This window comes from Pseudophryne corroboree, chromosome 5 (assembly GCF_028390025.1).
Source record: "Pseudophryne corroboree isolate aPseCor3 chromosome 5, aPseCor3.hap2, whole genome shotgun sequence".
In the NCBI taxonomy this organism is placed as follows: Eukaryota; Metazoa; Chordata; class Amphibia; order Anura; family Myobatrachidae; genus Pseudophryne; species Pseudophryne corroboree.
The window spans coordinates 676330713-676402801 of NC_086448.1; the positions used below are offsets into that span (position 1 = coordinate 676330713).

The 72089-nt window shown below is 44.1% G+C and overlaps 1 long non-coding RNA gene and 1 pseudogene across 2 annotated transcripts; both read left to right on the forward strand.

Moving 5' to 3' along the window:
* The first annotated feature begins 21972 nt into the window (after nt 1-21972).
* On the forward strand, nt 21973-28227 carry LOC134928244 (uncharacterized). Of its 2 annotated transcripts, none has more exons than XR_010177867.1 (3): nt 21973-22261; nt 24516-24654; nt 25725-28227. It is a non-coding gene; the product is annotated as an uncharacterized LOC134928244 (long non-coding RNA). The 2 variants fall into 2 exon arrangements; XR_010177866.1 differs by having other exon boundaries at nt 24519-24654.
* Nucleotides 28228-70920: 42693 nt separating this feature from the next.
* Nucleotides 70921-71039, forward strand: LOC134930244 (5S ribosomal RNA; annotated as a pseudogene).
* The last annotated feature ends 1050 nt before the right edge of the window (nt 71040-72089 follow it).

Sequence of the window (72089 nt, forward strand, 5' to 3'; positions counted from 1 at the left end):
CACAGCCACAGCCATTCCTTCCGACAGCAGAGCAGACCTCCGTTGAGATCTCTTCAAAGTTGCCTCACATCACTGAATGGAGCCGTCTCATATGCACTGTATCATGGGAGGTGTAATTTTCTTACACTGCACACTGTATGCAGTGCACAGTGTGTGAAAACTACATCTCCCATGATGCCGTGCATGGAGAACGGCTCTACACTTAGCAGCTGCTTTGGCAGGGTCCTGGGCTGGACAAAATGCTTCTCCAGCCTGTATAAGGCCGACGGGCCAGAGGTTCCCTACCCCTGGTTTAGGGTGTGGGCAGGGCGGGTTAGGTTTAGTCGCCATGGCCCATGGGGTTAGGGTTAGCCTCCTGACTGCCAAACCACTTTAATATTCAGATACATATAAAGAAGGCAAGATTTTTACATACTGTGGGGGAGATCTCTCATGCCTTGGAGATAGAGATAACGTGGAGAGAAATACAGTACCAGCCATTTAGCTCGTAACTGTCATTTTTCAAACACAGCCTATAAAATGACAGTTATAAGCTGATTGGTTGGTACTTTATCGCTCAACAAGGCTTGATACACCTCCCCCACAATATGTTATACAATTTAACTCTTGTAATGACCTTTTCACTGATTTCTTTAAAGTTGTTGGCCCAAATGTAATTGGTTCCAATTTGCGAATATAGCTGCTAAATTTAAAGCAGCAATTGGTATTAAGGAAAAACTATGTTGAAATGGATTACTGCATTAAATCTAGCAGCTATATTGACAGAACGATGTCAGGATCAGGAAATCGGATTACCTTTGGTCCAGTGTGTCAGAGACCAACTGTTTTTTAAACAACTGATATCATTTGTCTCATCCACATACATTTCTTGTAGCAAATGAGGCAGAAGAGACAGACGGAAAGATTAGTACAGTACATAAGCACAGTACAGTAAAAGTTAATATTATATAGGATCAGTTGTTGAATGTATTGTAGATGAAGTAGACTTCACTTCACGTCACAGGTAATTGGTGATCCACGTGAGCTAATCCTTCAATATAGACTGATTCATCTGTTCATTATGATTTAAAAATATACATATAGTATATTGTTTGTATACACAATGCGCAAGTCGGTAAGGTATAAATGTGTCTTTTATAATGGTAATAATAATGTACCTCCTACTCCACAAAAATAACTTGCTTATACAGTAGCAAGAGTTTGAAACAAAGCTAAAACTGGCATTAGAGGGAGGGCTGCATTAAATAGAAGTTGATACATAATGGAAATAAATCATTATAATGTAGCTTTGTGTAGAGGATATCTGGTGAGAAGTGAAAGTGGTATTACTAAGAGAAACATCATTAAACAGAAGTTGATACATAATGGAAATAAATCATTATAATGTAGCTTTGTGTAGAGGATATCTGGTGAGAAGTGAAAGTGGTATTACAAAGAGAAACATATATAAAGAGGGAGCACGGAATGAAGAGAGTTTGGGGACCATATAAGGTTAGTTTTTCCCATGCTGCAGTTATTACATTATAATGGGGATTCCAATTACCCATGATGTATTTGCAGGAGCAAGTAAGTGCGTCTGGAAGTTTGTTTGTAGCCCCATAGGGCTGCAAGAAAAATCCAGCAATAAAAGGGGCCGCAAGGGGTGCAAGTTCAGGTGTCACTGCAACGACAACTTGTAGAGTCTTCACCGAGAAAAGGATTCCCTTCATAGAGCACTGTCAAAATGAGTCATGTGACACAAGTTCCATCACTGCTTACAAGTTCCATCACTGCTTATAAGGTTATATCTGTAATATCAATACACTCGAAATGTGATTACAGTCACTGTATTTTAAGTATATACATGCCACTTGTCTACTGTAATACTCCTTATTCTGAAAACAATCATTTGGTAAGTACTTTTATGCAATTTTACCCAACATACCATGATAGTGAGATAAATACGCTATCAGTCCAAACCACCTCTGAGATGTTTTTCCATGATATCTACCCAATGGGATGTAGTCATGTGACCCCCGGTCACTATACCAATGCCAGAATCCCGAGTGTTGGACAGCCCGACAATCAGCATGCCGGCTAACAGGAACTACTCCCACTCATAGATGTCCACCCATAGAGTGAGAATAGAACCTGTGGCGAGCGCAGCAAGCCACTGAGCATGCAAGGGGCTTTGTTGCACCCCCCATGAAAAACTGCTCCAAACCCTTTAATTCACTTTTATTTAGAAACCCACATTGCATTCCCCATACTTATAATGGGAAATGTGATGTGGCCAAATTTACTTAAAAAAAAAAATGTGGAAAAATACTGCAGTATGCCCTGTGATTATCTCGCCTAGCTCAGGCTGGCGAGATCACAGGGCAGCACTGTGATAGAGAGGCATTTGCCCAGCTTTCTCTGCCCCTGAGCGGGTCCCGGCTCCAGTGATCAGCTCTGTGTGTCCGATGGACACACAAGCTGATCAAAGTGTGAAAAGAAAAAACAAAGTAAAAAAAAACACCATACTTACCAGTCTAGGGAGCCGGTGTCCGCTGCTCCGCTGAGCGGTGCCGGGTCCCGGGTCCCCATATGCTGCAATGTGACCCCAGTGCAGTAAAGTGATGTTGCAAAGCGGCAGCGCACTTTACAGCACAGGGGTCACCGCAGCACACAGGATCCGGCAGCCCAGCAGGAGAAGCGCGGACCGGCTCTCTTGACTGATGAGTATATTGATCTGCTGGGGGGGGGGGGGGGGGGGCGCGGCACACGGGGGTAGTTGCGACGTGGGGGGTCGACCAGGCGGCAGCGGTAGCGGCGATGTCAGCGGGGTGCAGCGCATGTGCAGCAGGACATTGGGGTATTTTTACCTCAATGATGCTGCGGAGTGTCATCGCAGGGCAGAGCTTGACCGCAAGCTCTGTCCCTGCATGCGATAATTAATACATCCCTGCGATGTAATCAATTATCGCAGTGCGAGTTTGGGCGATTTTATCACCTGTCATCCACATCCTGGGTGCAGATGGTGATAATCAGTCCCCTAAGTCTATAATACTTGTTCAGTCATATGTAAGGAATCTTGCTAACACGGGGCCTTGTGAAGTGTACCTACTGTACACAAGAATTTGTAATAATCAGAGATCATGGAAGATTAGTATGTGAAATTGGAGCTTGCTGGATAGAGAAGAAACCACTGCCCAATAGAACACATGAAATTTGTAATTAAATAAAAAAAAACAAATTGCACTTATATTCAGTGACTTTTACAGAAAGCCCTGGCCACTTATACTGATGTCCCACCAATACATATGGTTAGCCCTCCCAGGTGTTTTATTGCCAAGCGTTTCACAGGACTCCACCCCGTCAACCCCTAGGATCTCTAATACACCTGTCCGCCATCTTTGGCACAGTCCATTTTTGCCTGATATGTACAGAATCTATTAACACTGATTGTTCATTTACACTAATAGCAAAATAAGGTACAGTAAGTATATGTCTGTCATCAGTGCGAATACATCTCTGTCTAAAGTAAGTATACTGTATAATAAAACAGTTAATATATACTCAGTAAATATGACAGCATTACTTTAGATACAGCATATACTGTACAATCACTGGACTGCTTATCGTTTTTATTAAACATGACAAATATAGTGCAATTTTCAGTATAAAATTGTAGTGGTCTAAACCTAGTGTTGTTCTGCCCTCTTGTGGTAATAGGTATTGTTGGACAATGTCATGAGAAAATGCAGTTTTAAAATAATCTTTACCAGTGGTTATCAAATTGTGTGCCATGGCACCCTGGGGTGCCTCAGGAAACTTGCAGGGGTGCCTTGGGTTGGTGGTCCAGGACCAATTAAAATTATTTATGAGCTAGCGGCTGCCAATCATAAAATATGTGGACAAACAGAAGCACATCTTGTCCCTCACCACACAATTGATCCTAAGGATGACATATAAACACAGTTTACTTAATTTAATATTTCTTTGCAAATTTCTCAATAAGAAACTTTTGGCATAGGGGTGCAGTGAAACAAATTCTATACTCTAAGGCGGTGTGATCCAGCAACACGGTGATGTGATGTAATGATACGTGCAATGGTGAAACCCAGTAAGACGTTGATACGGTGTTACGATACATGCAACGGTGCGACCTAGAAACACAGCGATAAAGTGTAACGGTACATACAACGGTGCGACTCAGCAACACGGCGATGTGATTTAACGATACATGCAACAGTGCGACCCAGGAATACGGCAATGCAGTGTAATGATACATGCAATAATGCCATGTAAAAGCATTTCAGGGAGATGTGAAAGTAATGCCCATCAGCGCGGACGCATACTGCTACATCTGAGAGGCGTGTCATAAGAATGACTTACTTCCATATGTAAATAAGCCCCAAAGTTATTAAAATCTATTTGTTGAAGAAAAGACACTGATATTTTTCAGAATTTGTTTGTGGATTCATGTATAAGAGATTCCATATACTGTAAGTGGCCACGAGAAACTTTATTTAAAATGCATGTAGCAATAGGGATCATTGTGCCTTATAACCAATGCACGGAAATGGCACTAATGTTCCCATATGAATGTATGTATTTGTGATTCCCCCCCCCCCCCCCCCCCCCAAGAATGTAACAGCTGCATAATCGGGTTAAGGCGCAATCAGGGAGATTGCTGGACTATTCAGGTATTGAGGGAGATTGCTCCTATTTCAGGGAGTCTCCCGCAGAATGAGGGACGGTAGGCAAGTAAGAATAATGCGCCCCACCAACACACTGCGATCCCCCATGCACACTAAATGATCCGCTGTACTATGGAGCAATGAATAGTTACATGCTGCATGGAACAACATTGCTTCGGCCATGGAATAGTCCCATTAAGGGGGGTACTCACGGAGCGATCGCTGCTTAAAATGTAAGCAATCTGACTAGATTGCTTAGATTTTAAGCACGATCGCTCCGTGTGTACCCCTCACAGCCAGAGCCGGCCTTAGGCATAGGCAAACTAGGCAAATGCCTAGGGCATTTGGTATGCTTAGGGGCACCAGCAGCTTCTGCTGATTAAAATGATATGCGGCATGCCTATATTCTGTGTGTATTCCTGGAAATCACGGTAATGTAGCATTTCGTATGCAGATACAGCCGCAGTCTCACACAGTATATAGGCATGCTGCATATCATTTTAATCAGCAGAAGCTGCTTGTGAATACTAGCCACATAGTAATGCAAATATGATGCATTTTCATAAACAAAAGGTGCCCGACGTTAGCAGAGCTGCCAGCTGACTCATGCCAGGCATCTCCTGCAGAACTAGCGGTGGTGCTAGGGGGCACCAGCCAAAATCTTGCCTAGGGCATCATATTGGTTAGGGCCGGCTCTGCTCACAGCGATAGCAATGCGCAGCCCCGCGCATCGCTATCGCTGGTGCTAGATTGGCCTGCATGCAGGCCAATCTAGCAGGTCGCTCATTTCACCCCCCCATCTCCCCCCGCACGCTCAGCACACATCGCGCTGTGCTGAGCGGCGGGAGAGATGTGTGCTAAGCGGTTCGCTCAGCACACATCTTTCCTGCATCGGCCAGTGAGTACTGGCCTTTAGACCTGCAGCTCATCCAATGGGACAATTCAGTGAATGAAGGCTGGGAACAATGGATTGGGAGTACAAACTATACAATGTGTATGATATATTGCTCTGATCTGCTTCGGAATAATGGGCTCTCCTCCCAAGAACTAATCAAAGGGCAATCCCACCACACATGTAAGAAAGAACACGTGCCTCCACACTGTCTCTAGCAGAGATCTGAACTTGTTGGATAAATTAGATGTAATCTCTCAGGTACCATGTACCACCACGAGTAGATTTTGAATGCATTTTCCTTAAGATTTGTGTTTATAGAGTCCTTGGCATTCGAGCACCTAATCTCCAACCACTCCTCCTCCTCCAAGGCCACTCCAAGTCTCGTTCCCAGGCCAATTTAAATGGTTCCTTGGGAGATAAGGAGATGGCCAGAAGAGAGTATGAAATAGAAATAATGCCTCTGCGCGCTCGGTCGTAAATACAAATTCGCTCAAATGGATGGGGTTTTCTGAGTGTACCAGATGTACACAAAGAGCGTACAAAGCTGGTAATCTGCAAGTAATCAAAGTTACGGGTTTCCTGAATACCGCATTTCTCGCACAATGCTGAGAAATCTTGTGGAGCAAAATCCCCTGAAATATGTAAAATCCTGTTTATACCCGCTTCAACCCAAGGGTGCATGTAAGAGGATATAAAACCCAGAGGAAAATAGGGGTGATGCCAGAGAGGGGTCAAAGGGGAGGGATAAGGTGCTACAGGTTGAGTATCCCATATCCAAATATTCCAAAATACGGAATATTCCGAAATACGGAATTTTTTGAGTGAGACTGAGATAGTGAAATCTTTGTTTTTTGATGGCTCAATGTACACAAACTTTGTTTAATACACAAAGTTATTAAAAATATTGTATTAAATAACCTTCAGGCTGTGTGTATAAGGGGCCTAATTCTGAGTTGATCGCAGCAGCAATTTTGATAGCAATTGGGCAAAACCATTTAAACTGCAGGTGTGGCAGATATAACATTTGCAGAGAGAGTTAGATTTGGGTGGGTTATTTTATTTCTGTGCAGGGTAAATACTGGCTGCTTTATTTTTACACTGCAATTTAGATTTCAGTTTGAATGCACCCCACTCAAATCTCTCTCTCTCTGCACATGTTATATCTGTCCCCCCTGCAGTGCACATGGTTTTGCCCAACTGCTAAAAAAATTCCTGCTGCGATCAACTTGGAATTACCCCCAAGGTGTATATGAAACATAAATGAATTATGTGAATGTAGACACACTTTGTTTAATGCACAAAGTTATAAAAAATATTGGCTAAAATTACCTTCAGGCTGTGTGTATAAGGTGTATATGAAACATAAATGCATTCTGTGCTTAGATTTAGGTCCCATAACCATGATATCTCAATATGGTATGCAATTATTCCAAAATACGGAAAAATCCGATATCCAAAATACCTCTGGTCCCAAGCATTTTGGATAAGGGATACTCAACCTGTATATCGAATTTATTATTTAAACTATCCCAAACCTTCAAAACAGAATGAACACAGGGGGCATAATGCACCAAGGCTGGTCTCAAGCGTGGAGGTAGCCATGGAAGCATATTAACTGAGCAGCAGTTAATAATGTCGTTTTCCAGGGACACCCACTTCCTACTACCCTCAGGTGAATGCCAGGTGGTAATGTGGCTCAATTGCACAGCCTGGAAATACCGTTCAAATATAGGGAGCCCCAGACCTACGGCAATCACCAATTTAGAGATTTCCTAAGTCTGGGCCGTTTGTTCGACCAAATAAATTTGCCACACATAGATTGCACAGTACAGAGAAATTGGTTGAGACTACTATGGGGATGATTTGAAACAAATAAAGCAGTTGCTGCAAGGTATTAATTTTAACAGAATTAATTCTACCAGTCCATGAAATACACAAGGGATCCTAATACTTTGCAGGAGCCGGAGAAAATTGGGCTTGAATAGCTGATCGTAATGTTTCATGATCTGGATCCCCAGATATTTGAAAGTGCAGCCTGCAAGTTAGGGTGGAGGTCAGAGGGGAGGACAGAGAAAGCAGGACATCATCTGCAAAACTAGATATTTTATATTGGGTACCTAGGACTGCGATCCCTTTGATATCTGGATTTAACCTAATGTGATCTGCCAGCGGTTCGATACTAAGGGCATATAACAGGGGTGATAAAGGACATCTCTGCCGAGTGCCATTATCTAAACCGAAGGAGGGGGAGGAGAGCCCACAGCAGGAAACAGATGCCGTGGGATTGTGGTACAAAGCTTGTATTGCAGACAGGAAGTTACTGCAAAAACCTTAGGACTGTAGGGTTTGAAAAATAAAAGGACAGGACAGGAGGTCGAAGGCCTTCTCAGCGTCGAGTGATAGAAGAATTGATGGTACAGTAGTTTGTGTCTATTAATATATGAGATCAAGTTGACTGTACGCCTCATATTGTCGAGGGCCTGTCTAGTCAGGACAAACCCCACCTGATCAGCGTCAATCAATTGGACCAAATATGTATTCAACTGCGTCGCCAAAATCTTTGCGAATCCCATTAAGAAGGGACATTGGCCTATAGCTAGAACAACTAGTCGGGTCCTTTCCCGGTTTTGAAAACACAATAATTACCGATTTTAGCGAGTCTGCATTGAAACGTTCCCCAAGCATTATTTTATTAAAAACAGTGATCAGATGGGGGGCCAATAAACCTGAAATGGATTTATAGTACGACATGGGGAACCCGTCCGGCCCCGGTGCTTTGGATGGTTTCTGAGATTTCAGGGCTGCATCAAATTCCTTGACTGAGATGGGGGAAATCAACTTGCTAACTGCAGAGGCAGGAAGGCGAGGGACATTATAGGTGTCACGATCCGGGTATCTGGACGCCATTTCTTACCCATCAGATGCCTCCTAAGGCTGGCTCAGCGCTCCAGCACCGGATCCCATCTGTTATCCTAATGTTCACATTCCTGCATCCTCTCCTGTCTCTCTGAGACGCTGTCACAGTAACGCCATAATACATCTGGCATGGCGTCTCCCGCGGCCTCCGCCGCCGTCCCTGAGCTTCTGCATGCAGAGTGTCAGAGTGGATTACGTCAGCCGCGGCCTCCGCTGTGTCTGCGTGGTTGGATGTGCACTTGTCTGCCTGGCGTCTCCTGTCTTCAGTGGCCGGCGCCGCCATTACTGTTTTCATTACCACATGGATTACAAACCAAACTTCCCTCCAAGTGTCTGCATGGGCGCAGCCATCTTGGATTCTGTCAGCTGATCATTTCCTCCAATCTGTTGTCAGTATTGTTAATCTGCATAATTGCCTAGCCAATCCCTTCCTTGCTGCAGGTATAAATACACTGTGCCTGAGCAAGGAAGGCGTCAGTGCTTTGATTGTCAAACCTAGTTCCTGTTTGTCTCTCTCCTGTGATTGTCTTCCAGGTTCCAGCTCCTGTCTCAAGACTTCCACCATAGAGACCCGCACCAGCATTCCACCTGCGGTGTAGCCTGACTCTCCGATCCATTTTGGATTCATCTGTTTCCAGCCACAACATTACCTGCTTCCAGCCCAGCTTCCAGCAGAGTACAGCTTCTCTTAAAGGGCCGGTGTCCTTTCTACAGTTTACCACTCTCCACCGGTATTATTATTTCTCCGCTCTCAAGCTCTATATTTCATTCATATTGCATCGCTCTCAAGCTTCATTTATTATTTAACTGGTTCCAGCCAGTATCCACTCCGTGCCAACATCTGTCTGGTTCCAACCAGAACCCACAGCAGCTATTTTATTTACAGCAGTCCAGCTTTCCCTGGAACACCAGCTGGTACGATCCTGGGCTTTCTTCATTGCTACAGTCGGGCCTGGTAAGGACTTTCCAACTCGCAGATAATAAGAACTGTCTCATACTACCAGAGCTCTGTGGCCCCTGCCACCCTGTAGTACCCAGGAACTGTATTATTTCTCTGCTGATTTTATGTTTCTTTTACTGCTACTGTGATGCATGGAGTTTGTCATAAATAAACATCATTGACTTTTATTCAAGTTGTCGTGGTCACGCCTTCGGGCGGTTATTCTTCATGTTACTTACATGTCCAGGGGTCTGATACAACCTCCCAGGTTCCGGTACATCTCAGCCCCTACAACTGAGGCTGCCTCCCGTCAGCTCAGGCCCTCAGTTGTGACAGTAAGCACTGACCTAATGAATCCAGCCGGAGACCAGGATCAAGCGGCCAGGCCGATGCAAGAACTGGCAGCCCGACTAGAACATCAGGAGGCTGCACAGGGCCACATCATCCGCTGTCTCCAGGATCTCTCTACTCGGCTGGATGGGATTCAGACAACTCTCCGTGGATCAGGCGCGTCTGGTGCGTCAACCACAGTGACTCCAGCTATAACCCCACCCACCTTACCCATTTCTGCTCCACGTCTTCATCTTCCAACGCCAGCAAAATTTGACGGATCTCCAAGATTCTGCAGGGAATTTCTCAACCAGTGTGAGATTCAGTTTGAGCTACAACCTGGCAATTTTCCCAGTGACCGTACAAAAATTGCCTACATTATTTCTCTTCTCAGTGGCTCAGCCCTTGATTGGGCATCACCGTTATGGGAGAGGTCCGACACCCTGCTATCTTCTTACACTGCATTCGTGTCAACATTCAGGCGCATCTTCGACGAGCCAGGCCGGGTAACCTCAGCTTCATCCGAGATTCTCCGTTTACGCCAGGGGTCACGTACTGTAGGACAATATCTGATACAGTTCCAGATCCTGGCATCCGAACTGGTCTGGAACGACGAGGCCCTGTATGCTGCATTCTGGCATGGCTTATCTGAGCGTATTAAAGATGAGTTAGCTACCAGAGACTTACCCTCTAAATTAGATGAGCTAATCTCGCTCTGCACGAAAGTTGATTTACGTTTCAGAGAGAGAGCAACTGAGCGTGGAAGATCATCTGCTCCAAAATCTTCTGCTCCTCCTCCTCGCCAACTGTCACCAACTAAAGATGAGCCCATGCAAATTGGCCGTTCCCGTTTAACTCCTGCTGAGCGCCGAAGACGTCTCTCCGAGTCTCTCTGTCTTTATTGTGCGGCTCCGTCTCACACCATTAATGCCTGTCCCGAACGTCCGGGAAACTCCAAATCCTAGCTCGCCAAGGAGAGGGCCGGCTAGGAGTAATGATCTCCTCTCCATCTCCTCAAGATTGTAATCTCCCAGTCTCGCTTCAAGTTGCTCAACGTTATCGGAACGTCATTGCCCTCCTTGATTCCGGAGCAGCTGGGAACTTTATTACCGAAGCCTATGTTAAACGGTGGTCCCTACCCACCGAGAGACTTCCTTCGTCCATTTCTTTAACTGCCGTGGATGGCAGCAAAATTTTTGATGCAGTTATTTCTTTAAGGACTCTACCAGTTCGTCTGAGAGTGGGAGTTCTTCATTCCGAACTTATTTATTTTTTAGTGATTCCAAGAGCCACACATCCTGTGGTCCTGGGCCTTCCATGGCTCCATCTTCACAATCCTACAATTGATTGGATGACTACGCAAATCCTGGCATGGGGTTCCTCCTGTGCTGAGACATGTTTGTTTAAAGTATTGCCTGTCTGTTCTTCCTCCCCCAGGTCGTCTGATGTTCCACCTCCTCCATATCAAGATTTCACGGATGTGTTCAGTAAAGCTTCTGCTGATATCCTTCCTCCTCATAGAGAATGGGACTGCCCGATTGATCTCGTTCCAGGGAAGGTTCCACCTCGAGGCCGAACTTATCCGTTGTCTCTGCCTGAGACGCATTCTATGGAGGAATACATTAAAGAGAACCTAGCAAAGGGGTTCATTCGACCTTCTTCATCTCCAGCCGGCGCAGGCTTCTTTTTTGTAAAGAAGAAAGATGGTGGTCTGCGGCCGTGCATCGACTACAGAGGTTTGAACGACATTACCATCAAGAACCGTTATCCTTTACCCCTGATTACTGAGCTCTTTGACAGAGTTAGCGGAGCTACCATCTTTACAAAGCTGGACTTGAGAGGTGCATACAATCTCATCCGGATCCGTGAGGGTGACGAGTGGAAGACCGCCTTTAACACCCGTGACGGACATTATGAGTACCTCGTCATGCCCTTCGGATTGAGCAATGCTCCAGCTGTCTTCCAGCATTTTGTCAATGAGATCTTCAGAGACATTCTATACCGTCATGTCGTGGTCTATCTAGACGATATCCTCATTTTTGCCAACGATTTAGAGGAACATCGTTTTTGGGTTAAAGAGGTTCTGTCCCGTCTCCGTGTCAATCATCTCTATTGCAAATTAGAGAAATGCATCTTTGAAGTCAAGTCCATTCCGTTTCTAGGGTACATTGTGTCCAGTTCCGGACTAGAGATGGATCCTGAGAAACTACAAGCAATCCAAAATTGGCCGGTACCCTTAACCCTCAAAGGGGTCCAGAGGTTCTTAGGGTTCGCCAACTATTACCGAAAGTTTATACGAGACTTTTCCACCATTGTGGCGCCTATTACTGCTTTCACTAAGAAGGGTGCTAACCCGTCCAAGTGGTCTGAAGAAGCCATGCAAGCATTTCATCTGTTAAAACAAAGGTTCATCTCTGCGCCTGTTCTGAAACAGCCTGACATCGACTCTCCTTTCATCTTAGAGGTGGATGCCTCCTCCGTTGGAGTAGGAGCGGTGTTATCTCAGAGGGCTAAAGATGGCCATTTACACCCTTGCAGTTTCTTCTCCCGGAAGTTCTCCCCAGCTGAGCGCAACTATGCCATTGGTGACCAGGAGTTGCTAGCCATCAAGCTCGCTCTAGAAGAGTGGAGGTATCTGTTGGAGGGAGCTTCTCATTCAATCACCATACTTACAGACCACAAGAACCTTTTATATCTGAAAGGCGCACAATGTCTCAACCTTTGTCAGGCCAGATGGGCACTTTTCTTTTCCAGGTTCGACTTTAAACTCCAGTTCTGTCCGGGCTCTCAGAATCGCAAGGCCGATGCCCTTTCCCGCTCATGGGAGCAAGAAAATGAGTCAGAGTCTTCAGACAAGCATCCTATTATAAATCCGTTGGCATTCTCCACGGTAGGGATGGACTCTACGCCCCCATCAGGGAAAAGTTTTGTGAAACCGATGCTAAGGAAGAAGCTCATGCATTGGGCCCATGCTTCCCGTTTTGCCGGACATACAGGTATCCAAAAAACCCTGGAGTTTATCTCTAGGTCCTATTGGTGGCCAACTCTGAAAAAGGACGTCTTGGAGTTTATTGCATCTTGCCCAAAGTGTGCTCAACATAAGGTATCCCGCCAGTCGCCTGCGGGGCAACTGGTTCCACTATCTGTTCCCCGTCGACCTTGGACCCATTTGTCGATGGATTTTATTACATATTTACCCATGTGCAACAAGTTCAATACCATCTGGGTGGTAGTTGACCGGTTCACCAAGATGGCACACTTCATTCCTCTCACCGGTCTTCCGTCAGTTTCCAAGTTGGCTCAAGTATTCATACAAGAGATTTTCCGACTCCACGGTCTTCCTGAAGAAATTATCTCAGATCGAGGAGTTCAATTCACAGCCAAATTCTGGCGAAGTTTATGTCAAGTCCTCCAAGTCAAGCTAAAGTTTTCCACGGCTTACCATCCTCAGACCAATGGTCAAACCGAGAGGGTGAATCAGGTCTTGGAGGCCTTCCTCCGCATCTATGTGTCCTCCTCTCAAGATGACTGGGTTCAATTACTTCCCTGGGCCGAGTTCTGTCATAACAACCAGTATCATTCTTCATCTGCTTCAACACCATTCTTCACTAACTTTGGATTCCACCCTAAAGTCCCTGAGTTCCAACCGCTTCCAGTAACTTCTGTTCCCGCAGTGGATATCACCTTGCATCAGTTTGCCAATATCTGGAAGAGCGTACGATCAGCTCTGCTCAAGGCATCGTTCAGGTACAAGAAGTTTGCGGATAGGAAGCGTCGAGCAGTTCCTGCTCTCAAGGTGGGTGATCGGGTATGGTTATCCACGAAGAATTTGAGGTTAAGAGTTCCCAGTATGAAGTTTGCACCTCGCTATATCGGTCCTTCCAAGATTGAACAAGTCATCAATCCTGTTGCTTACAGACTCCAGTTGCCTCCCTTCTTAAAAATACCCAGGACATTCCATGTTTCCCTGTTGAAACCGCTGATCTTAAATCGGTTTCATTCCTCACTTCCTCCAACTCCGAAAGTCCAAACTCAACGAGGCGTTGAGTATGAAGTGGCTAAGATCCTGGACTCACGTCACCGTTACGGTCAACTACAATATCTTATTGACTGGAAGGGTTACGGCCCTGAGGAACGTTCATGGACCAATGCTTCTGATGTCCATGCTCCTGCCTTGGTCCGGAGATTCCATTCCAAGTTTCCTCAAAAGCCAAAGAAGTGTCCTGGGGACACTCCTAAAGGGGGGGGTGCTGTCACGATCCGGGTATCTGGACGCCATTTCTTACCCATCAGATGCCTCCTAAGGCTGGCTCAGCGCTCCAGCACCGGATCCCATCTGTTATCCTAATGTTCACATTCCTGCATCCTCTCCTGTCTCTCTGAGACGCTGTCACAGTAACGCCATAATACATCTGGCATGGCGTCTCCCGCGGCCTCCGCCGCCGTCCCTGAGCTTCTGCATGCAGAGTGTCAGAGTGGATTACGTCAGCCGCGGCCTCCGCTGTGTCCGCGTGGTTGGATGTGCACTTGTCTGCCTGGCGTCTCCTGTCTTCAGTGGCCGGCGCCGCCATTACTGTTTTCATTACCACATGGATTACAAACCAAACTTCCCTCCAAGTGTCTGCATGGGCGCAGCCATCTTGGATTCTGTCAGCTGATCATTTCCTCCAATCTGTTGTCAGTATTGTTAATCTGCATAATTGCCTAGCCAATCCCTTCCTTGCTGCAGGTATAAATACACTGTGCCTGAGCAAGGAAGGCGTCAGTGCTTTGGTTGTCAAACCTAGTTCCTGTTTGTCTCTCTCCTGTGATTGTCTTCCAGGTTCCAGCTCCTGTCTCAAGACTTCCACCATAGAGACCCGCACCAGCATTCCACCTGCGGTGTAGCCTGACTCTCCGATCCATTTTGGATTCATCTGTTTCCAGCCACAACATTACCTGCTTCCAGCCCAGCTTCCAGCAGAGTACAGCTTCTCTTAAAGGGCCGGTGTCCTTTCTACAGTTTACCACTCTCCACCGGTATTATTATTTCTCCGCTCTCAAGCTCTATATTTCATTCATATTGCATCGCTCTCAAGCTTCATTTATTATTTAACTGGTTCCAGCCAGTATCCACTCCGTGCCAACATCTGTCTGGTTCCAACCAGAACCCACAGCAGCTATTTTATTTACAGCAGTCCAGCTTTCCCTGGAACACCAGCTGGTACGATCCTGGGCTTTCTTCATTGCTACAGTTGGGCCTGGTAAGGACTTTCCAACTCGCAGATAATAAGAACTGTCTCATACTACCAGAGCTCTGTGGCCCCTGCCACCCTGTAGTACCCAGGAACTGTATTATTTCTCTGCTGATTTTATGTTTCTTTTACTGCTACTGTGATGCATGGAGTTTGTCATAAATAAACATCATTGACTTTTATTCAAGTTGTCGTGGTCACGCCTTCGGGCGGTTATTCTTCATGTTACTTACATGTCCAGGGGTCTGATACAACCTCCCAGGTTCCGGTACATCTCAGCCCCTACAACTGAGGCTGCCTCCCGTCAGCTCAGGCCCTCTGTTGTGACAATAGGTGGCTAAATATTCCTGGGCCACCGCGGACGGTAGATCAGGACCTCTCACAGGCTCTACAAGATTATAAAGAGACTTGTAATAATTATAGAAGGATTTGTTAATGGAGCCTGGGTTGTAACTAAGAATATTCGAACCATTCCTGAGAGCCAAGATGGTCTGCAAAGCTTTTTTAGCTCTAAGAGTGGCGCTAATAGGGAATCAGGTTTGTTACTTTTTTCATAGAATTTCTGGTTCAAATACTTAAGGAAGGATTGAAGCTCTCCCTTGATACTTTGAATCTGACAAAGGACCTGTGGGGAGTGGGATTGCTTATGGACATGCTCAAGCTGCATTAGTTGAGAGGTGAGACTAGCTATCCTCTCAGACTGTTGCTTTTTTCTATGTGTGGCATATTTAATTATTTCCCCTCTAATGACGGCCTTATGTGCCTTCCAGATTGTGGGGAGGGGAACATCGTCAGTGACGTTGTTGTTTAAATAATCCTCTAGTTGGGATCTAATGTGTCCCTTAAAATGAGGCATGTGGAGGAGAGTCTCATTCAACCCGCAAGTAGAGCAACCTCCCGGGGAGTCTATAGGATTGATGGTAGCTAGAACTATCACATGGTCAGGCCAAACATTGGGAACAATGTCTACCTTCACTAAGCTTTGCAATAACCCACTACAAAAAAGGATCATGTCAATTCGTGAATATGAACCATGGGGATTAGAGAAGAATTCTGTAATCCCTGGAGGTCGGGTAATGCACCCGCCATGTATCAAAGAGACCAGACTCAGCCATGTGTTTCCTAAGATTTCCCACTGGTGGGCATGGAAGGGGGGAGGGGCGTGGCTTACTACGGTCCACTATTATGATACCTCTACGGAGGAACCGAATGTCAATAAAGAGTTTGCAGAAAAAGTCACATTGGTACACAGTGGGAGCATACAGGTTTACCAAAGTGATAATCTGGGGGACCATTTGGCATACCATAATAATATACTGCCCATCCTTATCCAATTTAGTAGAAAGAACCTGGAAGGGGACCGACGCCCGTAGCATGACAGCTACCCCATTTTCCTTTGATGTATGAGAAGAATACAGTACCATGGTTAAGCGTCTAGAGACTAGTGAAGGGCGAAATCCTCTCTTAAAATGGGTTTCTTGAAGGAACACAATGTCCCAGCGATGAGTATTGAGTGTTTTATATAAGAGTGATCATTTCACAGAGAGCACAGTTAAAGGCATGATATCGGATAGAATATCTACACGCCCTGATATACACAAAATCAATAGGTGGCAACCTAAAAAAGTAGAGAGTGAACAGCAATGCAGATGGAGAGGTAGTGTACTGGGGGGGGAGGGGGGGAGGGGGGGGCTTGAGGTTGTGAACTCGATAACTCCTCACCAAGGAGAGGCGGGGTGTCACAGAGGCCAGGTCCCATGGGGGGAAGGTGTAGGTATGCTGCACCAACAATAAAAGAAAATCTATGGGACCCAAGTTTTGGGAGTGCTATACAAAAAATACCGGTATGTAGAAAAATGAAGAGAGCAAGGGGAACAGGGAAGCTCTCATGGAAGTCCCAGGTGTAGGGGTAGTGGCACAGGCCAAGTGGACAGGGGACTGTCAACCCGGGACCAATGAACATTGAGCACCAAAAAAACAACTACGAACAAGTGAACAGTAAAGATATTATTCAGATTTATATCGATAACAATAACTATACCTTGGTGGCAATCAGAATAACACGACAAGACAACTTAATATAGCATACATTGCCAACTCCCTTCAGTACTGTGTAACCCGGCCATGGGGGACACTGGGTGTAACATAAGAAAAAACAGGAGCAAAATAACAATGTTAGCAGTAGTCATTGGCAGGAACAAATAGTCCAAAACTACCCCATACCGGTTATAACATATACTAAACATAAGAACATCAGGAACGGGTAACAGGACCTCCGGATATCTGTTTAAAGTTTAAGCTTAAGATCTGGACAGACTACCAGAGGAAGGACCGATCCTGGTCGCAGATAGCTGGAGCCTATGAATCAGGTCTTTCTCTTGCTTAGGATCCCTCACTGACATCGGGCGGCCATTCACATTGACTATTAAGCGGAACGGGAATCCCCATTTATACTTGTATCCATTGTCTCAAAGAACTGTCGTGGTATCTCGCATTTACCTGCATTTAATGATGGTGGAAGGAACCAAATCTTGGAAGATCTGTAGGTGAGATCCCTCAAAAAGTATGCGTGGCATCACTCTGCTAGAGGCAGACACCTGTTCCTTAGTCTTGAAAGAGAGGAATTTCAACACCACATCCCTGCGGGAATCACCATCCCTGGGCCTCAACCGAAGGGCCCTGTGGGCCCGTTCAATATGACATGGTTGATCCTTGAGTGTTAGGGTCTCCTGCCCTGTGCTGCCACGTCGTCATGGCAATCGGGAGACAAGTGCTAGCGGAGTAACCTGAGCGCAGCTGATACTCCGGTTCGGGTCTTTTGCTGTGCAGTGGTTACAGGCTCTGTGCACGGCAGGGGATCCGGTGCTGGTTTTTGTGCTCACAGTCTGTGAGGTCTGAGTGGGGCGTGGACAGCACCTGCTATATAAGGCCTCTTCTCAGGTTAAGCAGATGCTGCTGAATCTTTGTTGGTTAGTCAGTTCCTGAAAGTTAGCCAGTACTGTGTAGCTTTGTATTTGTTGTTGCTTACTGCAAATAGGCCTGGGGATTTGGTACTACACTCTGCCAATCCAGACCTAGCAGTAAGACTGGAGTCAGTCATTTAACTTGCTGGGGTTCTTTTGCTACTCTGTGAACTTAGCAAGTTTGCGGCTGTATTCTCAGACTTGCCTGCCTAAATCCTGTCTCACTGTGCAAGGAGTTCAGGTGTCAGTTTAGTGGCAGTAAACTGAACCTGTGCACTGCAAGTGAGGATTAGGATTGTGGAGACTCTCCTTGTGTCTATCATTCCATCTCTGACCAAGGAGTTTACTGCCACACCCGTTGGTAACCCTTTAGGGTTTTGCTGTTGCCCTTAGCAACAGCATTTCGGGTTCTCTACGTATTAAAACACAACATCTTGCTTTTTCCATCTGAGCATTACTAATACTAGGGAGACACCCAGTTTCTTAGCCTCTGGGCTTCTCTGTTCACTTTGTGTTTATTTTGTTACCCTATCACCTTCTGTGTACGTAATGTCATATTCCCCAGTCTGTCTGTGAGTTCATTTGTTTTGCATCCCTATCCGTTCAGACACCAGTACATTCCTGCAGGCACTGGTGTGCATAACAGTTCAAACACCAGTACATTCCTGCAGGCACTGGTGTGCATAACAGTTCAGACACCAGTACATTCCTGCAGGCACTGGTGTGCATAACATATTCAGCAGCCTAATACTCCTGTTGAAATGTTGTGGGAATATGGAGCATACCCCTCAAAATACGTTGCAACAGGTGGTCGATCAGGTGCAGGTCCTGACTCGACAATTTAATGATTTGTCCATTAAAATGCACACCTCCCAGGCCGCTGGCGGAGCTCCCGCAGCAGCAGCACCTTCAGGGGTTAAGGAGCCGAAAGTAAATCTCCCGGATCGTTTTTCTGGAGATCGCTCGCAGTTCTTTTGTTTCAAGGAGAGCTGCAAGCTATACTTCCGGCTTAGGCCTCAGTCTTCTGGGTCGGAGATTCAGCGGGTGGGCATAGTGATTTCCTTGCTACAAGGAGACCCACAGGTCTGGGCATATGGGTTGCAGCCTGACTGTCCGTCGCTTAAAAGTGTTGATGCTTTTTTTTACGGCACTGGGCATGTTGTATGATGACCCTGACAAGACGGCCTCAGCCGAGGCTCAGATTTCGATCCTTAAGCAAGGGCGAAGGCTAGTTGAGGTTTACTGTACGGAGTTTCGAAAGTTGGCCCATGATACCCAGTGGAATGACCCAGCCCTGAGACACCAGTACCGAAGAGGTCTTTCTAACCAGATAAAAGACCAACTGGTACAATATCCCTTGCCTGATAGCTTGGATCAGCTCATGCAGTTATCCATCCGGGTGGATAGACGGCTGAGAGAGCGTAGGTTTGAAAGGGAGACCGAGGTTTCCTTCTTTCCCAAGGGAACCTCAGACTCTGAGGAATTTTCCGAGGAGCCTATGCAGATTGGGGCTACCCGCCTCTCCTCGCGTGAGAAGACGCGGAGGAGACAGCAGGGGTTGTGTTTGTACTGTGGGAATAAAGGTCATGTGGTAGTATCATGCCCAGAAAAGCCGGAAAACTTCAGGGCCTGAGGGTGATGGGAAATATCCTGTCAGGCCAGAAGTCAGAATTTCCCAAGAAGACTTTTATCATTCCGGTGACCTTGAAGGTCCTCGGTCAAACTGTCAAGACTGAGGCCTTTGTGGACAGTGGGGCCGACAGGGTTTTTATGGACCGCCAATTCGCCCTGAAACACTCTGTTCCCTTAGTACCCTTGGCATCGGAAATTGAGATTTGTGGGTTAAACGGGGAACCATTATCCCAAGGTAAAATTACCTCTTGCACTAGCCAGATTTCTTTGTTTATTGGAGCCACACACTCTGAAAAATTGTCCTTTTATGTGACTGTCTGTACTTTTGCCCCATTGGTGTTGGGGTTACCCTGGTTAAGGGCCCACAATCCTCAATTTGACTGGGTCTCTGGGGAGATTCTTAGTTGGGGTACTGATTGTTTCAGGAGTTGCTTGAGCTTTCCAGTCAGGCTCTCGCAGCTAAGTTTGCCAGGATTGCCAGGGTGTTATGCAGATTTTGCGGACGTGTTCTCCAAAAAAGTTGCAGAGGTACTACCTCCCCATCGCCCCTATGACTGTGCCATTGATTTGTTGCCAAATGCTAAGCTTCCCAAGAGCAGGTTGTACTCCCTGTCACGTCCTGAGACTCAGGCTATGGCAGAGTACATTCAGGAGAACTTGGCTAAGGGATTTATCAGACCTTCACAGTCTCCAGTTGGGTCGGGGTTCTTCTTCGTGGGTAAAAAGGACGGTTCGTTGCGACCCTGCATCGACTTCAGGGAATTGAACCGTATCACGATTAAAAACTCATACCCACTGCCTCTCATTTCGGTCTTGTTTGACCAGCTTCGTACTGCCACCATTTTTTCTAAGATTGACCTACGCGGTGCGTACAATCTAATCCGAATAAGAGAGGGGGATGAATGGAAGACTGCCTTTAATACCCACTCAGGGCATTATGAATATTTGGTGATGCCTTTTGGGCTCTGTAATGCCCCGGCAGTCTTCCAGGATTTCATGAATGATGTACTCAGGGAATATTTGAATAGATTCTTAGTTGTATACTTAGATGACATCCTAATCTTCTCCCATTCCCTGGAGGAACATCGGAAGCATGTACGCTTAGTCCTCCAGAAACTCAGAGACCACCGGCTTGGGGCGAAGCTGGAGAAGTGCGAATTTGAAGTTCAGCAAATCGCATTTCTAGGATATATTATCTCCCCAGAAGGTTTCCAAATGGAGGGTTCCAAGGTACAGGCAGTCCTGGATTGGGTGCAGCCCACTAGTTTGAAGGCGCTTCAGCGTTTCCTGGGCTTTGCGAATTTTTATAGACGATTTATCGCTGGATTTTCGTCTATAGTGGCGCCCTTGGTGGCACTCACTAAGAAAGGGGCGGATGTTGCTCACTGGTCTTGTGAGGCCAAAGCGGCTTTTGCCCGTCTCAAAAGGGCATTTGTCTCGGCCGAGGTGCTGCGACACCCAGATCCAGAGCGTCCTTTTGTGGTGGAGGTGGATGCCTCTGAGATGGGTATTGGGGCAGTGCTCTCTCAGATGGGAGTGTCTGATAATCGCCTTCATCCCTGTGCTTACTTTTCCCGTAAATTTTCGCCTGCCGAGATGAATTATGACGTGGGTAACCGGGAATTGTTGGCTATTAAGGATGCACTCGAGGAGTGGAGACACTGGCTTGAGGGGGCTAAGTTTGTGGTCTCAATTCTCACCGACCATAAGAATCTGGAATATTTAGAGTCAGCGAAGCGTCTCAATGCCAGGCAGGCACGATGGGCTTTGTTTTTTGCTCGCTTTAATTTTTTGATAACATATCGCCCTGGGTCAAAAAACATCAAGGCTGATGCGCTCTCGCTGAGTTTTGCTCCAATCCAGGAGACCACCGAGGAGCCGTTGCCCATTGTGTCCCCATCATGTATTAAAGTGGGCATTACCCAGGACCTCTTATCATTAGTCCTTAGAGCACAGGAGCAGGCTCCTCCAGACCTTCCGGTAGGTCTTTTGTTTGTGCCTCCTAGGTTAAGACAGCGAGTGTTCCTGGAATTCCATGCCAAGAAGTCGGCAGGTCACCCGGGTATTGCCAGAACTCGGGAGTTGCTATCTAGGGCGGTGTGGTGGCCCTCGGTGGCTAAGGATGTGGATCAGTGGGTTCGGGCATGTGACATCTGTGCCCGAAATAAGACTCCTAGAGGGGTTCCTGTTGGCCCATTACATCCACTCTCTATCCCATTGTGATACGAGTGTGATATGAAAGGGTGAGAGTGGGGTTTTCTGACTGACTTCCATTTTGTGCCGCAGTAACTATGCCACATAATGACAAGAGAATAGCAAGGGTGTTTGTCTTATGAAAGGGTGTTTGTCTCATGCTAGAAGAAGGATTCTTAGAATAGATAAGGACTCGTGTCGTTATTTTCAGTTTGTTATAGACAAGGACTCGTGTTGTTATTTTCAGTTTGTTATAGACAAGGACTAATGTTGTCATTTTCAGTTAGATAAGATGTTTCAGAACCCCCGGAATGTACCCACATATGGATAGATTGTGTTTTTAGTTTTGTATAAAGGACGGGGAATGTTAGGGGAATTTCGGAATCCACCTGAGACGCTAGCAGACGTGCTGCGTGTGAATACCGAATTTCCCCTTGAGACGATCGTCCTGAGATTCCCCGATCCAGAGTGCTCAAGTGATGCTACAATATTCGGTAAGATATTGATGTAGTTTCTTGATATTATACCTATATTTATGATTATGTATTAATACCTGACGAAAATACTATAAGAACTAATAAATTATTTACTATTGAGACATAAAAGTGTTGTTTGTTTTGCTGCATTAAAGTGTAAGCCTGTTCTGGGCAACAGTGAGTGCAGAATGTATTGAGCAATCTCACACACCCTAGTTCTATACAGCAAGACATTTTTGGCGTAGTCGGCAGGATTGTGTTTTATTGTATCTCGGCATAGGAAACGTGTAGCGCAAAACTCTTTTGTACGGTGGAAGGTCCTGGCCAGACTGACTCCTGTGCAAAATTTTGACAATTGGCAAATTGCCAACTTTTTGCCGATCTACAATATAACATAGTTTAATCAGGATGTTTTGCAGGAAAAAGAAGGGAACAGAACAGATTACTGTTCCAGGATGGACTGAGAGTCCATATAGTATTATAGCACGAGAGTTATTAACGTCAGGTTTAGCAGAATCATGGGATGGTAAACTCAAGAATGCAGAACCCCTCGATGTTGTATATGTACTTGAGGGGGTCCCTGCCAAGGCAGGTTATGTAATGGCGCTCGGAAGACGGTGCTGGATACTAGTATCAGCATACCGTAAAATGCACCAAAGATATCAGCAGTTACAATCACATTATTTAGATATAGAACAAACAGTAATTGAACAACAAGGAAAGATAGGATTGTTACAGTGCAGCAATCAGATGTTATCAGAAAAAGCCCAGAAATATCAGATTGTACGAGCAATTATTGCTTCTGCCGATCTTCAATGGGATCCCGATACATGGGATGGTGATGTATGGGATAGTAGTAATGGGGAGGAGGGAGAGGACAAGGGGGGATGGGATCCTCCCAATCCTGTCATTGACCCTCCTGGGGCAAATGCTTGTCCTGTCTCGCGCAGGCAATTAACTAAGGTTGCAGACGGTGGAGGGCAGGCAGTCCTCAAAGAGAAAATGATACTGCAAGATTTCACTCAAAATGAAGTTCTGGAACTATTGACCAAATTTTCACAACGCCCCGGGGAAGGCGTCCTTACCTGGCTGGTCCGTTTGGCAGAGGATGGCGCTGGAGGGGTTGATGTAGATAGACAAGATGTTGCAAAATTTGAAGCCTACTGCTCCTCCCGAGGAACAGGAAGATTCAGAGGGTGATGCATAGGTAGCCAGCCAAGCCCCTGTATGGATTCGTCATGATGAGAGACCTTATGTCAAATTAGGAATCCATTGGTCACGGGGCAATGTACAAGAGGTCCCCGCGTTAATTGACACAGGGGCGGAGGCTACCCTAATATATGGAAATCCCAATAGATTTAAAGGACCCCGAATTAAAATTGCAGGGTTGGGGGGTCGAGTAACTGAAGGGGTACAGGTGGAAATACCTCTAAAAATAGGAAATTTACCTATTAAGAAATGCCGAGTACTAATAGTACCCATTAGAGAATATATTATAGGCATTGATGTTTTAAAAGGACTGACCCTTTATTTAGATACAGGAAAATTTAGTTTTGGAGTCAGAAGTAATTGTATTCAGGCCAGACCTATTGTGGTGGGAAAAGTAAAAATGCCCCCAGTACATGTCCCACCTGCAACTAAATTAATTGCAATGAAACAATATCGTATACCGGGGGGCCATCAAGAAATAAACAAAACCATTAAAGAATTAATGGATACAGGAGTGGTACGATATACCACTACTGCTTGGAATAATCCGGAATGGCCAGTGAAAAAGAGCGATGGCTCCTGGCGCATGACTGTGGATTATAGAGAACTGGAAGAATCACCAGTAAAATGGGGTAAACCTTATTCTGAGTTAAGCGACAAATCTCAATGTCACACATGGTTTACAGATGGATCCGCACGTTATGTTGCGGGAAGAAGAAAGTGGAGATCAATTGCGTTTAATCCCTGCATGTCTAAGACATTAGAAATAGAAGGGGAAGGAAAGAGTAGCCAATATGCCGAATTATTTGCAGTATATTTGGCCCTTAGACAGGAAATTGGAGGTGAATGTAATATTTATACTGATTCATGGTCAGTAGCCAATGGATTAGCCACATGGATAATGAGCTGGAAGAAACATTATTGGAAAATTCATGGGAAAGAGTTATGGGGAAAGGAAGTCTGGGAGGACATTGAAGTTATCACTAAACAAACAAAAGTAACTGTATTCCGTGTTGATGCACATGTACCATTAGACTCACTTGAACTTTGTTTAATTCACAAGCAGATGCACAAGCCGCCATTGCTAAGTCATCTCATGAGCCAGTGGCAGGAGAGACGAAGGAATTGGAATCATGGTTGCAGGGTACAGCCCTTTGGGCACACCAAAAGAGTGGACATCTGGGAGAAAAGGCAACTTACAGGTGGGCGCAAGAAAGGGGTTTTCCCCTCACATTGGACATTGTGAAATCTGTGATTTTACGTTGTCCCTTGTGTCAACACTCCCAAAAGAGGGAAGTGCCCCATACTGTAATGGGCCATATTGGAAGAGGTAAGTTACCTGGACAAATCTGGCAGATGGACTTTATTGGACCCCTGCCAGAAAGTCGAGGGTGTAAATTTGCATGTACAGCAGTAGATACATACTCAAGATTAATGGTAGCTTTCCCCCGTAAGACTGCTACACAATGGAGCACTATTAGGACACTTGAGATTATATAGAAAGAATGAATGGATTATTAAAATCCACTCTGAAAAAGGTTAATGGATCTGATAAGTTTGGGCAATGGAGAGATAATATCTCAGAATCTTTACAGATAATAAATAACCGACCATTGACAGAATCCACAACTCCTCTGATGAGGATGCTGACCCCCAATTTATCAATCAAGGCAGCACATAAAGTAGAAAGCCTTATTTATTGGAAAATTCACGAAAAGGCGATAGAACCGTACAGAGCTACGCCCATGTCGGCAGGGTTGGACATGTATGCTATAAACCCTGATGTTATTGTTCCTTATGGGATTAAGGTTATACCTACTGGGATAGGTTGCAAAATGCCTTCTAATCATTATGGACAGTTGTCAACCCGTTCTAGTATGGCAAAGAACGGAATAATAGTGATAGGAGGAGTAATTGACCCCGACTATCAAGGAGAAATTAAAATAGTTGTGATGAATTTGAGCCCAGACCCCTGCGTAATCTGTGAAGGGGACCGAGTGGCACAATTGTTAATAATACCCATTTTGATAGAGCCTATCCAACTGAACTTACTGTTCGAGGAGACAAAGGTTTTGGTTCATCTAACACTGTGAATGTAGGAGCAAAAATCTGGGTACAGAAGCCTCAAGGGCCGCCTGAACCGGCTGAGGTTATAGCTGTGGGAAAAGACAGAGTACTCTTAATAATGAAACCAGGACAAGAGAAATGGAAATATGTACCTCAAGAAAAATGTTATTTGCGAGAGTAACTTACACTGATTTTGTACCTATAGATTGTCGTGAGGCTCAGTCTTGGAATCCTTGGAATTGTATTATTGGTTGTCCCCTCTAGTACATGGACACCTGGATTGAAGATAGAGAAACGAGAGTTGCATACTGTACGGTGGGGATGGAACAATGCCACTATACCAAGAACCCAGGATAATTTCACTTGTCAGGCCAATCAGCGCTGTACTAATATAGTAAATATAACAATTACAGGAACGATGTGGGCTGGACCGCCTGATCCACAAAGAAACAGATATCGACCTACATTTGCCTTACATCAGTCAGAAGGCAACATCACAATTAATGCTGCAGTAAATATAAGTTGCTGCTCCAAACCTTATAGGTTCCGATTTCTCCCTAAAGAAGAGAAGAATAAAGAATACAAGAATTGTTCTAAACAAGGAGCAACCACATTTCGGTTAGCCGTAAAAGACGTTTTAATTTTGGTATGTCATAATGCTACTGAAATAAAAAATCGAAAGTGGTGGGCACAAGATTTAATGTTTATTGATATTAATGCATCACGAATCGATATTGGACATGTTAAAAGATTACCATCTACATGTGAAAATGTAGGTACACAAGCTCAAAAGACTGTGTAAGTCACACAAGTTGTTTTCCCTCCCAATAATAGACAATGTATATCCCGGCAACGACGTGCCTGGTATGATACATTGTTGGGAGGATATGGGACTCTAACAGGAGTATTAAATGGGATAGATATTGAAACATTAGCCAATAGGATGCATAGCGCCAGTAGTAAATTAAATGACGGACTTACATTACAAGCAAAATGGATGCCTACTATTTTTGAGCCAGCCAAAATATTGGCTGGAATAGATACTTTAATGAACCAGCTAATTAATGCTAGTAATGATTTTGCTGTTGGATTTGATACCAACATTACTAAATTTATAAATTGGACCGTCTGTACACTACAGACTATGTATGAGCAACAACAAAAAGGCGTTATGCAAACTATGCTAATGACCGGAAATGAACAAGTATGGAGAACAATTTTTAATACATGTGTGTCCAGGGACGCTTGGATACACTTGGAAGCTGCTAAAATGATTTGTAATGACACCATATGCCAAGGTATTTTAACTATGTATAATGTAACCAAAGTTATTCAAATGTGTAAATATATTGTAATGCCTTTGTTGTTAGGACCATCTGGTGGAGAATGGTACTGGTTCCCCACTATGAAAGGAGAATATATAGATGAGAATAATAGAACTCATGATTTGAGTATTTGTACACCCACTTTACAAGGCAAGATATAGAGTACAATCTGCAGTTTATGAACCTTGCTTATTAGAGAATGGAGTAAATTTATGCAAATGGATAGTTCTACCTTTGTCATATACAATGATGATGGAGGTAGCCCCACAAGAAGTATGTTTGGTAACTGATACACCAACCATACCTGGAATGGTAGTTCCATTTTCCGGATGTATTAGTAATGTTAGTTCCTTAACCTGGGAAAATGAGACATTTATATTGTATGCTGACCGTGAAGAACATGTTACAAAATATTGGAGTCCACAAAATTTAAGTATTCCCCAATGGGATTTGAAGTTAGATAAACTACATACAATTATGAAACAATCCAAAGTTATTGAAGATCATATCAAATATCTAAATCAATCTATTGTAACTCATCAAGTGACAACAACAATAATTGCTGATCAATTACAGAAAATTGGTTCTGATGTCCAGGATGCAACTTCTCATCATTGGTGGGACTTGTTTACTGGATATTCTCCGTCTGCATCCAATATGCTAAATTTTCTGATACATCCTGTTCTCATACTGTGTATAATAATAATAATTTTATCTATTTGGAACTGTGTGGTATTTTACCGCATATGTTGTAAACGACAAAAGGTTGTAATGGCAAGTTATGCGTTATAATTGGAATCAGTCAAGGGCCGTTTGTGATACGAGTGTGATATGAAAGGGTGAGAGTGGGGTTTTCTGACTGACTTCCATTTTGTGCCGCAGTAACTATGCCACATAATGACAAGAGAATAGCAAGGGTGTTTGTCTTATGAAAGGGTGTTTGTCTCATGCTAGAAGAAGGATTCTTAGAATAGATAAGGACTCGTGTTGTTATTTTCAGTTTGTTATAGACAAGGACTCGTGTTGTTATTTTCAGTTTGTTATAGACAAGGACTAATGTTGTCATTTTCAGTTAGATAAGATGTTTCAGAACCCCCGGAATGTACCCACATATGGATAGATTGTGTTTTTAGTTTTGTATAAAGGACGGGGAATGTTAGGGGAATTTCGGAATCCACCTGAGACGCTAGCAGACGTGCTGCATGTGAATACCGAATTTCCCCTTGAGACGATCGTCCTGAGATTCCCCGATCTAGAGTGCTCAAGTGATGCTACAATATTCGGTAAGATATTGATGTAGTTTCTTGATATTATACCTATATTTATGATTATGTATTAATACCTGACGAAAATACTATAAGAACTAATAAATTATTTACTATTGAGACATAAAAGTGTTGTTTGTTTTGCTGCATTAAAGTGTAAGCCTGTTCTGGGCAACAGTGAGTGCAGAATGTATTGAGCAATCTCACACACCCTAGTTCTATACAGCAAGACACCCATCTAAGCCATGGACCCACATTTCAATGGATTTTGTGGTGGACTTGCCCAAATCCTCGGGGATGACAGCCATCTGGGTTGTCGTTGACAGGTTTTCGAAGATGGCGCACTTCGTTCCACTGGTTGGGCTGCCATCGGCCAGACGCCTGTCTGAATTATTTATGCTGCATGTTGTGCGTCTCCACGGGTTGCCACTTGATGTGGTCTCCGACCGCGGATCCCAGTTTGTGGCCAAATTCTGGAGGGCATTTTGTTCCGATCTCCAGATTTCTGTCAGCTTATCGTCAGGCTACCATCCGCAGTCTAATGGGCAGACTGAAAGGGTGAACCAGTCCTTGGAGCAGTTCCTCAGGTGTTATGTCTCCAAGTGTCAGACTGACTGGGTTGCTCATCTGTCCATGGCGGAGTTTGCCTATAACAACGCGGCTCACTCTGCTACAGGGATCTCTCCCTTCCTTTGTGTGTATGGGCATCATCCTAAGGCCAGTTCTTTTGACCCCCTGGACTCCACGCCTGGTGGTTCCTCTGTGGTTTTGGTCCTTAGAGGTATTTGGAGGAAAGTGAAGAAAGCCCTTGTGTCTGTGTCATTAGTGACCAAAAGGGTTTTTGATAAGCGGAAAAGACCCTGCAGCTTCAAATTAGGAGACTTCGTCTGGTTGTCTACCAAGAATTTGAAGTTGAGACAGCCATCTCATAAGTTAGGCCCCCGGTTCATCGGCCCTTATAAGATCACCAGGGTTATCAATCCGGTGGCATTTCAGTTAGATCTGCCCCGTTCTTTGGGTATCAATAAAACATTTCATTGTTCCCTTTTAAAACGGGCGATTAGTAATCCTTCTTCCAGTGGAAGACCTTCCCCTCTTCTGATACGTGGCCAGAGGGAGTTTGTTGTTGAAAGGATTCTTGACTCCAAGATGGTTCAGGGTCGGCTGTCATTTTTGGTGCACTGGAAGGGGTATGGCCCGGAGGAGCGGTCGTGGGTGCGCAGTTGTGATCTTCATGCCCCCAGACTGATACGCTCTTTCTTCTCGCAGTTCCCCGATAAACCCGGTGGTAGGGGTTCTTTGACCCCTCGTCAGAGGGGGGGTACTGTTAGGGTCTCCTGCCCTGTGCTGCCACGTCGTCATGGCAACCGGGAGACAAGTGCTAGCGGAGTAACCTGAGTGCAGCTGATACTCCGGTTCGGGTCTTTTGCTGTGCAGTGGTTACAGGCTCTGTGCACGGCAGGGGATCCGGTGCTGGTTTTTGTGCTCACAGTCTGTGAGGTCTGAGTGGGGCGTGGACAGCACCTGCTATATAAGGCCTCTTCTCAGGTTAAGCAGATGCTGCTGAATCTTTGTTGGTTAGTCAGTTCCTGAAAGTTAGCCAGTACTGTGTAGCTTTGTATTTGTTGTTGCTTACTGCAAATAGGCCTGGGGATTTGGTACTACACTCTGCCAATCCAGACCTAGCAGTAAGACTGGAGTCAGTCGTTTAACTTGCTGGGGTTCTTTTGCTACTCTGTGAACTTAGCAAGTTTGCGGCTGTATTCTCAGACTTGCCTGCCTAAATCCTGTCTCACTGTGCAAGGAGTTCAGGTGTCAGTTTAGTGGCAGTAAGCTGAACCTGTGCACTGCAAGTGAGGATTAGGATTGTGGAGACTCTCCTTGTGTCTATCATTCCATCTCTGACCAAGGAGTTTACTGCCACACCCGTTGGTAACCCTTTAGGGTTTTGCTGTTGCCCTTAGCAACAGCATTTCGGGTTCTCTACGTATTAAAACACAACATCTTGCTTTTTCCATCTGAGCATTACTAATACTAGGGAGACACCCAGTTTCTTAGCCTCTGGGCTTCTCTGTTCACTTTGTGTTTATTTTGTTACCCTATCACCTTCTGTGTACGTAATGTCATATTCCCCAGTCTGTCTGTGAGTTCATTTGTTTTGCATCCCTATCCGTTCAGACACCAGTACATTCCTGCAGGCACTGGTGTGCATAACAGTTCAAACACCAGTACATTCCTGCAGGCACTGGTGTGCATAACAGTTCAGACACCAGTACATTCCTGCAGGCACTGGTGTGCATAACATTGAGTGCTAAGACGAGCATCTGGAATAAACGAAGTAGGTAAGGTTCCAGGTACTGAGGGGCAACTGATTCCGGTACATTCCGAATGCGAAGATTACATCTCCTTTCTCTGTTTTCAAGATCTTCGGTTTTATCGTGGAGAAATTCTACTGTACTTCACGGTAGAGATCATTAATGTCCTGAGAGGTTTCCAGCAGACCCATAGAGTAGTGCTCCACCTTGGATTCCACTGCAGCCGTGCGTCTGGAAAGAGAGTCTAAATCACTGCGTAAATCGGCAAACAGTTGCTGGAAATTAGAGGTGAGGGTTTTCTTAAAATCCACCATCATGGCCTGAATGTCATGTTTAGTTGCAAAAGAATCGCCAGGTGCGACATATGCACTTAGAGAGTCCGCTGGAGAGGCACGCGGTGAGTCTGATGGTTGATGTGGCGTCCTGGAGAGGTTTTGCATAATGCCCTGTTGGGATTTTTTTTGTTTTCCCCTTTTGTTGTTGTTATTTTTGGACATATTGGCCTGAATGTCATGTTTAGTTGCAAAAGAATCGCCAGGTGCGACATATGCACTTAGAGAGTCCGCTGGAGAGGCAGGCGGTGAGTCTGATGGGTGATGTGGCGTCCTGGAGAGGTTTTGCATAATGCCCTGTTGGGAATTTTTTTGTTTTCCCCTTTTGTTGTTATTTTTGGACATATTGAGACTTGAGCAAAAAAGATGTAGTAAACAAGTGGAGCAGTAGAGGTTACAGGTGAACAACAGGGGCCAATATCAGAACATAACAGGCTGGGTTGTTCCCACAAATCGATAGACACTTCCGTAAAAAGGAGCTGGAGGCGTGCTAAGCCAAATAGCAGGAAAGTATACAGGCACTACAACAGGCACTGGTCAATGTACCTATGATGAGTTGCAAGGTGCAATCCACTGCCCACAAAAGCCCCTTACTTATGGATAGGCCATCCAGCTACCAGGGTGCTGTCAAGTGCAGACAAGTGCATCAGACAAGCCTTTGAGGGTAAACCCAAATGCCGGCAGCTGCAGTTCAATGTAACAGAAAGTCCTGGAGTAAGTGCCGTGTGTGTCACTGGTAACAGACACTGCAACACAACAGGGTCAGGCAGTATATAAACACAGGAAAACACAGGGGGTGGGGGTGAGAAAACCCAGCTTCATGCACTGTGGGATCCAGCAGGCTTGCCATACATTAGTACTGGAGGGCTTTATAGATGGCAGGAATAGCCCCCAGCATCAGCCAGCAGGGCACCTGGTTGCTGCTGCAGGGAGGGCCAGCACTTGGATGCTTGGTGCCTGGATGCTGCACAGGGAGCTCCAGAACTTCAGAGTCACTGCCTGCTGGCCATCAGATACAGTATACTGAGCTCCCGCTGTGAAGGCAACCGCCCACTTGCTTCTGTTGTGGAGAAAGAGACACAGCAGTGTTCACCCGGGATCCCGGCTTTGAGCTCCAGAGCTGCACTGATTGAAGGTGAGCAGGGGATACCATAAGTGTGCCAGCACTCCGTCCAGTGGCTGGAAAAGTGAGGGACCCGCGGTAAGCAAGTCCACGGGATCCGCGCCAGATGGGCTCCCATGACAGGCGTGAGGAGGGTACTCCAGCCCGTGGCTTGTAACAGGAGGAAGGCCACAACCTGCAGGGGCACCTAGAGTGACCCCCCGCTCCGCAACCTGACCTTCGGGTTGCCTATACAATAAGTGACACCACTGACGTCCCTGAGGAACCACTGGGGTGGCTGGGAGCAGATGAAAAGGGTTATTTTTTATATCCAGAGGTAGGTAGTTCTCCAAGCACACTTCTGCGCCCTTTGCTGGCCAGGCCATGCCCCCAGCAACTCATTTTTTTAAATATTAATTAAAAGCTGCAACTTAAATGGCAGAATCTCAGCATAGATCTTATATACATTTTATTAATGAACCCATCTTGGACTGAATTTTTTCCAATGGGAAATATTGAACCTAGCATCTGTAATTTCCTCAGCATGTTGCAGCTATTTGGCTTTTTTCTTTGAATTCTGTCTTGTGTGTGCTCATAGGGCCTAATTCAGACCTGATCGTAGCCGTGTAAAATTTTGCACAGCTACGATCAGCCACCCTGACATGCGGGGGGACACCCAGCACAGGGATAGTCCGCCCTGTATGTCTGGCCCACTCCCCACCGCACGGTTGCGATAGCATCGCACGGCGGCGATGCTAGCGCATCCAGCGAGTAAGTCCCTACCTGCGCAGCATTGCTGCGGTGGTAGGAGACTTTTCGCCATGTCCTGGATCGCAGCGGCTGTGTGTGACATCACGCAGCCATCACGGCCCACCCCCCGCATTGTCCGGGCACACTTGCCTTTTCTGGACCACAGGCAGAGGCGATCGCTGGGCTGAGATGCTGATCATATCTCTGGCATGCACATGCGCACTGCGGTGCATGCGCAGTTCAGAACTGATCGCCCGTTGCGCGAAAACGCACAGCAGTGATCAGGTCCGAATTAGCCCCATACAGCAGAGGAAACAGATGTCTCTTCTGCAGCGACCAAGAAGAGACTGAGGAGCCACCAACGACACATTCATGACTGACAGGACTAGTGAGGACACCATGGTGAGTAACAATGATATCAGTTTCAGTGTTAATAGAACTGATTTGTTTTTAAATGAAATGTAGCATAATGTAAAGTGAAGGCATTATGTGGAATAATGTGAACTGGAGGCACAATGTGGCATAATGTGAACTGGAGGCACTATGTGGCATAATGTGAACTGGAGGCACAATGTGGCATAATGTGAACTGGAGGCACTATGTGGCATAATGTGAACTGGAGGTACTTTGTGGAATAATGTGAAATAAAAGCACTCTGTGGAATAATGTGAACTGGAGGCACTATGTGAAATAATGTGAACTGGAGCCACTATGTTTACTTTGAACTAGAGGCACTATGTGGAATAATGTGAACTGGAGCCACTATGTGGCATAATGTGAACTGTAGGCACGATGTTGAATACTATGAACTGGAGGCACTATGTGACATACTTTGAACTGGAGGTACTATGTGAAATACTGTGAACTGGAGCCACTATGTGGCATACATGAACTGGAGGCACTATGTGGAATACTGTGAACTGGAGACACTATGTGACATACTTTGATCTGGATGCACATTGTGGCATAATGTGAACTGGAGCCACAATGTGTCATACTTTGAACTGGAGGCACTATGTGGAATACCGTGAACTGGAGCCACTATGTTGCATACTTTGAACTGGAGGTACTATGTGGAATAATGTGAACTGGAGGCACTATGGGAGAAATTAAAATTTTCAGCCCCGCTCCCGCCCCCTATCGCGCCTGCCACATATGCACTATGTGGCATAATCAAAATACACACTGCTCAAAAAAATAAAGGGAACACTTAAACAACACAATGTAACTCCAAGTCAATCACACTTCTGTGAAATCAAACTGTCCACTTAGGAAGCAACACTAATTGACAATTTCACATGCTGTTGTGCAAATGGAATAGACAACAGGTGGAAATTTTAGGCAATTAGCAAGACACCCCCAATAAAGGAGTTGTTCTGCAGGTGGTGACCAAAGACCACTTCTCAGCTCCTATGCTTTCTGGCTGATGTTTTGGTCACTTTTGAAAGCTGGCGGTGCTTTCACTCTAGTGGTAGCATGAGACGGAGTCTACAACCCACACAAGTGGCTCAGGTAGTGCAGCTCATCCAGGATGGCACATCAATGCGAGCTGTGGCAAGAAGGTTTACTGTGTCTGTCAGCGTAGTGTCCAGAGCATGGAGGCGCCACCAGGAGACAGGCCAGTACATCAGGAGACGTGGAGGAGGCTGTAGGAGGGCAACAACCCTGCAGCAGGACCGCTACCTCGCCTTTGTGCAAGGAGGAACAGGAGGAGCACTGCCAGAGCCCTGCAAAATGACCTCCAGCAAGCCACAAATGTGCATGTGTCTACTCAAACGATCAGAAACAGACTCTGTGAGGGTGGTATGAGGGCCCGACGTCCACAGGTGGGGGTTGTGCTTACAGCCCAACACCGTGCAGGACGTTTGGCATTTGCCAGAGAACACCAAGATTGGCAAATTCGCCACTGATGCCCTGTCCTCTTCACAGATGAAAGCAGGTTATCACTGAGCACATGTGACAGACGTGACAGAGTCTGGAGACGCCAAGGAGAATGTTCTGCTACCTGCAACATCCTCCAGCATGACCGGTTTGGCAGTGGGTCAGTAATGGTGTGGGGTGGCATTTCTTTGGGGGGCCGCACAGCCCTCCATGTGCTCGCCAGAGGTAGCCTGACTGCCATTAGGTACTGAGATGAGATCCTCAGACCCCTTGTGAGACCATATGCTGGTGCGGTTGGCCCTGGGTTCCTCCTAATGCAAGACAATGCTAGACCTCATGTGGCTGGAGTGTGTCAGCAGTTCCTGCAAGACGAAGGCATTGATGCTATGGACTGGCCTGCCCATTCCCCAGACCTGACTCCAATTGAGCACATCTGGGACATCATGTCTCGCTCCATCCACCAACGCCACATTGCACCACAGACTGTCCAGGAGTTGGTGGATGCTTTAGTCCAGGTCTGGGAGGAGATCCCTCAGAAGACCATCCGCCACCTCATCAGGAGCATGCCCAGGCATTGTAGGGAGGTCATACAGGCACGTGAAGGCCACACACACTACTGAGCCTCATTTTGACTTGTTTTAAGGACATTACATTAAAGTTGGATCAGCCTGTAGTGTGTTTTTCCACTTTAATTTTGAGTGTGACTCCAAATCCAGACCTTCATGGGTTAATAAATTTGATTTCCATTGATCATTTTTGTGTGATTTTGTTGTCAGCACATTCAACTATGTAAAGAACAAAGTATTTAATAAGAATATTTCATTCATTCAGATCTAGGATGTGTTATTTAGTGTTCCCTTTATTTTTTTGAGCAGTGTATATAATATTTTTAACTAGAAACTACATTTTATCCTTCTTGTTTTCAGTACTTTTGTGCAGTAAAACTGAAATGTCTGGCCCGCTAAATCTCCTTAACTTGTCAGAGTGCCCACACACAATAATAGTTAAATACCAGTGTTCTATAACTACTGTAGTGCAGTTGGAAATGGAGAGATGGCAGAAGGCAGAGACACTTCATTTATGTGCCTTATGATTCAGTGATGTCACTAGCTCCTGATGTACTGAAGATCAGTGTAGCCCCCAGAATAGCTGTCTCCTGTGTAGGTGGCTACATTTTGACACTCAGATATATAATGTAGTCAACCTCTTTCTTTACAAGACATGGTGTGCTAGGATAAAATGCTGTAACAGCTATAGCCACAATAGCTGCAAATTGTGCTTTGTTAGCAGAAAATAAGGCACATAATACAGGTGTTCGTTAGCATTAAAGCTACAGTAGGTTACTGAAGGGAATATTGTTGATGGTTAAAGCCACTGAAGGTTGTTTTGTTATATCTAAAGGTAGCTGCCCAGCACGGGGTCTCAGAATAACCTTGATTTGTTGCTGGCTGCATTGTTCTCTTTTAGGTTTACTTCAATAGCTCTATTTATTTGTAACCATAGGGACCACAGGGGCTTATAGTGAAAATGCCAAAATACAATCAATAGTGATTAATAAATGTCTCAAGCTGTCACTCCAGGAATTGTTATATTTATTTGTGCCAAACGTGATAGTTTGACACAAACATGAAGATAGTACCCCGCTAACAGAAATCAAACCATACATTTTGTAACAGTGCCCACGCAATGCTCTCAATACATCTGTTTAAACAAGTTCGCTATTGTTTGTGAATACTTGATATATTTTTTTGGAGATCTGTATTTATAGGGGCCATATTGGATTAGGACCTTCAGTTTAATAAAAAGAAAAGTGATGTTACTTCAGATCAAATTGTTTATGAAATGTGAAACCAGGACATCCATTTGGCCAGACCTAAGTTATTCCGAGTTTCATAACAATGATCAGTAGTATACAGTACCTCAACTATGTAACAAGTTTACATACAGTGGCAAACATTACAAAATCTGTCAAAGTATACAACCTTTACATATATACAGTAGATTGTGGCAGTATCAGCAAAGATGGCGCTAATAACAGTGGATTCAGTGTGGGGCTGGTGTGACCACACCTAGATGATGTCTGCGGAGATAGTCAAATAGTCCAAGTGGGACTGTACAGTCAGAGACCACTAGGGGCTACGAAACAGGCATTGTATCCTGCAGGAGGCAGGGAGAATCCTACAACTCAAAGACCGGGATGTAATGGGAGCCGATAATGCTGCCTGGGAAATTATCGGACCTTATTGTACATTACAAATGTGCATCTATTTCCTGGAACTCAGCTCATGTAATGGCGTGTGTCTATTTCCCGGCCTCTGCATATCGGATCCGAGTTGTCGTGGTATTTAGACTAGAAAACATCCAATATTTTTGGACCAACCAAATGCATCCTTTAGTAAAGGAGGACCACAGTGTCAGAGTAAGTTAGCACCCAAAAGTCCCATGATTAAAGCAACACACATCCTAAATAAACCCCAGTCCTCCAGGATGCACGAGCTATATGGCTATATTCTGTGTGTAATTATGACTGTATCAGCATACCAAATTATGTTACATAGTTTGGCTGGAATACACTGTAGCATAACATTTTGTATGCAGATACAGTTGCTATTACACACAGAATATAGGTATGCTGCATAATATTTTAAACAGTAGGAGCTGCTTGTGAGTCCTATTTGCATTGTTTCGGTTTAGAAACAAAACAATGCAAATACAGTAGTACACACAAGCAAACTTTCTAGTTCCTTTTACCCACAGAACAGACTAAATTCTTCATGGCCTGGATTCATCAAGGTACTAGAAACATTCCTTAGAGAGTCCTGCTGGATTTAGCATTTAAAAGATGAGAAGAATGTGGCCATAAGGAATTGTGCACTGTCAGCAACCATACTCGGCATCACTTAACCATAACACTGTTGTAACCCATAGTCATCTCAGTTGCTGTCAGCTTTTACCAGTTTGCCATTATTCCTATCGGAATATCTCTTGAGACTGAGCTGAAAAACAACATCCAGACCATGGTGACCTCTACAGCCTATGGATAAACAGGTCATGGAGGTCAGGAAGTGAGTGTTGGTGAAACACCTTCTGCTTTAAACGCTAAACCTATTCTTACGCATATCTTATAGGAAATCTCTACATGTCAATCGGCATTGGCAGCAAATCAACAGTAAGAATACAGGAGATGAAAAAATCAAAGCACATGCCACAAAACTGAATAGCTGGATTTCACAAATGAATAATGACTTCCAGCACAAAGATCCTGCCCATCTACTGAATACAGAAGGACTGGAAACTTATCTAAGCACACATGACCTCAGGAAGATGAGCCTGAGAATTCCTTGAATAGTAGGTTGTTCAGGCAGGTGGCAAATAAACATTTTATCCCATCTTTCATTGTGAAGTACTGTAGTAGCGTAACTTGGGCGGGACGAGCAGGGTACATGCCCTGGGTGCCATGGCAGGCCTAGCAGAGGAAAGCGCTACCAGTCAGGGCATTGTACCCGCATTGCGCCTGCCACCATTGTGCTGCAGCCGCTCACCCATTAAAATTGCACAGCTAGGCAAGGCCTATGGGGCTTCGCGGCATACTTTGCTAGGGCTGCTGCCGAGAGCATGACTGCAACACCAGCGTCATGCTCCCTGAGCTTTAGTCTTCACCCTGGCTTCACCGTACCCGCCGGTTCCCGGCTGAAAGTGAGGGGGAAGGGCTAACACACACAGGTAGACATATAATGAAGGGGAAGGAGGAGATGCGCAGAGAGGCATAGAATAAGTGGGGGGGCAATGCAAGGCATAGAATAAAGGGGGGGACACAGAGAGGCAAATAATGAAGTGGGTATGGGACACAGAGAGACATAGAATGAAGGGGGAGATGATGCCTAATGGAGGTGATGGTGTGCTATGAGATGATGAATGGGGAGGTAATGGTATGCTGAGAGATAATGAAGGATAAGGTATGGTGTGCTAAGAGAAGTTGCAGGGGGAGAAGATGGTGTGCTGAGAGACGACACAATGGGAGGTGATGGTGTGCTGAGAGACGACACAGGGGAGGTGATGGTGTGCTGAGAGATGACACAGGGGGAGGTGATGGTATGCTGAGAGACGACACAGGGGGAGGTGATAGTGTGATGAGAGACGACACAATGGGAGGTGATGGTGTGCTGAGAGATGATACAGTGGGAGGTGATGGTGTGCTGAGAGACGACACAGGGGGAGGTGATAGTGTGCTGAGAGACGACACAGTGGGAGGTGATGGTGTGCTGAGAGACAACTGTCGAAGTCGAAAAATATTGCAGTACACACGTCACGTACAAACTACACACAGATGGCCTCCGTGCGCGTACTTGTTCTGCCGTGCATGCGCATATTCGCAGTTTGCGTATGGTGGTCCTGCGTATTAGCGCGTGGTATGAGTAATTATGGTAGTGTTTGTAATCGCATGGAAAAGCCATAAAAACATATTACACATTTAATCCAAATAGTGCACAATGTACACATAGTCTCCCTGCACCACACCAGCGAGTTACACTTGTTTAAATGGTATAAGAACAAAGGGATTCACCTTTACAGGATAGGAGGGAACAGAACTAGGTTATAAGGTGGTGTTTGGTATCCAGCTGTAGGGTATTTTAAGAGCAATATTCCGGTATTAGTTTGCAGAAGATCGCATGCTCCTGAGAATAGTTATGCGCAGGAACAGAATATAAATATTAACTGTATTTACTATACACTTGATATGCGGCAGGAACCCAGAGGAGAACATCTGCAACTGCACCTGGAACAGACATCGCCCACCTATTCAAACTGACCTATGACCTCTCCTGTACTGTAAATGACCATCCCTGTGTCCAATGGACAAAGAGATTATAGTTTCCATAGTGTTAGGTTTTGGACAAATGTAAAAATAGCCAGCTGCAGGCCAAGTCACTCTCACAGACTCTGAAGGTCATCTACCTTGATGACTGAGGACCGGACCGGGAAGCGCAGGCGAAACCAAACGTATGTACTATTGATTGTAGCCTTTTTCTCTTGTATTGTAATATTGTTGTAACCCCCTGGTAGTAAAGATAACCATTGTGGGTTGGACCTCAACATAGTTTTTGAATTACAATTGGTGTCGTGTCCCATTTCCTTGCTAAGGTTTAAAGTGTATTTACAGCCACTCGGGCTGCTGTATTGTGCTAACAGGGTGTAGGCCTGTTTACGCAAACTGTGTAGTCACTACGCCCTTTCGGGGTACGTACGCACGTGCGTACATGGTACGAATATGTGTACGTAAGGTGTGTAACCAATATAAGGGTAAAAGGTTAAATACAGCGGCCGCAGCGGCTCGATTTTAAAGTGTATTAAGTGTGTTTAAAGTATTGCCTTTAGTCCTGTAAGTAAATCAACATTTACAATTGGGAGCTCGATCCGGTTTTTCACATGCTCACAGGCTAGCAGGTCATAGCAGACTTCCATCTATCAGCAAAGGGTGGAAAGATATCTACGTTAAACCTTTTCCTGGTTGGTGGATGTTCTAAAAATCCTATTTGTGTGCTGTTAGATTGCGTCTGCTCTGTCTGGTCTGCAGAGGTGCTGATAGAACCCATAGGTAAACAGGAAAAAAGCTATTTTAAAAAATCTGTGTAATTTGTCTTGGCAAAAAAAAAAGTACACATGGCGTACCTTTACTTTGCATACCCTCTCACATATTGTTGCAAAACAAAGTTCAAATAAGTCATATTGTGTTTGATTCAGATTGGATTGTTTATCTGTTAAGTAGATTTAAAAGTACATTTAAAAGTTGCTGCATATCCATGATATGGCTTTGTTAGCATGCTGAGAAATTTTGTATACTTTTTTAAACACAGGCCTAAAGTAACATTGGTGCCAGTGTGGAGTGTGATTTCTTTGTGACAAGGAAGCCGCATGGTCTGTCCTCCATTTTGGACTAACCACATGGCCTGTCCACCATCTTGTGTAAAACTCATGGATGTGGAAGGGGGAGGAGCAGTGGCCATTTTAGGAAGGTCACTTTCTAAATAGCTGATTTTCAGTGTGCTCAGAACAATCAGTTTCCTTTGTCACATCCAGCACCATTTATGAGTTACCAATGAATTTATTTAACCCATGCCATAACCAATTACAAATAATTTCAATTGGGCCTAGTGATAGTAAATGGTGAGATAAGTGAATTTTTTTTCCTTCTTGTCTGTGAAAAAGAAAAAAGAAAAGAGTTTGGGGTTTTTTTTCTTTCTTTTCTTCCAAGACTTGTAGAGTCTGCTTGCTAGGAAGTATAGCCATTGAAATGCAAATTAATCTGTGTAACTACTTTTTTTAGTAGTGAACAGCAAATATCTTTGATATGCAAATTAGAGGCAGTGAAGAGGTAAGGTGTCTCATAGGAGGCTAGTAAATGATACATATATATAATATTATAATTATGTGTATATTTATATCAGTGTATGTTCTGCAAGATAGCTATCCAATCTGAATCATAGCATTTAAATTATAGGTTATTAGTCATTATAGATCTGTGTGAAATCAGATACATTTGTTTGCTATATAGATAAATTTGAAGTAAATGTATTTAAGGGAGTAATTATAAAAACACAAAACACAGTTCTGGTCCAGTCGTAAAGGGTTATACAGAACAAGTGTGGGTTGTGTTAAGTGTGTGATTATAGTTAGTATTGCTCACATTTATAGAGACTGTGTGATTTGTTTTATTGTGGACGCACGTTTTGTACACGTGACCCGGACAAAGTACAGGACCACGCACGCAGCATAAAAGGCACACGTGGTCGCGTGTTTACACAAAGTTGCATAAGAGTGCGGACGCTAAGTACAAATTACACGATAGTTCATTCAATTAAAAGGTGGGGTAGTATACTTTAAGTACAATAGCAGATAACTATCCGGTTTCAAAAGCAGATTAGTATAAGACTTTTGTTTAAACTGTACTGCCTCTGGGGTAAAAGCTGCCGATCAGAAAGAGTGGAAATTTTCTGTACAGAAAAACGCTGTGTATTTGTGTGAGCTGAAAGTGGAGTGAGAGGATTTGAACCCGGGAATTCGGGATCCCATCGTTGGTACACCAAGTGAGTGGAGGCTAGGCGGCGTGAGGCGGCTGACTCATGTTAATATAGATAGAAAAGTACGCAGGTCGTGAGGAGACTTGCACAGGAGCATGGTAGGGAATTGTGACCTATATAGTTTTTTTGATACGCTCCGGCTGAGGTTTTACTGCTTGTGATTCGATTCCAGTGGTCGTAGAGCAGATAGGTAACAAGTAACTATTCGCTGTGTGATTGGACCGCATGTTTGTGGGTGCGATACATAGCACAACTTGATACTCCTTTACGAGCTTTTACGTAAAATCGCGGTATCATCAGCGCTGTGTAGAGCATACGCAAGCGTGATTTGTGTACAAGTGCATAGGGAGTTTTCGCTGGTCTCTCTCAGGAAAATCTCCAACTGTAGATATTTACTGGAAAAGGTAAGTCACTCCTAAAAACTTACCAGTAAATAGAAGCCAGTTAGGGGCCCTAGGTTGGGTACATCGTGATCCACTATCGACAGTGTATCGTAGTACTGGCCAATGTGGGCGAGAGCGGGTGAAGAGCGCTCGGAGAACTTTCACCATCTGCTTGCATTGAGTATTTTGGTGTTTGTGGGAAAAGGCTCACAATTATGGGAGCCAGTTGCTCAAGTGAGAGACGTATGGTAGCTAGGGTTCAGGCTGAAGGATTGTGGCCGAGAGGGTCAGCAATGTTTAATATGTGTGAAAAATATGGTTCACACACGGAGGCTTTTTGCAATGAGTGGGTACGTATGAATGACAAAGATAGGGTATCATTCCCTAGGGTGGGCAGCTTTGAACCAGAGGTACTGCAGAATGTAGGTAGTAAAATATATCTGATTAAATCCAGAAAACAAAGGATCAGACATAACGATTGTTTAAACCTGTGGCAACAAGAGGGGGAGGTGCAAAGGGAACAAACTCGCAAAGCAAGTTCCAAACCTAGCAGGAATGAGGGCACGAACACACCATTACCGACACAGGTCGAAGGGGAAAAGATGGCTACAGTCAATGGTATATCTGTAAATGATAGTAGTATGCAAGAGCAATGTATTAACCCTAACTTTTGCAAGTTGTATCCTGTTTTGAAGTCTCTCCAAGGTTATAGGTCACAGGAAGATGAAGGACCCAGCCAAATTGCAGCTCTCATTCAGGCAGTCACCTTGCAGGAAACTCAGGTGGGGCCTGTCCAACCAGTAAGAGCAGTAACAGTATCCCCCACTGAAAGGACTGGTGAGATCTCAGACCTCGGTAAGTGTGAGACTGTTCATTACACAGAGACTTTAACACCTCACAGTGAGCAAATTAGAAATGAAATGGTAGGATTACATCCTGTCTTGGAAATCGTAACTCCCAATAGGAGGACCAATAGTCAGGGAATAATCCTTACCAGGAATAATGCAATGTATGGTCCAGATCTGAGCTGCGGTCAATCATTTCAGAATTCCCCGATCCCCAGAAGCATTTAGTCAGATGTCAGAAGTTTATCAGGGATCTGGGTAGTATCCATGAACCCACAAACAAAGATTGGCGGATATTCTTGAAGGTGTGCTTACCCCCTAATATTGACACCCAAAAATGTATCACTGATTGTAGATTAGAGTCGGATGGTCCTGTGACTGACAAACACAATTAGGAGAACGTGGAACGAATTAACATGCAACTAGAGTTGTATTTCCCCACTACTGTTAAGTGGAGAAGAATTTTCTCCCTAAAACAGAAAAAAAAATGAAATGGCATCTGAATATTTCCATCGGGCTCTGCAAATAATGGATAGATACATTGGGGTATCGGATATAGGGAACAATGCGAATTACAGGGAGGTGGCTGTCTCTGTGCTAATGGATGGGCTCAATAAAACATGAAGGGACAGGGTGCAAACATCTTTGCCTAATTGGAGAGGGGTCACAGTAGCTAGTCTTAGTGAGTGCGCTATTGGACATCACAAGAATATTGCTAGGCGCAGAGAACAACAGGAGGAGAAGCTGATGACAGTAAGTATACAGGCTCTGACAGGAAAGTCACATCAGCCCAAACCCCAGACCCTTGCTGTTTGGAAAAGACCGAGATTATGTTACATTTGTAAAAAGGAAGGGCATTTCGCCAGAGATTGTAGGAGAAGTAGGACACATAGTTAATATAGACCCCCTAGACAGAAAACACAAGCCACGTCATTAAACACATAGACGGGACCAAGGGACATATAGTAAGGAATCACGAGCCATATAGAAAACACAGATTCGGTTAATGGGAATAACGGAATAAATGCAACTTTACCCTTTGACAAAACTTGCTGGGATTAAGATGAGGCCTCTAAACTTCTGCTTCTTTTTCTAGCAGAAATGGCCCCTGATTAAATTAACAGGAGCTTTGTTAGATATGAAATACATATAATGTGCTCCCGATCAGGAAGTGCAAAGTATGTTAGTCACCCACAAAGACTAATGTTGCATTTCACTGTTCTAGATTCATGTCCATCACAGGTAGAGGAAATTATCTCACAGATACCGGGTTCCCTATGAATTTAGGATGGACAGGACACTGGATTGATGGCTGGGATAGTCCCAGTAGAGATACGACCCATAGAATTTTTTTTAGGGGTATAGACCTAGTAGAAAAGTCATTCCCCATAGTGCCCAATCCAGTTGTCACATTTTATAAAATCCTCTTTGCCTCAACAAACTTATCTGTTACTAACCTCTATGTGATTTTTCTTCAAAGTTTCCTCCTCATCTCTTACGTTCACCGACAGGAGGGTACAATACATGGACCCGATTAAAGTTCAAATGCCACATGCCTACTCGGTCCTTCAGAGTACTGCCCAAATCCAGTATATCTCACCAGCACAAGGACACCAGTATTACTGCAGTGTGCCTGGTCATGCACAAAGGGTGGAGAATGAGAATACTGGTGAAAGGAGACTGTGTACAGACACTGATATGCATGATGGTGTGACAGCCTGTTGGTGAATGCCAAACCTGACATTTTCTTTTTTTTTACTATTATTCCCCTCTCTTCTCTCATCCAGAGACAATTTACTTCACACAACTGATAACACACGACAGAAAATTTGAAATGCAAAATTTGTGATCCCTACAGGAAAAGGCGGTCTGGAAGTCGAAGGGGTATGGTCAGGAGTCCTCAGGACTTTGGACAGGTGGACACGGTAAGCCAGTGGCCCCCAGAGCATATCTTCCAAGTCTAGCTGAGGCGGCACACGGTCTGACTCATCTGGGCATAGAGGGTATGTGCAAGCTGGTAAGAGCCTACTGGTGTGCGCCAGGATTCTCTTCTCATGCTAGTAAGAGAGCAATGACATGTTTTACTTGCTTGAGAAAGAATATTGGTAAGACAATACCAACAGAGCCATCCCATACCCCTCCTACAGACGGTCCTTTTCAGGTAATACAAATCTATTTCATACAGTTACCACCCTGTAGGAATTTGAAATATGTGTTAGTATGTATCGATGTGTTTTCCAACTAGGTAGAAGCGTTCCCTGCTGCCACAAATACTGCTACGTTCACTGCAAAGAAAATTGTGCATGAATTTGTGTGTAGATATGGTTTCCCTAGAGTGATTGAAAGTGATAGGGATACCCATTTTACAGGTGAAGTCTTTCAGGTCATGTGCAAACTGATGGGAATTAATAGCAAGCTGCATACTCCGTACCGACCACAGGCGAGTGCGAAGGTAGAGAGAGTGAACAGCACTATTAAGAACAAGCTGAGCAAAGTGATAGCTAAAACTGGATTGCTGTGGCCAGAAGCTTTGCCACTAGTGTTGTACAGCATCAGAACCACTCCCAGGTCTCCGCTTAACTTATCACCCTTTGAAATTCTTTTTGGTCGACAACCTCATGTAATGATAGACCCCCAGGATGATTTGAAATGCAATAATGAAATAACTGTGAAATATTTGGTTAGGATGAGCCGGCAGCTGAGAAATCAACAAAGAAATCTAAAGCTGGTGATTCCTGACCTACCGAACAGTTTTTGTCATGACATTGAGCCTGGGGACTATGTGATGATTCGAAATTTCTTACGCTCAGGTTGCCTCATAGACAGGTGGGAAGAACCATACCAAGTCTTGTTAACCAGCACGACAGCACTAAAGGTCGCCAAAAGAGAGACTTGGGTCCACTCGTCCCACTGCAAGAAGGTCGCTGACCCGGAGAGAACTTGTGACAAAGTAGTTTGGTAACTGTGTGTTCCAAGTGAAGTGTGTGTTCCAAGTGAACTGTGTGTTCAAAGAGCAAGGCAAAGAGAACCTCGTATCACTAGAGTGTTTGTTCCGGGAAAGTTGAGAGGCAGGACTGTTGAACGGCACCTGAGTGCAGAGAGCAACAAGATCAAGGACGGTTGTCGCACCATTTTCTTTTTTCACCCCCCCTGCATTTTCCTTCTTTTTCTCCTTATTTTCCTTCTTTCCCTAACGAAATGGATCTATCACAAGAGACTGCGTTTCGGGTTCTGCTAGTAATTCTGTTTTTGATCAGGACAATTTGTTTTGGTGAGTGTCCCAGAGAGGTCGAGCAAGGATCTGGAATGGGTTCTGATGGTGAGTACGAATTTGTAGGATCTCAGGAGCAGCACATCACTCGAGTAAAGGCTGGTATCAGTAAGCGCTCTGGTAGTCATGGAGCTCGAAGGCAATGCGAAGGCAATGAATATTGTATTTGTAGGAATTGTGAGAACATAGTCGAAGATGGGTGCATCCAGAGATGTCAGTCCAACATTAATATCGACATGGACCGCCATCCGTTGAGTGATTACCACTCACTAGTGGGTAAGGTCTTAAACCAGACAGAATGCTGGGTGTGCTCACAGGTACCTTAAGGTCAGAGTAAGTCAGGATTAGTACCATACCCTTTAGCAATAGATGAGGTACTCAAATTATGGGGTGGGAGAACGGTGGACAAGAAATTCAATATCTCTAGGCCCCCTAGCTTGAAGCTCCACCAGTACAACGTAGATAGGTCCCTGTTGTGTTTTAATATTTCCAATTTCCGAAAACCAGGAAATTGGGAAGTGACTTGGAATAACCAGACAATGACCTTTTCACACAGAGCTGATAGGATTCATATCGACTCTGAACTTGTACGCAAGATAGCCAACAGCGGAAAGCATTTACGGTACCGGTATACACGTGGAAGCAAGACCATGTGGGTTGGAAAAGTATTGTCAGGGTATTGTGCCCATATCATCCAGCATGATACTTGTACTGAGCAAATGAGAGAACTAGGGATTGGTTTCTTTACATAGAAAGTTTGCAATATGGTGATGTTATATTTTGTCCCCTATGTTCTCCCAGACGATGCCTATTTCATATGTGGGAGGAAAGCGTACAAGTGGCTTACTCAGAGCTCTGAGGGATTGTGTTATATTGGGAGAGTACTACCAGAGGTCATGACCATAACCCACGACAAAATGAAAGATGTTCACCGCAGCGCTCAGACTCCTTATACTCATACCCACTATGAACATATCATCAAGAGACACCTCATAGATAGGGCAGAGCACGCAGCCTCTGATTTGATCCATGAATCCACCGGGATTCAGTTCCTTCTCGCATTAGATACCACCCGTACTGCCAGAGGAACTATAAATTATAGGTACATCCATGTGCTAGCGAACTTGATAGACAATATCACCGAGATGTATGATGACACCTTCAGGTATACAGGAAGGGAGTTACAAGCCTACAAGAAGGAACTGATCCAGCACAGGATGGTCCTTAATTACGTCACAGCCGTGACAGGTGGGTACTGTGTTACCCTGGCAACTCAATAGGGTGTGAAGTGCTGTACGTATATTACGAACAGCACTGACGACCCCACGGAGATCATCGATCAGAGGATGGACGAGATCTTACAGTGGAAGTGGGCATTCAGGAGGAAGCACAACCTTACCTTAGCGACTGTGGGTAATGAACTGACTGGCTGGGTCTCATGGTTGAATCCACACAAATGGTTCTCTGGGTTAGGAGAGTGGGCACAGAATGTTATTATGAGTGTGGGGAAGTTTCTCCTTTGTATCCTGGGAGTCATCATAATTATTGGTCTGATATTTAGGTGTGTCCGAATTCTAACGCGGCGCAATCACAGAACAAATTTGATGAGTCTAAGGAGTGAGGGCGCTGTTACAGCAGCAGATTTAATATATGACCCCTCAATAGAAACTGTGATATGATAAGGATTGTAAAAATGAATTTCATGGCCTGTTTCTTTCACCCGTTTTTCTCTGTTTCCCCCTCTGCCCAGATACATCCAACTGGAAAAGACGTCAACCCTACCCAAAATGTTTATGTGAATGTATTTTTAGATATGTGTCTTCTATTCATCTCTGCAACCTCCAGTTAATGGCACACATAGTCGATAGGTGTTATACACATATAGTAGCATTCACATATGTTCCCCCTCCATGTATCATCAACTAAATGTGCTCCCCATTTGTTGGAATAAGAAGCCGAAAAGAGCTCGGTAGTGTTTGTTTGCCCATTTACAGACCATTAATACGGGATAAGAAGGATTTAATGTATGCTTTGCAATACCTCGAAGCTTACTTAGAACATATACGGCACAATGATACATGCCCCTCAGACATGGATTCATACATACATGCTTTTTACTATCCCACTAGGTTATACTTTTCCCACCTACAACTCTCCCCCGACCATCCAAGCTTCTGTATATATTGTATAGGTAATATTTTTCTGTTTATTGATTAGTTAGTGGCAGTTATTGATGACTGCCAAAGGGTGGACTGTCGAAGTCGAAAAATATTGCAGTACACGTCACGTACAAACTACACACAGATGGCCTCCGTGCGTGTACTTGTTCTGCCGTGCATGCGCATATTCGCAATTCGCATATGGTCGCTCCTGCGGTCCTGCGTATTAGCGCGTGATATGAGTAATTACGGTAGTGTTTGCAATCGCATGGAAAAGCCATAAAAACATATTACACATTTAATCCAAATAGTGCACAATGGGGGTCATTCCGAGTTGTTCGCTCGCAAGCTGCTTTTCGCAGCTTTGCACACGCTAAGCCGCCGCCTACTGGGAGTGAATCTTAGCTTATCAAAATTGCGAACGAAAGATTCGCAATATTGCGAAAATACTTCTCTGTGCAGTTTCTGAGTAGCTCGAGACTTACTCTGCCAGTGCGATCGGTTCAGTGCTTGTCGTTCCTGGTTTGACGTCACAAACACACCCAGTGTTCGCCCAGACACTCCTCCATTTCTCCAGCCACTCCTGCGTTTTTCCCAGAAACGGTAGCGTTTTTTCACACACTCCCATAAAACGGCCAGTTTCCGCCCAGAAACACCCACTTCCTGTCAATCACACTCCTATCACTAGAACGAAGAAAAAACCTCGTAATGCCGTGAGTAAAATACCAAACTGCATAGCAAATTTACTTGGCGCAGTCGCACTGCGGACATTGCGCATGCGCATTAGCGACTAATCGCTCCGTTGCGAGAAAAAAATACAGCGCGAACAACTCGGAATGACCCCCAATGTACACATAGTCTCCCTGCACCACACCAGCAAGTTACACTTGTTTAAATGGTATAAGAACAAAGGGATTCACCTTTACAGGATAGGAGGGAACAGAACTAGGTTATAAGGTGGTGTTTGGTATCCAGCTGTAGGGTATTTTAAGAGCAATATTCCAGTGTTAGTTTGCAGAAGATCGCACGCTCCTGAGAATAGTTATGCGCAGGAACAGAATATAAATATTTACTGTACACTTGATATGCGGCGGGAACCCAGAGGAGAACAGCTGCAACTGCACCTGGAACAGACATCGCCCACCTATTCAAACTGACCTTTGACCTCTCCTGTACTGTAAATGACCATCCCTGTGTCCAATGGACAAAGAGATTACAGTTTCCATTGTGTTAGGTTTTGGACAAATGTATAAATAGCCAGCTGCAGGCCAGGTCACTCCCACAGACTCTGAAGGTCATCTACCTTGATGACTGAGGACCGGACCGGGAAGCACAGGCGAAACCAAATGTATGTACCATTGACTGTAGCCTTTTTCTCTAATTGTATTGTAATATTGTTGTAACCCCCTGGTAGTAAAGATAACCATTGTGGGTTGGACCTCAACATAGTTTTTGAATTACAATTGGTGTCGTGTCCCATTTCCTTGCTAAGGTTTAAAGTGTATTTACAGCCACTCGGGCTGCTGCAATGTGCTAACAGCGTGTAGGCCTGCATACCTCCCAACTTCTGATTCCTATAAAGAGGGACACACGCGCGGCCCAGCCGCGCGCGTTCCCAACAAAGGGGCGTGACCTAATAAAGGGGGCATGGCTTCGCGGGAGGACCCGCGATCGCGAGTCACGCCCCCGTTTTCGTCACTGAGGGGGCATGCCCAGCGCTCTGTGAGCCGCTGGCATGCCCCCTCTCCCTTTGGCTGCAGTGAATAGACGCTGTGCGCATGCGCACAGCGTCTATTCACCGCTGCTCTGCAAAGCAGGGCAGCGGGTGCATGAGCCTCCCAACTGCCCCCCCCCCACCGCGGGACACTGCGGCCCGCGGGTGGGACAGCGGGACAGTCCCCAAAAAACGTGACTGTCCCGCGAAAATCGGGACAGTTGGGAGGTATGGGCCTGTGTACATAAACTGTGTAGTCACTACGCCCTTTCGGCGTACGTACGCAGAGTGCGTACATGGTACGAATATGTGTACGTAAGGTGTGTAACCAATATAAGGGTAAAAGGTTAAATACAGCGGCCGCAGCGGCTCGATTTTAAAGTGTATTAAGTGTGTTTAAAGTATTGCTTTTAGTCCTGTAAGTAAATCAACATTTACACAACACAGTGGGAGGTGATGGTGTGCTGAGAGATGACACAGGGGGAGGTGATAGTGTGCTGAGAGACGACACAATGGGAGGTGATGGCGTGCTGAGAGACAACATAGTGGGAGGTGATGGTGTGCTGAGAGACGACACAGGGGGAGGTGATGGTGTTATGAGAGATGATACAGGGGGAGGTGATGGCGTGATTAGAGATGACACACGGGGAGGTGATGGTGTGCTGAGAGATGACACAGGGGGAGGTGATGGTGTGCTGAGAGACAACATAGTGGGAGGTGATGGTGTGCTGAGAGACGACACAGGGGGAGGTGATGGTGTTATGAGAGATGATACAGGGGGAGGTGATGGCGTGATGAGAGATGACACACGGGGAGGTGATGGTGTGCTGAGAGATGACACAGGGGGAGGTGATGGTGTGCTGAGAGACGACACAGGGGGAGGTGATGGTGTACTGAGAGATGACACAGGGGAAGGTGATGAGAGACGACACAGTGGGAGGTGATGATGTACTGAGAGATGAAACAGGGGGAGGTGATGGAGTGATGAGAGATAACACAGGGGGAGGTGATGGTGTGATGAGAGACGACACAGGGGGAGGTGATGGCGTGCTGAGAGATGACTCGTGGGGGAGATGATGGTGTGTTGAGAGACAACGCAGTGTGAAAATGATGGTGTGCTGAGAGACAACATGGTGGGGAGGTGATGGTGTGCTCAGAGATGCAAGGGGGAGATGCTGGTGTGGCTGAGAGAGGCAGGGCGGAAATGATGTGGCTAAGAGACATAGGAGGTCAAAAGTGACACAGGGGGCATGAGTCTGGTTAGACCGCTATTGTATGACGATGACCTTATTACAGAGGTTCTCAAACGCAGTCCTCAAGGCACCCCAACGGCCCAGGTTTTAGGTATATCCATGGCTCAGCACAGATGGTTAAATCAAATTGACGGAGGTACTAATTGGCTAAGCATGGATAAACTTAAAACCTGGACCGTTGGGGTGCCTTGAGGACCGTGTTTGAGAACCCCTGCCTTATTAATATTCCTACACAAACAGGCATCTTCCTGACGATGTGACCTACATGAACAGTGAATACAGACTGAAGATGCCGTCTTCCCAGGGAGGATGCATTTCTTCAGAGTTTACACTTTGTGAGAAAGCATCATATAGTTAAGGTGCATATGGAAAGGAAAGGAATGTTCCCAGAGTTATGAGAAATGTGTGGCGTCTTATGTTGGAAAGCCCCATTTTCAGTGGCCATGTCCCTTCCGTTGTGTGGCAATGCCTGCTTATTTGTTTAGTGTGTGTGTGTGTGTGTGTGTGTGTGTGTGTGTGTGTGTGAGTGAAGGGGGGGTGCCATTCTTCATCTTGCCCTGGGTAACGAAGACCCTAGTAACGCCTCTGCTGTGAAGTTCATCAAACATTAAGCCTGTAACCACTTCCAAGCATACAGTCTGTAATTGCATACTTTGTAAATTATACTAAATTAAGAACTAAAAAGGACTTTGCAATTTGAGAATACATAATTGAAGTCTGCCCAGATTTTACACCAAAGTGCGGAAACAAATGGTACTGTTACTGAAGGGAGCAGCTGTCGGAGACATCTGTGAATAACACACTTCTCATTGTATCCTGCTAAACAATGAGTAATAATTGGAATAAAAGGCTCACTTATTTTTCGGTTACAGTAGTACTATCTTTAGATTACTATAATTCACTGTAAGAAAACAATAAAGGTTTCCATAACAGGCTCAGTATGTATTCCTTCAGCTCTCAGTTTTTCTTCTAAGTCCCCGAGCATGCTCAGTATGTGCTTGCCACATGTAAAATGACTCTAACTATCCCTCATTGGGGGTAATTCCAAGGTGATCGCAGCAGGATTTTTGATAGCAATTGGGCAAAACCATGTGCACTGCAGGGGGGGGGGGGGGGGGGGGAGATATAACATTTGCTAAGTCCCCGAGCATGCTCAGTATGTGCTTGCCACATGTAAAATGACTCTAACTATCCCTCATTGGGGGTAATTCCAAGGTGATCGCAGCAGGATTTTTGATAGCAATTGGGCAAAACCATGTGCACTGCAGGGGGGGGGGGGGCAGATATAACATTTGCAGAGAGAGTTAGATTTGGGTGGGTTATTTTATTTCTGTGCAGGGTAAATACTGGCTGCTTTATTTTTACACTGCAAATTAGATTGCAGATTGAACACACCCCACCCAAATCTAACTCTCTCTGCACATGTTATATCTGCCTCCCCTGCAGTGCACATGGTTTTGCCCAATTGCTAACAAAAATCCTGCTGCGATCCACTTGGAATTACCCCCATTGTTACCTTTTAATAGGGGCCTAATGCATCAGAGAAAAGTAATTGTTGGTAGTGTTTCTAGAGGTATCCGGTCTCTAGGTCGACCACACTTAGGTCGACAGTCATTAGGTCAGCCACTATTGGTCGACATGCATTAGGTCGACATGGTTTCTAGGTCAACATGGTCACTATGTCGACATGTACTAGGTCGACATGACAAAGGGTCGACATGAGTTTTTCACAATTTTTTTATTTATTTTTTACTTTTTCATACGTTACAATCCACGTGGACTACGACTAGAAACGGTAACCTGTGCTGAGTGCAGTGATAGCGAAGCAAGGCACCTTGACTGAAGCATGGCGAGTGAAGCAAGCCATGCAAGGGGACATGGTGCACTAATTGGGGTTCCCAGTCACTCTACGAAGAAAATGACACCTAAAAAAATAAAAAACTTATGTCGACCTTTTATCATGTCAGCCTTGCTCATGTCAACCTAATGCTTGAGTCAATCTATTTTGGGTGTCGACTTAGTCACTTTCGACCAATAGTGGTCGACCTAGACACTGTCGACCTAAGTGAGGTCAACTCTATGAATACCACTTGTTTTTTAAATCTGCTCTCGCTTGATCCCTGGCTTTAAAAAATATCAATTCAGTTTATAACTTGCGCCAAGGACAGCTGCCCAGTCCTATTCCAGAGGCACACTTTTGCTCCTAACACACATGAAAGAATATTGAAATAGAACCCAAGCGCTGCCTTTCAAGACCAGGGCCAGTATTTACTAAAAATCCGAGTTTGGCCGATTTGTGTTTTTTTTTCTAAGTCCCAATCCGGGAATTCACTAAGCACCAATCTCGGCAGTGTCTGGTCTATTCGTAATGGTTTGAATGACAACGTTCCGAAATACGAATGAATAGACCATCGGTCAAACGCGGCTGTTATTTCATAGAATACGGGAATTCACTATTCATTCGTATTTGGGTGTTAGTCTCTGAGTGCTCAAATGCGGTCGTATTTTTTTGCGATTCGTAAAAAAAAACGGCAAAAAAATAGACCTGCTTTTTTCAGTCGTGTTTACATGTGTTGCAAATAAAAAATCACTCACACCTGAATTAGGATGCCTATAAAAGGATGTTAGGCCCATTACAATACACCTACACTCAGAAATGGCAGCAGGACTGTGGGCCAGTGATCTTTTGTGTGCTGTGGGATTCCTCAGACTCAGACATCAGCCTGTAAGTACCCAGGGCCAAGAAACTGAACATGGTCAGCAGGTTGTACAGGTTCCGCGGAGGCTGCGCAGGCCTCTTTTTCTTAGGGGGCGTTTAAACTTGAACGCATTGTCCGATGATAAGGTCATACAGATGTTCCGTCTAAATCGTAACAACATTTTCCGTCTGTATGACCTTGTCAAACTGGGCCTAGACCCTGAGACAGCACGCTCTCGCCCTGTCTCAGGCCTGCACAAACTCCTGGCTGTGTTGCACTTTCTGGCTACTGGCAGCTTTCAGGCTGTGTCTGGGGATGTCATAGGAATCTCACAGCCCTCATTTTCCAGAATCTTAACACAGGTGATGTATACCTAACGACCTCTTCTGTTTTGTGTTTGTTTTAATTTCTCGGTGACCAGTTCTGTCCTAAAATCTCATGTTTATTGTTCTTTAAAATATACACACAGGTGTTGGCTGTTTTGCAGCCCCACATCGAGGCCTCAATCTGCTTCCCTACCCAGGAGTCTCAGTGGCATGCCGTCAGGGTAGATTTCTATGAGCTGGCTGGCATGCCCAATGTGCTTGGAGCCATAGATTGCACACACATTCAACTGAGACCACCTAGGGGCAGGCAGCACATATATACAAATTGCCATTTCGAACACTCCACAAATGTGCAGGTGGTTTGTGATGCAAATCTCAAAATAATGAGTGTTGTTGCTGGTCACCCTGGGGGCTGCCATGACTCCTTCATCCTCAGTCAGTCATCCCTCTTTTTTTTTTTTTTTTTTTTTTTATTAAATATGTTTATTAGGAGAAAAATTATAGGTGTACACACACACATTTCACATGTTACATGATAACTGTTTAACAACATCTCCATCTATGACAATATCAAAGTTAATGATACGTAGGAATGCACAACATTACATCTGTACCACAGCAATCACATATAATGATTAGAGAATAACGTGAAAAGGATATCATGGATATTACATAACATGTAGCAGGGAATTGTCGTCTCACGGTGTCATTAACAGTATAGTTAAGCTAAGCAAAGAGGATGTTCTTAAAATAATAAAGTTAAGGTTAAGGTTAGAAGGGCGGTGATCCCCTCGTGAGAACCTCTGTATTGTACCAAGTAGTAAATTTAACTACTTTACGTATGCCATCACGTATTGATTGTGGCAGAGTTACAACATAGGGTAGCCATATTGTAAAGAATTTGGGGGAATTGGATTCCACTCTAAGAGAGCATTCTATCCAGTCCATTTGGTACAGATGTGTCAGTCTAGGAAGTAGGAGAGTTATGGGTATAGGGGTTTTGTGTATCCACTGAGACAGTATGGTCTTTTTTGAAGCTGCCGCTATCCGTGCTAGTAATAATTTATTACATGGAGATATTGAACAGCCATCAGGGTCATATTGATTCCAGAATGCCCAGTGCAAAGTGGGTGTGAGAGGAATATTTAAAGTCGCTGTAATGTAGTTACAGACTTCTTTCCAGAATAGTTGTATTATAGGGCATGACCAGAGGCAATGAATGATGTCTGCATCAGGTGAGGAACACTTGAAGCAATGGGAGTTATCAGAGATGCCCGTGAGGTATCTGAGACGGGGAGTATAGTATGCCCTATGTAAAATTTTTAAATGCATTTCTGCATAGGAGGAAGACACCAAATATTTATTAAGTAATAAGTGCCATTGTATTATGGTCTGTAAAGGGGTGTCTGGGAAGGTGACCGACCATTTAGCTAGGCCTGTGGTTTGACTATCTAAATCTATCTGACGTCTGGTGTGTGCATAGATAAAGGATGTTGGAAAGGAAGAGTGAGGATTTAAGCGTAGTTGGACGTCTAGGGGAAAGGCATAGTCTGCTGGCCGTAGGCGTGTTATCAATTGTGTTGCATAGCTGCGGATTTGAAAATATGCAAATAGTGGTATATGCAGGTTTGGAAATTTTTGTTTTAATTGAGACAGGGTGAGCATTTCGGTACAGGTGATATTCAAGAATTGATACACGAAACGTAAGCCTTGAGAATACCAGGTCTTGATTATTGCATCGGCGTTCCCGCCTTGAAAGTTTGGGTTATGGAGAAGTGGTTGGAATAAGGAGTAGGTAGGCGTCAGTCCCATGCGTTTTCGAAGGTGTCGCCATGCTTTGTACGGAGCGAGCAGTAAGGGATTCGTAGTGATGTACGTCAATGTGGAGGGGTCTGGGAAGTGTAATATGGTAGATAAAGTGCCTTGGGGTAGCATATGGTGTTCTAGAGATGTATTAGCATAGCCAGAGGAACCTCTCACCCAGTCAAGGGCATACCTATAGTTAGCGGCTAGAGAGTAGTCCTCTGGGCACGGTAAATTCACGCCACCTAATGTAGTCGGTTGTTTCAATTTGAAAAGGGCTATACGTGGACGCTTATTTGTCCAGATGAAAGTGTTAAGGGCCTTGTTAATTGTTTGAACATCTCGTTTGGTCAGAAGAAATGGGAGCATTTGGATCGGGTATAGCAAACGGGGGAAGGAAATCATTTTGTACAAGTGGCATCTACCCAAATATGAAACTGGTAAGCTCTGCCAGCGTGTAAATTCTTCCATCATTTTATTAATGGCGCGTGATAAGTTTAGCGTATATAGTTCAGCCAGGATAGGTGAAAAGCGTAGACCCAAGTAGGTTATAAACCCAGTCGCCCATTTAAAGGGGAACCTGGAGCCCCAATTTTGTGTGGCTTTGGGGCCAAGAGCCAAAGCTTCTGTTTTATCAAAATTGATCAAAAAGCCCGAAATCAGGCGGAAATCATGTAGTGTGGATAATAAAGAGGGGAACGCCGGTATGGGATCATTAAAATATAATAATAGGTCATCAGCAAAGGCCGAAACCTTCACTGGTTGTGGGCCAATTTTTATCCCTTCCCAGGCAACATTTTGCACGCAAGTGCGTATCAGTGGGTCAAGAGCTAGGTTAAAAAGTAAGGGAGATAGGGGGCATCCCTGGCGTGTACCTCTATGCAAAGAGAAGGCTGGTGTGTTCAATCCATTAATGGTTAGGTGAGCTTGAGGATTAGAGTAAAGCATACTGAAGACTTTAGTGAACCCCTCACCGAATTGTTGAGTGTGGAAGATTCTAAGTAAGTGCGCCCATGATACCCGATCAAACGCTTTGTCGGCATCACAGCTGACCACGAGTGCTTTAGATGTTGTGGAGTCTTTGACACTATGTATTGCTGCTATCAGGGTGCGTACATTATGCACTGACGTTCTAGTCTTCACAAACCCTGTCTGAGCTGGATGTAGAATGCGTATTAGTATCGGTTGGAGGCGAGTGGCCAATAATTTGGTGAATAGTTTTAGGTCTTGGTTGAGAAGGGATATGGATCTATAGGACTGGACATAGGAAGGGTCTTTACCTGGTTTAGGGAATACTACTATTCTAGCTTCAGTGAATCTCGGGGGTGGAGGTGAGCCGTTCAACATTGCATTGAATAATGTCAATAAATATGGTATTATGTGGGGAGCAAGCATTTTATAGTATACTGCCCCAAACCCCAGTCATCCCTCTTTGATAAGTTTGAGGACGGACAAATGCCAGATGGATGGCAGCTGGGTATGTAATTTCATATGTGTAGGCCTGTGTATACTTTGTCCAAATACAGGTGCAGATGTATTAACCTGTAGAAGGCATAAGGAAGTGAGAAACCAGTGATCTGTGCAAGGTGATAAAGGCACCAGCCAATCAGCTCCAATATGTAAATTAACATTTAGGAACAGATTGTCTGCTGCCTTTATTACCTTGCACATATCACTGGTTTTTCACTTCCTTATGCCTTCTACAGGTTAATACATCTGCCCCGCAGTGTGTTACTTATGTGTTGCTGTGTCTTAACATGAATCACGTTACTATATCTGTCTTTTAGGTGATGGAGGATATGGCTGTTTCTCTTGGCTTCTAACTCCATTGTCCCGACCTGATACCCCTGCTGAACACAATTACAATCATGCACATAAGTCCACGCAGAATGTGATAGAAAGATGTTTTGGTGTGCTGAAATCTAGGTTTCGGTGTCTGGATAAGTCTGGTGGCCTTTTGTTGTATAGTCCCTCCAAGGTGACTCAAATTGTGTTCTGCTGCTGCTTTCTTCATAACATGTGTTTGCAACAACATCTGCCACATGTTGAGGAGGAGGAGGAGGAAGAAAACAGCCAGCAAGCAGAGGAATTAGAGACATCTGGTGATACTTGGAGTACTGATGTAGGGAGGCAGGTTAGGCAACAGATCATCAATCGCTATTTCTAAGGTAAGCTTGGTTTGCTTATTTCATTTGTTGTGTAATCATAAATAGATGTTTTGCCTTTTTTACCAAAAACCATTACTCAGAATGTGTCTGTCTCCTTGACACATACAAACATAACCTCGCTATATGAAAAACAAATGTCGCATGTGTATTGTGTGTATTTTTTTAATCTCAAAACAACAGATTATGAGTAGCATGCATTAAGTCTGGATAAGTGATCGTAAACTTGCAGTGCTAATTTCTTACAAGCCCACATCATCCATTTAGTATTTCACTTTATCATTGTGTGTAACGTCCTAATGCACAGGTTCACAAACTCGGCCCTCAGGACCACACACAGTGAATGTTTTTCACGTAACCCAGTAGAAGCACAGGTGTATGAATTACTCACAGACATATGTTAAAAGGTTCACAGGTGGAGCTAATTATGTCACTTGTGATTCTGTGAGGAGACCTGCAAAACATGCACTGTGTGGGTTCCTGAGGGCCGAGTTTGCGAACCTGTGTTCCCAAAAAACACTCCTCTACATATAATATGTTAGCCTTGAGGAATACATGTGTCCCTATGTGTGATGCACCATCATATTTAAGACTCACAAACTTACTGTAATCAGGAATAATTTATTTCCTAATGTTTGATGCTGTAAACTTGATGATGTGTAAGTAAATACACAGTTTGCCACACATATACATTATTATACACAGTTTTTGTTTTTTTGTTGTAAAAGTACATATTTGTTTGTTTCAGCATCATGTGTAAAAACATTCTTAATAATTTTTTACACACACAAACATGTCCCAACAATACTGACATTCATTTGGACAATGTTTTTCAAACAAAACAAAGGCAACATATTACAAGCTTTTTACGCAACTCAATTGTGTTCTTCTTGTAATGTTGTATAGATAAGAAAGCTAAGATATGTATCACTAACATTGTAATTTGGATTGTCTGCAGGCAAAGAGAATGATTGGAATCTAGAAAGAGTAATGATTAGAAAAAAATCAAGTGGTCAGTTTACTTCCTGCTAAAGACATTCTGCCTGGGTGGAAATTATTGTATCTGCAGGCAAAGAGAATGATTGGAATCTAGAAAGAGTAATGATTAGAAAAAAATCAAGTGGTCAGTTTACTTCCTGCTAACATGTATGTGTGGCTCCATCAACATTTCCCTCCTCCAATACAAAAAAAAAAATGGAAATGAATAAATGTGCGTACTAATTTTATGTTTTTGTTTGGCCCACTTATAATTAATGATGTTGAAAAAAGTGTCAAGGAGTTAAGTGTTATATTTTTTTACCAACAAAAACACTTGCTAACTATTTTGAGTTACTTATCACAAATGTCTAACTTGTTTTTTTTCACGTTTTTTTGGGTGGCTGCTTGTCCTGCCCTTTGCCTTTAGCACTGTCATGTTGTCGTGCTCTGGTGGACCGTCTTGATGGTTATGAGACTGGCGTGATATTTGGAGTAGTCGTACCAGAACTGCTGCTTGTTTGCTGTTGGTGCATGCATCTGAGTGTTTCATTCAGGTTAGTGAGGGTGGCATTGAGTTCACGTGTAGCAGCATTTTGATTGTCTACTATTCGGAATAAACTTTCATTAATCTTTTGATTGTTTTGAAAAATGCTCATATAACTTTGCTGTTGTCTGTGCTGTTCTTCCATTATGCGCTGTAAGTTGCCCATGACCTGTGTAATGTCTGTACGCATGAGTTCCATGGTATTGCCTATTCTGGTTGTTTGTTCATTTTGTCTATTCAGATTTCTTGATATTCTTCTGAGGTGAGATGGTAGGCTTGCAAACATTTGTGTCTGCTTACGCAGGCAATCTTCATTAGTGGCCTGCTGTCTAGCCCAAATAGTCCAAAACACCTGATCAGGGCCTTGTGTTCCTGGTGTTGTTGGGCTGTGTTGTGATGGTGGTGTGCTTTGCTGTGGTGGTGTACTCACAGGTGCTGGGGGGCTCATTCCTTGCATTAATGGTGCATTTCTAAGATGTTTGTCTCCTCCATGTCACTGTGTTGGTGTTGTTGCGGAGGGATGCTGTACCCAGGACTCGGAGCTGAAATGTTAAACAAATCTCCGTTAGCTATCCATATGTTTGTGAAATGTTAAAAAATCACTACACATGGAACACATGTCATTCACTGTTGCTTTAAACTATTCTGGCTAGCAACATCATCACTCATAGCTTAAATACATACATATGCCTGTTTGAGGCAAATGTGTCTGGTTACTTAATTGTGATAGCAAACACTTTAGTTTTATTGTAGCTCACACATACTCCACCATAAAAACGCATTTGAATACATAATGTGTTACCTTATAGCTTTTTTCAAACAAACATAGTAATGTTTTTATATGTATTTTGCAATGTTACCTCAAGCACACATGTGAAATTTGGGGGAAAAACCTTACTTTTTGCAAACATACCAACATGCTTTTTTGTTGCAGCATCTTACACCCAATGTCATACTGTATGGCTCAAGTGGACATACATATCTTTACTGGATGTGGAAAAGGCCATTTAGCTTGGATTCCATTTCAGCTTTTACTTACTGCGGTAAGTATTTAAGTTTTTGATGTGTTTTGACTTAATGCGGTTATGACTGATTTTGATTATGTTCTGACATTTTACACATTTTTTTCAGTTTGATACTCACAATCAAGATGAGGGGAGTGTGGATGACGTCTTGGAGGTGTGTCCAAAATTTGGAGTGGGGGTACAGAACATACGGACGATAATCTTCGTGGCGGGGTAGCCTGCTGTGTTTGTGCCGGGACATACGACCTTGCTTTCTTTTCGGCCACAGGTTTTTTGTGGTGATGTCTTACAGAAGTGCCACTTCTGCTGCTCCATACTTCTTTTGATGGACCTTTTAATGAAAGTGCAATTTTGTTATGCCCATTCCTTTACAAGCATACCCTATACTACAATGGACACTTTACCTGCTTTCGCAGCGTCATCATCATCAGATGTGATAGGAGTTACTGGCCGACGAGTAGTACTGCTTTTTTCAGACACTGTATTAAATAAATTTAAAAAAAAAAATCATGCTCTTGTGTATACATCCACCCATTATGCTTATAAACATTTATTCTTTAAGAAATGCTTGTTTTTTTTTTTTAAAACAAACATAAGGATCAGAAATAAAAACAATAAAAAAAAACAATGACCAAAACACATATGCACTATGGCAACATCAACACAGGAAAACATGTACAGGACACTGACATAGGCCACAAGTTAAAGAAAAGATTAAAAAAAAAAAAACACACACAACTTCATTTTGTATTGAAAGGAAAAATATTACAGATGCAATATATAAATTGCTCTGTGATGTGGCACTCCAAAGACACATTACCACTATATGAGCAAAAACAAAATGCAGCAATTTATATAAAAATTACACTGCAGTGTGGTGTCACGGTACAAATACAAGCAAAAAAAACAAAAAAAAATTGTTTTTTAAATTAAATAATTAACATTATCTAAAGATGACATTACACATGTAAGTGGTTTCCAAACCACTTTCCAGTACTCCAGCCTCTAACATGACAACCACTGTTTTTAAAAAATTGCACATGGATCGCTTAAATATAAAACATAGTCACAATTTAAAAAAAAAAAACGCCCAAAGGAAAACATTATTGCAGGACAATTCAGAGACACACCAAGTCCAAACTACACATGCAAAATATCTGTCTGAAAAACACATGACATACAATAAAGTAAGATGTTACATTGGCTTTTGTCTAAAACATTAACCAAAACAAAGTATTTGCTGACACACACTTGAAGATGGGAGTAATATGCAACGTCACATGACACACATTACAAAAAAAACAAACAAAAAAAAACATATAATGTAAATGCAAATACACATGCTCACCATTCTTCCTGGGCCTATCTGAATCCCGGACATGGGTTGCAGAGACAACTTCTGGAGGGATTACACTCCGCATGGGCTCCTCATACTCCAGATAACTTGCAATATAGGGCTGGCCACCACCGGTTTTCCGAGCCGACTTGGCCTCCTTGGCCATTTTGGACTTGACACGTCACTTTATGTCATAGTACCGTTTGAGGCACGTGTCCTCTGTCCGCTTGACCACCCCCTCACTATTGACAGCAGCAACAACTTTCGCCCACAACACAGTCTTCCTCCGTGTTGGCACCTTGGCGGACTCAGGGCCAAATAGCTGCCTCTGATACTTCATCAGCTCACGCACCAATGCCACATTTTCAGCAAAACTAAACTTTACATTCCGCCCAGTCTTAGTAGTGGTGCGTGGCTGCGGAGCACTCTGACTGTCACTATCACTTGAGGCTGCTGCAGCAACCTCACCCACCTCCTCCACCTCACTAACCTCACTAACACTCACCTCCTCCACCTGACCAACCTCCTCCCCCTCACTCACACCCTCCACCTCTGAGTCACACAAAATTGTGTGTCTAAACAGTTAACACAGTAAAAAAAAAGACAAACAACACACTCCTCCACTACCACTACACAACTCACACACACACACACACACACACACACACACACACACACACACACACACTGACAAGGGACTATAAAGAAAAATAACTTGGACTAAAAATGAGACAAAACCACAAAATACAAGACAACAAGAATGACAAGACGACTTTCAAACACAATACCACACTCAGAAATCGCTACCAACACTCAACAAACCACAAATTCACCTACCTCCACAGCACAACCTCCCTCCTCCTCACCACTAACTAAACCCACGAGGTGCGGACGGTTTGGGGCGTATTTATATGGTTGCGCACAGACACTCCTACCATCTGAAACACAACCAATCACGAACGGGGTTGAAAATCGAAACTGAAAGTGAAAATGCGGCCGCGGGGAAAAAAAACCCTGCCGCGTTTAACTTAGGGAAAAAAACAGCAAATACAACAAAACACGTACGCAAACGACAATGACGGCCGTAAATGTGCCAAAAAAAAAACGACTGGCATCGACATCGGAAAACACGACAACCATAAAGTCGACTGCTTCGTAACTTTGCGTATATGGATTCAAAAAGTTGCATGAAAATGCACCCAATACAAAACGAGTTTAAACACTACACAAACCGACTCAAACACGAATATTAGTAAATATTGCCCCAGATCTTTGTTTGGTTTCTCAAAACAGGAGAAAAAAGGGATCTCAGCACAGGTTCAAGTCGACTAACCCCAAATCAAAATAATTATCTGATCTATTCATCCACACAGATTGGGTGTGCTACCTGCTACCAATTAGACAACTATACTACCAAGACAAAAAGAGGGTAGCATTGTGGTGCACCTAGTTGACTGTTTCAAACATTTAAAATATAACTTTTAATCAATATAACTACAAATTGAATTCCCCACCTAGAAAGATAAAAGGCGAATATATTAAAAAGATAGAAATAAAGAATATTAAAAATTACGCAAGGGTATCAATTTATGCTCCTGATCGATTGAGTTCTCTGACTTAAATGTCCACAAACAAATAAGTATCTTGTGACCAAATTATTCTGATAATCCCAGGTAACTATCTTACCTATCTGTATTTCCTATCTGGTGGTGATCGGGCAATAGTTTTAAATGCCTGCTAAGCAATTCTTCCTCATGGGAAATAATTAATCAGCCTGCACGTGTAAATAATACTAGTGTACGAAATTTAATAATATATACACATTTTGTCACGTTATCTCTTGGGAATTATTCGCAGGCAGTTGTTAAAAGTAGCCCACAGGGGTACTATATCAAACAAAAATTATTTTTCTCTATAGAGATTATTGTATACTACTAGGACATTCCTGAATCTCCAAGGGTTACATCCTCTTCCACCAAAGTATAGATTAATTGGGATATCACAAATGAACTAAATCACTCTGTGTATATGTTTTTTACACTGTATGCTTATTACAAGTATTACGTTATTGTCTCATAATTAAAATTCCTATCTGTATACTAGATAGAATGTTTTCCGTGGGTATGTGTCATTAAGTGCTCACTATTTGCTACAATGTATTCCACACTACCCAAAATAGAATTAGAGACAAAGTAACAGTTAATTGTATCGCAGACACTGCATGTGCTGCTAATATAGGCAGTTCATATGCTATTAATACCCCTTTTCCACTAACGAGCACGGGTCGCAGCCGGGAGCCTGACACGGGAGCTGCCCCCTGCTGCGACCCGTGCTCAGCCCCTTTCCCATCAGCAGTCACAACCCGGCATATGCCGGGTTGGTGACGCTTCTAGTGACGCGGCAGGGGCGGCGCAGGGAGATCACATGATCTCCCAGCGCCGCCCTTCCATACAGTGTAAATGGGAGCCGTGTCGCATCGACACGGCTCCCGTTTACACTACAACCCTACCCGGATCAGTCCCGTGTCCTACCCAGGTAAATAGCCGGGTAGGATTCACGGGTCACTTGATCCGGGTTTACCCTTTTCCACTTGCAAAAAACACGGGTAAATGCGCGCCCCCGTGCATTTACCCGTGTTTTTTGAGCTAGTGGAAAAGGGGTATTATTTAAGAACAGTAGAGGCTGTCTATAAATATTATTTATCTCTAGACACAATGGGGGATATCCAATTAGCCTCGGTAATTTAACGGGGCTAATTGTTCTGCTGGGGGCTATCCTATTACCCGTGATAAACCAGCATGAGCAGTGGCTTATTAGGGGTTACCTGAAGTTGCATCAGGTGCCGGCTCCTGACAGCGCCCGGTGCAGCCCTGCTCCTCCGGCTCCCCTGGTCACATGGCCGCTCCCCCCGTCATGTGACCACTGCCGGAGGGGGAGTAGAGGGGGGATGCGGTCACGGCGCTGACTTGGATTCTCCGCTGTGGGCAGAGCCAGATTAAGGGGGGGGGAGGGGTCCCGGGGATACGTACCCCCCTTTCCAAAAGGGCCCCCTGCCACACCACAGATCGGATCTCTCTTCCGATCCGATCTGTGGTGCTGTGCTCCCGTCCACACTGCAGCGACGGCTGTACAGACAGGACAGCTGAGCGACGGCTCAGCCGTCCAATAACGTATGAGTGAAGTAGGCTGCCCCAATGGCTGAGCGGCAGGCTGCTTCATTCATACATGATTGGAGAGCTGAGCCGTCGCTCAACTGTCTGTGCGGTTGGCGGGGACGGGAGCGCAGGTCGATCGTTGGATGGTATGTGACACCCCCCCCCGTCCTCCTCCTCTCTTGAATAGGGTCCCCACTGTCTTAAGTACCCCGGGCCCCCCATGGACTTGATCCGGCTCTGGCTGGGGGTTACCGCGCCGAAGGCAGCTTCCGGATGCCTGCAGTCCCAGATTGCTGCTGCTGCAGCGGGCATGGAACGCTGCAGGTTGTCCCGCTCATCAGGGGTTTTGTTTTGCCTGCCTCAGGCAGGTGAAACCAAATCCCCAGAAACAGCCCCGTTTCCGTGCAAAAACGGGGCTGTTTCTACCAAAAACACACAGGTTTCACTGAACCTGTGTGTTTTCAGGAGAAAGGGCATTTTTTTACAGGTGATCAATTTGGATAGCTGTAAAAATAAATAAATAGTTGAAACATCGGAAAAAATTGTGAAAAACATGCATTTTTCGCACCCGATGTTTTACTGGACCTAATAGGATTTCCCTCAATATGTCAATGGTCTAATCTCACATTATCTATCCGAAAATGAATTCAGTGTGTCAGAGTATTTAGTTATTGTCAGCTGATGACGAAATAAAAGCGGAAATACTGAACACATTTTTTCATCAGTATTCACCAGAGAAGAACTGATGGTGGGAGTAGTGCATAACGATAGTGACAGTTATGATTTGTGGTTAGATACTTATTTAAGTGAAGAAGTAGTCCGGGATAGACTAAGCAACGTTAAGATTAATAAATCACCCGGTCCTGATGTACTTCACCCGAGGGTTCTTATGGAGGTTAGGTCCCAACTAGCAAGACTCCTATACTTGATTTTCAATGGTTCAATTAGATCAGGCATGGTACTGAAGGATTGGCATATAGCTGAGGTACAGTAGTGCCATTATTTAAAAAGGGATCCAAAAATCATCTGGGTAACTACAGACCGGTTAGTTTGATGTCTATGATGGGGAAAATATTGGAAGGAATTCTAAGGGATAGCATACAGGAGTATCTACAGACTGCAAAGATTATTAGCAAGAACCAGCATGGGTTTGTGAGGGACAGATCATGTCAAACTAACTTTATTAGCGTCTACAAGGAAGTGAGCGATAATCTTGACCATGGAAAAGCAGTGGATGTGGTCTACTTAGATTTTGCACAAGCCTTCGATACAGTGCCTCACAGGAGACTGATCATCAAATTAAAGGAGCTTGGCCTAAAAAAAAAAACTGTTTGTACATGGATAAGTAACTGGCTGGATAACAGGGTACAGCGAGTAGTGGTCAATGGGAAGTCCTCAAGCTGGACACCAGTGGTTAGCAGAATACCACAAGGGTCCTTACTTGGGCCACTACTGTTCAACATATTTATCAATGCCCTAGAAATAGGTCTGGAAAGCACAGTGTCAATATTTGCAGATGATACTAAACTGTGTTGGGTAATTAATTTGGAAATAGATGTGGAGTCTTTGCAGAATGATTTATCTAAACTTGAAATCTGGGCGTCTAGATGGGGAATGAGGTTCGATATAGAAAAATGCAAGGTTATGCATTTCGGGGTTAAAAACAAACTTGCATCCTACATATTAAATGGGGAAAGTCTAGGGGTAAAAGTAACAGGGCGTTTTGCCTCTATTCAACCTCAATTACTATGTTACTATGTTACACAATAAGAGTGGATAGATCTTTAAACTTTATTGTGTGTCAGGGCACCATGTTGATCACAGTCCAAACTCATTATTTCACTTATTTCATACTATGTATCATAAAAAGGCTGTATCTATTAGCTGTTTATTTCTAGACATAGTGATTAAAAGGTCTAATCCCTCTTTATATATCCAAAAAATGACCTGAGGGTGTCAGAGAAATTATCAGCTGTTATATAATAGAAGTGCAGCGATCTTTATATTGTGCTGTGTGTGAAGGCACCATGCTGGTCACAGCCCATATACTTATTTCACTCTGTCTCATGTTGTGTATCACGAGGCATCTCCCTACTGTCCACTCTCATGCAATTGTATACTTCAGCTGCCATTCGGTTTTATTATAAACATATACATTTTTCTGTCACAAGGATTTGCACATTACAGGAGTACATGAAAAGGCCCCTGGCGCAACACCCCAATGCGCATTTTGCCCGTAGCTTACTCATCGAGCCTTTGTTTGATTTCTGTCTGTCCAGGGCCGGCCCTAGGCATAGGCAAACTAGGCAACTGCCTCTGGGCATTCCACCCAAGCATAAAGCTGGCTCAGCTAGACAGTGGGATGCGTTGGTTTGTGGGTAGTGTCAGATCGGTGCGGGGGGGGATTAAAGCGATCACCCCCCTGTAACAATCAGTTCCCTACCAAGTTCTGCAGTGTGTACTGTGTGTGACAGCCAGACTCTCCTCTGTCTGTATCTGTATTATTCCAATTTCCCTCCCTAGCACAGTAACTGGGACATGCAATAAGTAGTGATAAAAGTGGAGACGTGAGCCAGTGGAGAAGTTGCCCATGGCAACCAATCAGCATTGACGTAACTTTTATAATTTGCATACTATGGAAGTATACAGAGCAGCTGATTGGTTGCCATGGGCAGCTTCTCCACTGGCTCACTTCCCCGATTTTATCACTGCTTAGTAAATTTCCGTTACTAACTGCAGGGAGGGACTGAGCCAGCAGCATTAGAGCAGAAATAAGAGAGAGCTGTCCTGAGTCCCCGCCTATCAGAGTTGGTTTCCCACCCATGCTTCTCCTCTCTCCCTTCCCTGGCTTTGTCCCCTTCTATCTGTGAGCTAAGCCAGCCTCCTGCAAAGCACTACTGGATCGGGAGTGGGAGTCTGTCTCCTTCCTGTATCATATGCAAAAAGAGAAAGAGGGTGTTCCGCACTGGTAAATGATAACAGACAAGACCTTATTGTAAGGTAAAATGTCCATAACCGACCTTGGAAATATAACACTGATGTGTGAATAAACTGTCGGTGGTGCTCCCAGAGTCAGTAGGTTTACATTGAAAAATAAAAAGAGAAAAAGAAAGACTCTGTGCTGGGGCACTCTTTATGAAAAAATGAGACAATAAAATTTTACCTTTATTTAGGATCATGTAAAATATAGTGTGACAATCAAGATAAGGTATTCTAAATAAAAATATAAATACCAAAATTATATGGAATTAATAAACAGTAAATACTGCCAAGGTGAAAAATTATTAAATATAATCGCAGGAGTAGCTTAACATATGTCCACTATCAGCGAGTGGGTAGCTAAAATCTCCTATGATGATATCCCATGGGTTAATCTAAGCACCATTAGATTAAAAGGTTTGTTGCCTAATATGGTGTTGATCCACCTTCTGTATAGATGTCTGACAGTAGTGTCACCATAGGCATTTTAATGCAGCGGATTAGACAGGAGTGTATAATCTGCTGAGTTGATAAGAAATTAGTGATAACCAACAGATAGTAAATTAAACCATAAAGAGGTGGTGTTAAAGACACAGCAAGTTTATGAGAAGATATAGACATTCACCTATAAAACTTATGAGGATCGATCTATTTGTTCTATTGAAAGAAGAAAAGAAAGAAGATTAAGGGAATGTTCCTTCTGCTTTCCAGCCAAGTTTACTGCACCTGGTGTTCCTTGGCAGTCTCCCAAACAAGTACTGACCAGGCCTTCCAGAGCTTTGCTTCCAAGATCAGACAAGATTAGGCGTCTCCTGTGGAGTAACGGCTGGATGAGTGAGTACTTATTCCTAATAAACAGAAATGTGCTTCTGCTGTCCAGAACTGAGGCTTCCGCAAACATTAGTCACCACCACTGTGGTGAGAAGAACTGGATGAGAGAGCACATTAGCACAGATGTGCAAGAGTGTTAGGAAAGAAAATAATAGCAATACATGCCAATATGGCATGAATTGGGTATATACGAAAAAGAACAGGGGAGGATAATTGCTTATAAATCTATGCACAGCGGCCAAATACAGCTGATTGAAGTCAATCAAATACAATTAACTATTGACAAAATTTATAATCAAAAAAGAGAAGAAAAAAAACAGTTCTATGTGGTAGAAGAAGAAAAAGAAAATATATGTTGCTGTTCAGGCTAAATCACATCTGTAGATTTGTCCTAAAAGCAGATTATCTGTTTAATCATATTATAGGCATAATTAGCAACATGAGTATTGAGAGGCAGTCTCTTCAAAAAAAAGAGACAAATGTGGCAAAACAACCTATTATGTGTCAGATATTTTAATTTATTTATTGCTGTTCAAGCTAAATAAGGTATGTCAGTTTGTCCTAAGAGCAGATCAGCCGTTCAATCACAGTATAGGCATAGTTTGCAGTATGAACATTGAAAGGCAATCTCTTGGAAAAGAGAGAGGGACATATATGTCAGAACAACCATATTATAGGCATAGTTTGCAACATGAGCATTGAAAGGCAATCTCTTAGAAAAAAGAGACATATATGTCAAAACAATCTATTAAAAGTTTAAAGTGAGTGGTGCACAAAAAAAATATTAAAGTAAGCAGTTGATACTAATGTAGATTTGCCCAAGTGGGCGCTTACATGACCGGGATATCACCAGAGAGATATGGGCTGCGCGCTGCCCTATATCTCCACTGACCAAACGGACCGTTTCACCTATTACAGGTTTGTTCACTGGTTGTACCAGTGAACAAGCCTGTAATAGGTGAAACGGTCCGTTTGGTCAGTGGAGATATAGGGCAGCGCGCAGCCCATATCTCTCTGGTGATATCCCGGTTATGTAAGCGCCCACTTGGGCAAATCTACATTAGTATCAACTGCTTACTTTTACTTTGATAATTTTTTTGCGCACCACTCACTTTAAACTTTTAATAGATTGTTTTGACATATATGTCTCTTTTTTCTAAGAGATTGCCTTTCAATGCTCATGTTGCAAACTATGCCTATAATGTGGTTGTTCTGACATATATGTCCCTCTCTCTTTTCCAAGAGATTGCCTTTCAATGTTCATGCAGCAAACTATGCCTATACTGTGATTGAACAGCTGATCTGCTCTTAGGACAAACTGACATACCTTATTTAGCTTGAACAGCAATAAATAAATTAAAATATCTGACACATAATAGGTTGTTTTGCCACATTTGTCTCTTTTTTTGAAGAGACTGCCTCTCAATACTCATGTTGCTAATTATGCCTATAATATGATTAAACAGATAATCTGCTTTTAGGACAAATCTACAGATGTGATTCAGCCTGAACAGCAACATATATTTTCTTTTTCTTCTTCTACCACATAGAACTGTTTTTTTTTTTTGTTTTTTTTTCTCTTTTTTGATTATAAATTTTGTCAATAATTAATTGTATTTGATTGACTACAATCAGCTGTATTTGGCCGCTGTGCATAGATTTATAAGCAATTATCCTCCCCTGTTCTTTTTCGTATATCCAATTCATGCCATATTGGCATTTATTGCTATTATTTTCTTTCCTAACACTCTTGCACATCTGTGCTAATGTGCTCTCTCATCCAGTTCTTCTCACCACGGTGGTGGTGACTAATGTTTGCAGAAGCGTCAGTTCTGAACAGCAGAAGCACATTTCTGTTTATTAGGAATAAGTACTCTCATCCAACCGTTTACAGCCATACTCCACAGGAGACGCCTAATCTCGTCTGATCTTGGAAGCAAAGCTCTGGAAGGCCTGGTCAGTACTTGTTTGGGAGACTGCCAAGGAACACCAGGTGCAGTAAACTTGGCTGGAAAGCAGAAGGAACATTCCCTTAATCTTCTTTCTTTTCTTCTTTCAATAGAACAAATAGATCGATCCTCATAAGTTTTATAGGTGAATGTCTATATCTTCTCATAAATGTCACAACTGATGGCCTGAGCTGACGGGAGGAAGCCTCAGTTGTGGGGGCTGAGGTGAAGTTAAACTTCGGAGGTTTAATCAGACCCCTGGACATATGAGTAGGATGTAGAAAGGTTGCCCGAAGGCGTGACCATGACAACCAGGATTAAAAGTCAATAAAAGTTTATCAACAAACCTCCATGTATTCACAGCAGTGGTAAATGAATGCAGATATACAGCAGATATGATAAAACAGCTCCTGGAGAACTATGGGTTTGGCAATGGCCACAGGGTACTGGTAGCAGTAGGTACAGTTCTTAAAGTCCCAGAGATGGAATGTCCTTACCAGACCCGTCCGTAGTATTAAGTGTAGCCAAGGAACACACCAGCAGATGTATCACTGGAAACCGGTAACACTGTAGTTGAGGTAGCTGCTGTGAATGCTGGATGGAACCAGCCAGGTGTTAGAACATGGAGTGGATGCTGGATGGAACCAGCCAAATAGTAGAATGAAGCTAGGGAGCGAGGATATAGGAACCGATGGTGTGCGGGTACCGATGGTTTGCGGGTACCGATGGTATGCAGGTAACCGCTGGAGACGCACCGGCTCTTTAAGGAAGCTGATCACTGCTGGAAGCTGACCGCTGGAAGCAGATGAAACTGTAGCTGGAAGCTGGAGCAAACACAGAAGACTGCAGAGTCAGGCTGCACCACAAGGTGGTAAGCAGGGGCGGGTCTCTTAGTGGTAACTGGAAACAGGAGCTGGAAACCTGGAATGAAAACAACCAAAGCACTGACGAATTCTTGGTGCAGGCTCAATCCCTTTATACCCTTAGGAATGCAGGGATTGGATGAGCAATTAGGCAGACTTCAGCGGAGCTATGGATTGGAGGTCAGGATCATGTGACTAGACTAAGATGGCTGCACCCATACCGGCCAGTGGAGGGAAACCTTG